This window comes from Zootoca vivipara, chromosome 5 (genome assembly GCF_965207765.1).
Source record: "Zootoca vivipara chromosome 5, rZooViv2.hap1.1, whole genome shotgun sequence".
NCBI lineage: Eukaryota > Metazoa > Chordata > Lepidosauria > Squamata > Lacertidae > Zootoca > Zootoca vivipara.
This window is the reverse complement of record NC_142588.1, coordinates 10086267-10158027: the sequence shown is the minus strand read 5'-3', so window position 1 is coordinate 10158027 and position 71761 is coordinate 10086267. Positions and strand designations below refer to the sequence as shown.

General features: G+C 44.0%; 1 protein-coding gene across 4 annotated transcripts; it reads left to right on the top strand.

Moving 5' to 3' along the window:
• Positions 1-11415: 11415 nt before the first annotated feature.
• ERCC6 (ERCC excision repair 6, chromatin remodeling factor) lies at positions 11416-61429 on the top strand. Of its 4 annotated transcripts, none has more exons than XM_088670053.1 (22): positions 11416-11566; positions 13639-14057; positions 15464-15584; positions 16829-16934; positions 19902-20610; positions 27934-28062; positions 31184-31342; positions 33290-33425; positions 39069-39239; positions 39421-39597; positions 42033-42149; positions 42867-42962; positions 44033-44251; positions 45856-45966; positions 46988-47107; positions 47659-47753; positions 49612-49757; positions 49842-50516; positions 52952-53117; positions 54323-54401; positions 57025-57783; positions 61113-61429. In XM_088670053.1, the coding sequence occupies exons 2-21, from the start codon at positions 13642-13644 to the stop codon at positions 57454-57456; spliced, it is 4380 nt and encodes a 1459-aa protein (XP_088526179.1). In that variant the 5' UTR covers positions 11416-11566; positions 13639-13641; the 3' UTR covers positions 57457-57783; positions 61113-61429. The 4 variants fall into 4 exon arrangements, with proteins under 4 accessions (XP_088526179.1, XP_088526181.1, XP_088526180.1 ...); XM_088670052.1 differs by lacking the exon at positions 11416-11566 and adding an exon at positions 12778-12965; XM_088670055.1 differs by lacking the exon at positions 42033-42149.
• Positions 61430-71761: the final 10332 nt, after the last annotated feature.

The window sequence follows — 71761 nt, the reverse complement described above, 5'->3', positions numbered from 1 at the left end:
AAGAAAGAAAGAAAGAAAGAAACCAAACTCAGACATGGAGCTTTAACGTCTGGACATCTGTGCCTAGAAATACGGTGCAAAAGGAAGTCTGCATGAACTCTTAGCTGTAAATGGTTGGTGAGACAACTGCAGGAATGATAGAATCATAGAGTTGGAAAGGACCCCAAGGATTATCTAGTCCAACCTCCTGCAATACAGGAATATGCAGCTGTCCCATACAGGGATCGAACCTGCAACCTTGGCCTTATCAGCGCCATGATCTAACCAACTGAGCTGTTCAGCTATACAGAAAACCTTTTAAGAACGTAAAGAGAACCTGCTGAATCAGGCAAAGGCTAGCCAAAGATCCTGTTTCCATCCAGATGCCCGCAAACATAGGTGCCCAACCTCCAGGGGCCGAGGTCCCTTCAGGGCTGCCCCCCCCCACACACACACCGGTTGATGGGCATTGCTGTTCAAATAGTGTATGTCCTGTGATCAATGGTGCAGGGCTTACCTGTGCCCCTCTATTTTATTCAAGGTGGCACCCCTGTCCACAAGCAAGGTCTGAGTGCAGTAGCATTCCCTCCAAATACTCTCTCTGACGGTGGAGGTAAAGCATAAACGTAACAGCCAGTGATAACAGATAGCCTTATCTTCTGACGAAACATCGAGAAAAGCTTTCTGACAGCAAGAGTGGTTGGATAGCGGAACGGTCTCCCTCAGGAGGTGGTGGACTCTCCTTCCTTGGAGGTTTTTAAGCAGAGGTTGGATGGCCATTGATCAGGGTTGATCGAGTTGAGATACCTAGGTCATTGCAAAACACCAACCCAGTTGCACGCTGCGTACAGACCATGCGTTTAAAGCACTTTTGCATTCCCCACCACCCTCCTCAAGAATCCTGGGAACTGTAATTCGTTGAGGGTGCTGTGAGGGGCAAACTACAGTTCCCAGGATTCTGTGCGCGTGTTTTCTTTTTAAAAATTATTTGGTTTTTCAAATTAATATTTTGCAGAGATATATCAAACATAAATCACAAAAACAAGATTCCAAGGAATCTCCTGGACTTCCACACTCCCCTTTGTGAGTCCCGTTGTTAATCATTTCCTTCTGCATCTTTTATGATAGTCCAAATCTTTTACATCTCCAATTGTGTCCAAAATTCACCCTTAAACTACAAGTGATATTCTAATCCTACCAAGTAATTATTTTAACTGTTTACAGTGGTCTTTAAGACAAGTTATAAATTTCCCCCATTCCTTATTAAAATTTTGGTCTTCCTGATTTCTGATTCTTCCAGTCATTTTATCCATTTCAGCATAGTCCATCAACTTTGTCTGCCATTCTTCTCTGGTAGGGACTTTTTCGTCTTTTCATCTCTGGGACACTGTGGTCACATACATAAATAGTCTTTTCTGCTCCCTTGGGGTTTCGGCACCTAGAATTCCTAAAAGGAAGGCTTCAGGGTTGTTGTTGTTTTAAAGCAAAGGTTATTTTTTCAACTCATTATATATCATTTCCCAAAAATCCTTTTACTACCTTTCAATTCCATCACATATCATATGCAGGATTCTGGTTTGGGGCTGGTTTTTTTTTAACGGTGTGTACACAGCCTGAAGACTCTGATGGAGATGCTGGGCAGGCAGTACCATGGAACAATAAAAGGTAAAGGGACCCCTGACCATTAGGTCCAGTCGTGACCGACTCTGGGGTTGCGCGCTCATCTCGCATTATTGGCTGAGGGAGCCGGCGTACAGCTTCCAGGTCATGTGGCCAGCATGACAAAGCCGCTTCTGGCAAACCAGAGCAGCACATGGAAACGCCATTTACCTTCCCGCTGCAGCGGTTCCTATTTATCTACTTGCATTTTGACGTGCTTTCGAACTGCTAGGTTGGCAGGAGCTGGGACCAAGCAACGGGAGCTCACCCCGTCACAGGGATTCGAACCGCCGACCTTCTGATCAGCAAGCCCTAGGCTCAGTGGTTTAACCACAGCGCCACCTGGGTCCCGGGTGTAAGGAGACACAGGTGTTTTTCAACCTAGCCTTGCAGTTGCACACATCTGACCTGCACCAACTTGTGTATTCCAGTGCTTATAATGTAAAAGATGACTCATGATAGATGCCAGCTTTACAGATTAATCTTACTTACATATATGTCTTATTTCCCCCCTAAGGTTTGCCAAGAGCATTTATTTCTGCTACACCAGGAACAAAATCTCAGCCAACCCTCTGGAGCATTGCATACTGCAGACTCCATCTCTTTGGCCCTCCACGTTAATTTCCTTCAAACGATACCAAGGGACTCATATGTTACACTTACACTATCAGTTTGACAAAATTTTGGCTTTTATTTATAATCATTTGTGTAGAAAGCATCAGTTTGGGCTTGCTTATACCTGTTGTGGAGGGAATTGCTTCAGCACAGATCACTTAAAAAATGCCTTTTGCTTCGTAGACTTGCTGAGGTTTCTCTTTCCACGGCGAGTAAATTGTATCGGTGATGCGTGCAAATCTCTTATGAATCTGATCGGGGCGGTGCGGGGGGCAGGCCGAATGGAGTGGGGGAGAGGAAGGTGAGGCCGAATTAATTTTTTGTGACTCTGATGCCGAGGATGAGGCCCAACTCCCTGCAAAAAATTTACTTCAAGATGGATTTGTTGCCCAAGGTGTCGGTTGCATTAATACTTCAGCAAATTGGACTGATAGTTAACGTGAAGACTGACTGAATTGTTTTCAGGTGTACAGTGGTACCTCTACTTACGAATTTAATGCGTTCCGAACGCACATTTGTAAGTCAAAAAAAATTGTAAGTCGAATCCCATAGGAATGCATTGGGAGAAAAAATTCGTAAGTAGAAGCAACCCTATCTAAAAATTCGTAAGTAGAAAAAATCCTATCTAAACCGCATCCAAGATGGCGGACGGAGCTCTATTCGTAAGTAGAAACATTCGTAAGTAGAGTTATTCATAAGTAGAGGTACCACTGTACCCATAAATCTTCCCAATATGAAAACATTAATAGAGTGGCTTCAGATAAGCAGCAAAGCCAGGGGATGCATATTTGATAAGGACGACTGTTATCTCCTGATACAGAAGCAATATCATAACCTCCAAGCGTCCCTATTTTTCAGGGACAGTCCCAGAATTAACAGGACTTCTGTAATTACCCCAAGCTTGGTGCCCTTTAGGCAGAGAGCAGCCATGCTCAAACATCAAGACCAGGAATTATAGTGATTATCTATGAGCCACGAGGAATTTTTGCTGCACAGAATGTAAGAAAATGGATCGCTGAAAAACAGAAGAATGCTCACCATCTCCTGCCTTTAGGGAGACAGGACGTGCAAAAAATGCTCCCACTGGGTTTTTTATGATTACTGAGTGTTTACATGAACCCTCAAGCTGTTCTGGAAGTTTGGGCATCTTTTTCTGTTGCAGTTCTGACATTTCTAAGACATCCCCTGCTCTGTGACACTTTAATTACTGAGAGCATCAAGGTTCTGCCAGTGGAACATGCTGCCTATTCTCTGTTCACTCATTCATTAGTTTTAATTAAACCCTTTAATTTTATTTATGCTGTCAGAGACTGATTAACAATTTGCCGGCACAAACCAGGAAGTCTTAAACAGCACCTTGAGAAATCTTTCTTGCTCTGTGCAGGAATCTGCTGTAATAAGGTAACAGCTCTGCAGGGTTCACAAGCAAAACTACGGAAATCAGGCAAACAGTTGCCACAAATTTCTTTTAACTCTTTCAGGAAAGCAATTTAAATCCTTTGGACTGTCATCCTTTGCACACTTGGGTTGGTATCCAAATGAAGCAGTTTCACTAACGCAATGGCATTTGGCTGTGTAATAGAACTCCCCTCCCTTCTTCTCCTCTCCTAGCGTTGTCCACCCCATAATATATCCCACTGAACTCAGTAGGACTTACTTCTGAATAGGTAGGATAGGACTGTGTATCTGATATTGCAAATAGTTGAAGGACAGTACCGGTACTTTCACAGCACATAGCACAGACCCTCCAAGTGTCCCTATTTTCCAGCGATAGTCCTGGATTTACAGAAGCCATCCCAGTTTCTGATTTGATCTCGGAATGTCCCACTTTTCCTTAGGTCATTCCTGTTTTCATCAGAGAAATGTTGGTGGGGAGGGGATGGAATAGGATGTCTCTATTTTCACTGGAGAAATGTTAGAGCAGCGTTTCTCAACCGCTGTTCCGCGGCACACTAGTGCGGCGACGAGAAGGGCGATTTGCATTGTCACGTGCCTGGCGGCCGCCAATAATCAACACTAACCTGCCGGAAAGCAATATTTCTCCTCCTCTTTCCCAAAGCTCAGTGCAAACGAGCCTGGCGGCCGCCAATACACACCACTGACCTGCCGGAAAGCAATATTTGGCAAGTGTTTCTTACAATCATAATTATAATATAGGGCGGCACAGAGTTAATTTTTTTAACTTTTTTAATGGTGGTGTGCCTCGTGATTTTTTTCACGGAACAAGTGTGCCGTGGCCCCAAAAAGGTTGAGAAACACTGTGTTAGAGGGTATGATTGCATACACTACGCTCTAATAGAAAATATATTTTAAAAAAAGAGATGGAAGGAACATTTTATCATATGTGGTGGACGTGCCCCAAGGTAAAAGACTTCTGGGAAAAGATTTATAATGAGCTGAAAAAGGTGTTGAAAAACACATTTATTAAGAAACCAGAAGCCTTTTTACTTGGTATAGTTGAGGAAGAAATTCCCAAAAAATATGCCACTTTTCCCCTGTATGCCGCAACAACAGCAGCGAGAATATTAATAGCAAAATATTGGAAGAAACAAGAATTACCAACCATCGAAGAATGGCAAATGAAGATGATGGACTACAGTGGAACCTCGGTTTACGAACACCTCGGTTTATGATTTTTTGGTTTACAAACGCCGCGGACCCATCTGGAACGGATTAATTCACTTTCCATTACTTTCAATGGGAAAGTTCGCTTCAGTTTATGAACAGACTTCCGGAACCAATTGTGTTCATAAACAGAGGTACCACTGTATATGGAACTTGCTGGACTGACTGGGAGAATCCGGGACCAGAAGGAAGAGATAGCGGAAGAAGATTGGAAGAAGTTTAAAGTTTATTTACAAAAATATTGCAGTACTGTATTTAAATTTCAGGATATCTTTGGAAGGAAAATCTTTTTAGGCTGTAGGGTTAGAAGTAGTTGTTAGTAAAGAATGTAACTATGAATTATGTTATTGATAATGTGAGGAAATGATAGTAATAATTAAGGTGAAAAAATGTTGAGGATCATGATATATGAAACTGCTAAAGATGAGATGAAATGAAAATCAGATAGGGGGGATGTGGGGAAGCCCACACAACAATGGCTAGAGAAATGGATGGCAAGATAAGAAGTATTGTTTTTGTTTTGTCTGTTATATTGTTATATTGTTGTTTGTTATGTTGTTATGTTATAGTGTACAGTTTTTGTTGTTGTTGTTGTAATTGCTGTTACAAAATGAATAATTTTTTTGGGGGGGGGGAATAAACCCCCAAAAAGCTTTTCTCATTACAGTATTTAATATTATTGTGAGTCAGCACATTCCTTCTCCTAGATGCAAATGGTTTCCTAGTATTAATAGGCCGATCTGCCCAAGTGTGCTCTGGAAGTATTAATTCAGATTAGCCAGATTATTTTTCATAATCTGCTGAGCATTGCAAAAATGAAAATAAAAAATGCGCTGGACTCTGGATTGGGGCAGGAGCATATCAAGTTCTTAAGCTTTGCTGTGTAGTAATGACATTATTGCTATCTACCACGTACTACGGCTTTTAGTCCTTGCCGTTAGGCTTCCTGGATCCCTCCATCCCAAAGGCTTTGCGAGATGGGATGGCAAGAAGGAATCCTGAGAATTTTTGCTGTACCAGAGATGGAGGATGCTGAGAATCATCTAGTTCACATTGCTCCCTATATCCCTGGACAGCTGGGCATTGCCACAAGGGTGTGGGGAACCATGGCACCACAAGGAAGTATGAGTTGAAGGAGTTCATTTAAATAATAATTTGCTGTCCATCTTGAGCAATGACTGGAAATTATAGGCCACTTATGTGCAGTTTGCAGATTTTTTGTTTAGTTTTGTTTTACTTATTTACCGTATAAGTACAGTGGTACCTCGGGTTACAAATGCTTCAGCTTACAAACGCTTCAGGTTACAGACTCCGCTAACCTGGAGGTAGTACCTCAGGTTAAGAACTTTACTTCAGGATGAGAACAGAAATCGCGCAGCGGCGGCGGCAGGAGGCCCCATTAGCTAAAGTGGTACTTCAAGTTCAGAACAGTTTCAGGTTAAGAACGGACCTCCGGAACGAATTAAGTTCTTAACCAGAGGTACCACTGTATATGGGATTTTAAGCACATGTTAGCTTTATATTAGGAAAGTTGTAATCATAATTTTAAAAAACACAAGTACAAAGACACTCCCATGTCCTTCAAGCAGCAGCAGACTTAAAGCCTCAGAGATTGTATGTCACCATTTATTTGAATATATCTCATACGCATGCAAAATTCAACCTCACCTCCTGTTTTTCTATTAATTCACTAGTAGTCAATTCAATAGATGCAGTCTTCAAACTGACATAGGTTGGAACATAGGGGAGAGTAAAACAAAACCACATATACACAATGGAAAACTGTATCTTCATTCCTCTCAGTAATTTTTTTTTACGCAACTAGCCCTGTGATCAGATTAGGAGCACATGCTCAAGGTCACGTTGCATTCATCCAATCCTATTGTCCCGAGGAAGAAAGGGAGCATTTGGCTAGTAGTGGCGAATGGGGGGGGGGTTGTAATCTGTATTAGTGATTTTTAATATGGAACCAGAAGCAGTCACAGGAGAGTGGGAGGAGGGAGGTCAAGAGGCAGAGATGAGTCTGGCAGGTGAAGAGGCACAGGTGTCTCTCACTCCTGCTGCGACAGGCTCCCCCATCCCACTGGTATCCCAGAACCAGAAGAGGCATGAAGCGAGAAGAGCAAAGACAGCATGCAGGTGCAGTCTCCAATTGCTTGGAGAAAACCCTGGAAAGGTCGGGACTTAGGCCATGTGAGAAAGTGGGGACCTTCAGTCGCAGCAACTGCTTCATGGGGGCAAGACCTGCTGGAGGTGAGTTAGGCCCGACACACCTGTGCAGATCCCCTTATTTGTGCTAACAAAGAGTTAACTCCAATTTGCTTGGGGTGATTTACTGCTGGCTCGCTCCAGAGGAGAGTCTTCCTAATGAAAAGCTCTGGAAAAAACCAACAGTACTTCGTCCACATTCGAAGGGTGGGGGAAATCACCACAAATAAGAGCTGAAAAGAGGTAGGAGGACAAAGTGAATGAAGGATAGCAGTTCCAGACTAAGATGCAACTGCGGAAGCAACCCTTATGCTTTCAACTCCTTAACTAATTTGCACAGGAGTTTGATTTCCCAGCAGCACCTGAAGCTGCAGCAACCATCACCTGTCAAACAAACGAATTGTTTCTGTATAGTTAAATGTCTCTCTGTTACCTTGATTTATTAGCTTCATTACTTTGTCATAGCTCTGAGACATACTTGTTGCTTCTATTCCTGGCTCAAGAAGATTCCTATGTTTTATTAATGATGTGACCAGAACTCCCACTTCTGTCAATGAAGCCACACACTAGAACCTCCCCCCTTCCAAAAATAACAGTGGGCAATCAATGATGTCATCTAATTTCATCAGAATTTTAGTGTTGCAGAGCACTGAGCAGAAATAAATGAGCAGCTCTCACAATGAAGAGGTGTAAGAAGCGGGGATCTGAAAGCGATTTCACAATACAATAAAAATATACAAAACCAATTGCATATGTAAGAATAGTTTAAACGGTTGCTTATTTAAAAAAACCCACAATGATTTCCAACGAAATACACAGACCAACTGGGATAAAGCATCTCCAGCTAGAATGCTTGCTGAAAGTGGGGAATGCCTCTCTGAAATGTAATGGGGGGACATTTTAAAGGGTAGGTGCCACCACAATAGAGGCCCAATTTTGACACTGCATGGAATGGACGTTCTAAGATGGTATCTGCAGAGTGCCTTTTCCTGCACAGTACTGTGAGTGGTTGGCTGTAAAAGGAATGAGACACACTTCTAGGTATTCTGGGTCCCAAGCTGTTTAGGGCTTTGTACCAGCATATTGAACTTATCACAATAGCTATTGGACTATTATTATTTTCCAGAACTGAGTTCTGCATTGACCTTGAGTGAGTATCAGCAACTTGAGGGACATGGGTGGCGCTGTGGTCTAAACCACTGAGCCTAGGGCTTGCCAATCAGAAGGTCGGCGGTTCGAATCCCCGCGACGGGGTGAGCTCCCATTGTTCGTTCCAGCTCCTGCCAACCTAGCAGTTCAAAAGCACGTCAAAGTGCAAGTAGATAAATAGGTACCCCTCCAGCGAGAAGGCTGTGCTGCTCCATGTGCTGCTCTGGTTTCGCCAGAAATGGCTTAATCATTCTGGCCACATGACCCGGGAAAAACTGTCTGCGGACAAATGTCGTCTCCCTCGGCCAGTAAAGTGAGTCGTTCGCGACTGGACTTAACTGTCAGGGGTCCATTACGTTTTAAGTATCAACTAAGGGACTGACTCTTCTGGATAGAATCCAGAAGGAATCTGCAACTAATTAGAAACACCAAATTCCCCCCTTGGTATCCACTGAGAATAGAACATTTTATTACTGGTTATCTTAGCAAACTCTTGCTAGTGTCCTTAAGAAGTGCCTTTATTGAGCTGGATTTCCAAGTGATGTCCACTGCAGTCTTGGGTGGTCACCACAAGGTGACCATACGCAGACTATGTCTTCCAACCTCAGGTGGAAGACATCACTCGTTATCTGTTAGCCTGCCCCCAAGAGTTTGTTTTCGAAACCTTTGTTCACACAAATGGTACACCCAGGCCCAAATGGTTCAGTTTGAGTGACAGTAACAGCTTCGTAACCTACAAAGCTAAAAAATAAATGAATCAGAAGAAAGGAGTTAGATATCACTATCAATTGTTTTTGGTGATTTAGAGGTTTAATCTGAATGCAAGCTAGATTTAAACTTGTTGGCGTTTCTGCTATCTTCTCTCTCTTACATCATGGATGTTGGCTTAGAAGTAGAGATGCATATTCTGCATTATTTCCTTAATACTATTGCTACAGGTTTGTCATGGCCTTTTGCTAGAACACTGAAATTATGAACTAACAATAGCTAACTGGCAGCCAGTGCAATTCTTTCAACAGTAGCCGTTGAGCTGCTGAGTTCTGCACTAGTTGCAGGTTCAAGGTCAAGCTCAATGGGTTGGAAAGATGCTGCCAGTACTGAAACAGACCAATGGTCTGACTCTGTATAAGATAATAATGCTTTAGTCAAAAAATAAAATAATAAAAATTCCTGCCAGAAGCACCTTAGAGACCAACTAAGTTTGTTATTGGTATGAGCTTTCGGGTGCATGCACACTTCTTCAGATACACTGAAACACAAGTCACCAGACCCTTATGTCTAGTCAGAGGGTGGGGAGGGGTATTACTCAGAAGGGTGGTGGGAATGGGTGATTGGCCGATAGGAGTGGTAAACCTGTTGACAACTGTTAACGACAATCACCCACTTCTGTTTCAGTGTATCTGAAGAAGTGTGCATGCACACGAAAGCTCATACCAGGCATCCCCAAACTGCAGCCCTCCAGATGTTTTGGCCTACAACTCCCATGATCCCTAGCTAACAGGACCAGTGGTCAAGGATGATGGGAATTGTAGTCCAAAACATCTGGAGGGCCGAAGTTTGGGGATGCCTGGCTCATACCAATGATAAACTTAGTTGGTCTCTAAGGTGCTACTGGAAGGAATTTTTTTATTTTGTTTCGACTACAGCAGACCAACATGGCTACCTACCTGTAACTAGAACTATGGAAGGCATCTGTATAAGATAATTCTATGTTCCACAGGGGTGGAGGTTGCAAGGTTCTTGACTTGCAATAAGGCAGCCCTCTCTGCCTAACTGGATGCATCAGCTTCTACCATGTTGTGGGGACCTGGGATACTTCTCGGTCACTCCTTCCTATTGAAGGACAACTAAAAATGAGCCACCAAAGCTGATAAGCTCAGATTTGTGGGAGATGTTGAGAACAAGAGGAACATCAAGGAAACGGTAGGTCTGCAGAGTGGAAATGACAGAGAAATGCTAGCAAATGATGACGAGGAGGCTTCAGAAATACCATTACATAGGTGGTGTTTCCGTCTCGAGGGTAGGAATGGCAAGAAAAAAGGGATTTAGACTAAATGTTAGGAAGAAGGTTTTGCCGTTATGAGTTGTTTAACAGTGGAAAGAGGTTTATAAGCAGATGCTGGAAAGTCACCTATCAGGGATGGAGTTTTCTTCCAACTCTATGATGCTATCCAGTAAGTCAATATTGAAGGCAATACAACTATCAGAAAAGATACCCAAGCTTCATGTTTCTTTGGGAGTACTGTATATGAACACGGTTATTATTTTACTTGGTTCTTACACAACCACAAAAGTTAGCATCTGGAACTTCTTTCCAGTCGATGCTGCCTTTTCTTCTTTTTCTAATGAGGTGAAATCATACTAACTAGGCAGGCTGGGAACTGTATACCTGAGTGAGATTTATCAGCTGCTAGATGAAACTAAAGAATTCAGGAAGGGGAACTTTGCTGCTGAGAGATAAAAGACACTCTAAGCTCACACTTGGCTCTTAATTTCCTGGCTCCCAACGCAAATAAGAGGAACATCATTTTCCTTGCCTAACAGAAGAAAAAACAACAGTACTGATTCACATGGTGTTTAGAAAACTCTTCATGCTGGCTAAAACCAAGACAGGTATCTTCAAACAGTTAACCACATACATAAAATAAATAAAATCCAACACTGATGCCAACTAGAATATACAGTATATATATATAGAGAGAGAGTACAGTTGCCATGTTAGTCTTGTGGCACCTTTAAAGGCTGACACATTTTATTAGTTTCCTAAAATGTACAGTATTGGTTTGTTTGTTTTTAACACTTTGGTAAGTGGCTTACCAAAGAAAAAACAAAAAAACCGTAGAATCAAGAAGAAAAACACACAGTTCCACTTTAGTTAAAACTCTAAAGCAGTTTAGAAGTCACCTCAACTTTCCAAGCACCTGGGTACTTATTTATATCTGTAGACCGCCCTTCACCCAAAGATCACAAAAAAACCCAAAACCAGAATGATGACACAAAATGCATAATATTTTTCCCCCAATAAAAAATAGCAAAGAAAACTAGTTAACGCCTCCAAAAAAATTGCACGGCAAGGAATTCCAAAGCGAAAAGCTCCCGCCACAATAACGACAACGAAGAAGCGCCGTAACCGGAGACGCCGCGCGGCCCAGCTGATACCTTCGCGGTCCCGGGCAGCTGGGCGGTCGAACCGGAAGCAGGGGGCGGAGCCAGGGAGGGGCACACTCCCGCCCCTCCCTCGCGCGTGCGCAAACCCGCCGCCGCCCGTGCGCTTTGACAACCTTCGGAGTGGCGCTCGCCAGGCCCGCGCGGTTGTTCCGTGAGGGGGCAGGTGAGGAGGAGGCTGCGCGGGGAGGGCGCCTTCCCAGGGCCTCCGCACCCTCGGGGGTGGGGGGGGGCGGAGCTCGGGGTGGCCTGGCGCGGCTTCGTCGCCGCGGGTCCGGGTGAGGTGGGGTAGGATGGCGGCCGAGCTTGTAGGCGCTGAGGGAAGGCCCTCGTCCGTCGCCAGAGTGTCTGAGGCGGGGGGGCGCACGGCTGCGGTTGGGAAGAAGTTGGGCCCACGGCTCGGGGGGCGGGGGGGGAAACGCGGTTGGAAGAGCTGGGGGGGGTCCCCAAAACCGGCCCCCTCCACTGCTGCTCATCTCCCCCTCTCCTGTCTCTTCCCCTCCTCTACCTCTATCCCTCCCTTCTCCTCTTCCCCCACCCTTCTCCTTAACCCCACTTGTCCTCTCCCCTCCCCCTTTCCCTAATAATATTAATTAATTCCCTAATAATAGCAATTTTATTGTTTATACCCCAGCCACTCTGGTCGGCTCGCCCAGTGCCGGATTTACGTATAAGCTAAACAAGCTATAGCTTAGGGGCCCCCCCTCTATTGGGGCCCCCCAAAAAAATTTAAAGGGGGAGAAAAACCTGGATGTACATTTCCAAAACATAAGATAAAAAACAAATAAAATAAAACCTACATACAGCAACAGTGGCAAATGGCTTGAGATACCTATGAGGTCCATAAATTACCATATAGCATATAATAACACAAAAAACAGCGACAATTTGTTGTTGACAAAGGACAGCTGGACATATAAAGGGCCCCATTACCTCCAGTGGCGTAGGGCCGCATCAAACCTAAATCTGGCCCTGCTCACAGCATATATCAGAACACACTAAAACATTTTTTTAAAAAACAAAAAACTTCCCAATACAGGGCTTCCCTTCTGCACTTCCTCCTCCCCCTGTTCTCTCCCATCCGCCTCCTCTCCCACTTCAGGCCTCTTCTCACCTAAGGCTGGGTGGTGTCAGCTTTTCAACACCAGCCCAACATCACAGATACATGGCAATGTTGGAAAGCGGAGGGAGGGACAAGCTCTGTCAGGCCTGGCCCTGTGTTGATGCAGCTTGTTCCTCCGGGCACTGGCAGAGGAGGGAGTCAGGCGCAGGCAAGCCCTCAAAACAGTCCTGGCTGATGTGTCGATACATAGTCCAGGCCTGCTATCAACCCTCCCCTCCTCCTCCCTCTCCCCCCAACTCTCCCTGCCCCCCCGATGCCCAGGGCTTTGCAGGAGGGCACCCCTTAGCCAAGGGGCAGATCAGCAGGGTTGGAGAATCATACAGTTGGAAGCAATTTTGAGAGTCATCAGGATCCTCAGCTGAAGCATTCATGACAGATGGCCACCCAACCTCGGCCTGTATTCGCTTCTTCCCACTGTTCCCCATGGGACTGCAAATTCAAGGTTTAAATTGGCGGGGGGGAGTTTCCATTTGCAGCAGGTTTTTTTTTAATTGCCATCGCTGCACCAAAAGTTATTTTCGTGTTGCTATATAGAATTGCCCACAGCTCTTGTGTTAAATACAGAGGGCTACATAACGGCCGAGTAAGGCAGGTCTTCATAGTTTTATTGTGCCAAGGGAATTATGGTTATATATTTGTTTTATACCCAACCTTTTTACCCCAATAGAGACTCAGAGATAAAAATAAGAACAGCTGAAGAAAGCATGGGAGGAGAAATCAGTTGAAAAGGATTATTCATTCATAGAACTAATACTATACGTATATATTAAAAGTCTGTTAAAATCTTATCTGCCATCCCCTTGGTGAACCTGCATGAGAGATTTTGCTCCCTGGGAACCAAGGCTTGGGAATTTATCCAGTGAGGTTCACTGTGAGGGGTTTGAATGTCAGGCTCTACAGTACTACAGCATCTCTTGGTGAGATTTGGGGGTTGAAATTAAATACAGTATGTGAAGGTGCTTAAGAAAGGTGTATTGTCTAGCCCCTTGACTTAACCCATCCACTCCAAGGAAATGGGACCAATTTGAGATCCTGCTTGAAGGTGAACTTTTATTGGTTGTCTGCTTCTAGTCACAAAGCTTCAGAACTTAAAACTGTAATTCTTTTATGAGCAGAAGATGCCTGCCGAAGAACATCAGCCGGAAGGAGGGAATCATGTTTCTATTGGGAGTGATTCAGGTAATACGGGACTAATGGAAGCCGAACAAAGAGGCCCTTTGCCTCCTAGTGAAGGTCACATGGGAGACCATCAGGAAGCTCTTGCCTTGGAAATCAAGCTACCTGCAGCAGCAGGTCCGTCTTCTGGAGCACTGAGAAAGGGACCGCTGCTGCTCATCGACAGGCAGCAAATCCAGTCTGTGGCACGTGGTGCTCAGGCAGATGAACTCAGAGACCTGGAAGTTGATGTGTATGACCAGGAAGTATTGGAACAAGGAGTTCTTCAGCAGGTAGACAATGCAATAAATGAAGCAAACAAGGCGGTGCAAATTGCTGATGCAGAAAAAGAATACCAGTCTGTACTGGATGACTTGAGGTAAGATTCAATTGAGTCTTGCATGCGCAGACTGAAGTCTTCTCCCTCTCTTTGTGCTGTGCCCCCACCCCCCTTAAATCTGCTCTGGGGGGGGGGGTTGGAGGAAAGTCCTGTTGCACAAATCAACCTTGTTCCCTGTGTGCATAGCCCTATTCCACCCTATTAATGGCACATTTGTAGAAGCCCCAGGACACATTTCATCAAGTAAACTAAAAGCCCTGTCCTAGTCATCTGCCAACATACTCCAAAATATATTTCAGTCCACTAAATGTCAACATGTTTATTTACGCAAATACTCAGAACCCAATCATTCTGGGTAGCCAGCTCAGAGAAATATTTGAGTGAAATCACTGATCATTTATGCTAGGTAAGCCAGTGGATCTTCTCCAGTCTGGTTATGAAATAGCTTGTGGACCAGAGCTGGCAGAAGAAAACCTGAACAGTGCCCCATTAGTGGAATTACAAAGCATTGCCAAAACATCACAGCTTCACGGAAAGGAAGAAATGTTTTGCTCTCCTCATAATTGCTTACATGATTACCAGCCACAATTGCTACAATTTTAGACTGCTGTTGTGTTGCATTAAAGTCAGTGCATACTTTGTCATGAATTTTGTTAGGCTCAGGATTGCATTTGTAGCTGCTTTCTCTTGTATGAAAAGGATTTGAGCCTTGGGATATGGAAGGTTGGCAGTTCTGTTTTACTGAATTACTCTTCCTGCTTCATGCTAATACCCTAAAGCAGTGTTTCTCAACCAGTGTGCCTCCAGATGTTTTGGGACTACAACTCCCATCATTCCTGACCACTGGTCTTGCTAGCTAGGGATGATGGGAGTTGTAGTCCCAAAACATCTGGAGGCACACTGGTTGAGGAACACTGCCCTAAAGCAGGAGTGGGGAATCTTTTTAAGGTGAAGGGCCAGATTTTTTACTCCCCCCCCCAACCCCTCAAGCCGTTTTGATAAGTGGGTAGGGCTGCCTACCTGTCAGTCACCTGATGTCAGGTGAGGTGCTTTCCATTACATGTGCAGTTTGAAATCATGGACAAATGCAGGGATTTGCAGGCACCACTGATCAAAGTTCAATTTACTCTAAAATACTGAATGTAAAGCAAGAATTGAAATATAAATAATTTCTGGTGAGATTTCATTGACCAAGCGTCTTCTCCTCCTCCTCCTGCTAGCACAGTAAAAATGTTTTAGGGACCATTGTTATATGATGGTCATATCTTCAAAGTTGCAGGTTTTGTGAGCATCTATTTTTCAGCTACTATTTATAGAAACAATATTGGGTTTTCAGTTTTGAACGTTGCCTTGTGTTTGCGTTGAATATGATGCTTTTATCTGTATTCAGTTTTTGAAGCTACTCATTGGTGCTCAATAGATGATGATTAGGTTTGTGTTTTCAGGTCATGTACAACATCCTTGAAACAAATCGCTGCAATTATTGAGCAATTTACTCCACAAGCTGCCACTAATAAAGATATTAACAGAAAACTAGATTCTGTGAAGCGGCAAAAATACAACAAGGTAACGGGAAATTCCTTATTGTAAGACTGAAGTGTGTTAAATCATTAAATTATTATTATTTTTAAGTTTGTATCTTAAAGAACTGTACAAGTCTCACTGCAGCTAATTTGCTGGTTCTGGCTTCATGAGTCAGATTATTTTATTTTTCAACTAACTGCTGTAGGTGTAGGTTGCCGTTCCCTTAAGTTGTTTTGTACTTTAAACCCATTATCAGTGGTGAAGGGGAGGACTCTTCCTGTCAGATTATTTCTATTTCCTTCAGATGCAACAAATAGATTGGTTTGCCCCTAAGTCCAAGGACTTCCACTTGTGGAATGTTGGAATGGTGCCTTCCCCCATCCTATCCCCCCCCCCTGCACCCACCAAAATTGACTCGGAGTTGGGGTCAGGGGAACCCCAAGAACGGGGGGGGGGCAGAGGGATTGTTCCATCTGGCAAGATGGAATGTTCCTCATAGCATGACATTAAATTCTACCAATTGTATCAGTGCTGGGACATCTGTGTAGGCTCTGTGTTGCCTTCTGGGCTTGGTTCTAGTTGAAGTTACGAACCATAAATCCTTCAGGGGTTTGTAGAAAGAGGGGCATTCTCTTGGCTGTCTTCTGTCATGGAATACTGTTCTCCTAGATGAGTCTTTCCATACTTTGTGTGCTCCAGAAGTTTGGGATTACAGTTCCCATCAGCACCAGCCTTGTTGCCTGGTGCAGATGCAAGTTGTAGTCCAGAACATCTGGCAGGCATCAGGTTGGGCAAAGCTGCACTAAACACATAATATCTTATTTTCAGTGTGTTCTAAGAATTTGTTTTTTAAAACTCGGCTTTAAGTAAAATATGGGTTGTTTTAGGGTTCTATGTGTTTGTAGTTGGCCCAATTGTTTTATTTGTAAAAAATATGCAAACATGTTTTTATATTTCTTTTTACATTTATACATATCAAATGCAAATTGTTCACCTAAGAAGTAGATGTTGTTGTTTTTTCCTTCCCCCTTAGGAATTGAACAAAAATTTAAGTGAGCTTTACAGATTATGTTTATGAAGCAAGTACTGTTCCCATTCTGTCTTGCTATTTGTTGTCATCATTGAGAACATAGGGTTGAATCCTACTAAGTCATACTCAATTGAACTCGGTGGACATGACCAATTTAAGCCCATTTATTTTAATAGGTCTTCTCACAGCATGAATAACTGGATATAACCCAGATAATTTGCTACTCTGTTTTAACTGTATTCTCTCATGATTTCAGGAGCAGCAGTTGAAAAAGATCAAAGCAAAGCAAAGACGCCTTCAAATAATTCTTGGAGAAGAAATTTCTGGTGAAATAGATGGTGTTGACTTTGAGGAAGATGTCGGTAAGGAAAATGATAATTTATTTGGGTCATCTTGGTATAATACTTTGATTTGGAATCAACTTTTAATATTATGCTTGGAAAAATACACCAAGTTTATTATTGAAGTTTATTAACGTCAATGAGTTGTGTGGTTTTTTTAGAGAGATTTAGCACTCTTTAATTTTCTGCACCTGCAGAATTGCTCATCTGAGCACTCGTATGGGAATCTTCATGGATGAAAATAAATCTTGGTTCAGTTCAGAAGGGATGGTTGTTCTTTAGAATCACTAGAGCTTTGCTCTTAATAAATTGAAACTGTTAATCAAATTAGCTGAGCTGCAAAAAAAATGTTTTAAGTTGACAAATACCATGATTGAATTACATCTTTCAGTGAAGTGCTATCAATCAACATACACAATTTTTAATATGTGGAAAGAAAATTATGTGCAGTAAACACAAGCACAACAGTATGTCTTGCATTGTTGTTAGAGCTGTTACTTTTTGTTCCTCACAGCTCCAGCTGGGGTCTCCCACCTTTTAAGTATCAATGAACATTGGCTATTAAATTAGAGAACCAAAGCTTTGCAAAGATATTGGAAGTTTTGCCCTTATGTCTTGTCAGTCCTTTCCATTTTCCCTTTCTGCTCTGTTGAAAGCATTCTTACTGAGATTTCTGATGCTGCTCCTTTTATTTTTATTCATTTTTTTATAGAATGTATATACCACCCTTCTCATTCAATTGCAGCACTCATGCTGATTTACAGCAATAAAAATGTTACAATCTCATGATACAACAACAATAAAAAACATATTAAACAGAGTTTAGTTCAGCAGATAAAATCACCACAGAAAAGACAATCTGCACAGCAAGACAGAAGTTTGTCAGAATCGAAAAGTCTTCACCAAACAGGAGAAGACGGAATAGGAAAGGCCAAATGTACCTCATCAGGTGGTCTTGGTGCAGCCACTGAAAAGGCCTTCTCTCTCCTAATCATGCGCCCATCACAGTTGGAACACACCAAAGGGCCTCTCTACTGGATCTTAGGGGGTGGGCAGGCTGATGCAGGAGGAGACAGTCCTCAAAATAACCTGAACCCAAGCCATTTAGGGCTTTAAAGCTAAACCAACACCTTTAATTGTGCTCTGAAACAAATTGGGAACTAATACAGTTGTTGCAGAGTAGGGGTCATACGGTCCTGAGGGCAAGCACCCATTGACATCCTAGCTACTGCATTCTGTACCAATGGAAACTTCTCTAGGACCCTTGAAAGTAAGTCTGGTGTAGACTACATTGTTGGCATTTGTCTGTTTCAAGAGACAATGAAGTGTGTCTCCGGAGGTGAAGTCATATGGCTGCATTAGCAGCCCTGAAGTGACCTCCCTGGAGCACAAGCCTGAACAGTGTGTATGGAGGTCCTGAGCTGCGCAGAGATCGATCTCCCACTCAGCTTTGCTGATGTGGTCCAAGGAAAAGCAGAGAAATATGTTTGGCACCAGGTTAGCTGCAGGAGTTGCTGGAGGCATACAAGGTGCCATCTAACCACCATAGGGTCTCCACTTCGGATTTGTGTTTACTCTTTTCTTCTCCCGAAGATATCCCGCAAGGCAGTGGAGGCTTAGGATCAGAGTTTTCCTTCTAGATGGGCTGCCTTTCCAGGTTGACTTCCCTCTGGGCTACATGGTTGTTTAGTCGTTTAGTTGTGTCCAATTCTTCATGACCCCATGGACCATAGCACGCCAGGCACTCCTGTCTTCCACTGCCTCCCGCAGTTTGGTCAAACTCATGTTCGTAGCTTCGAGAAGACTATCCCACCATCTCGTCCTCTGTCATCCCCTTCTCCTAGTGCCCTCAGTCTTTCCCAGCACCAGGGTCTTTTCCAGATCTTTTACCATAATCCAATTTAGAAGTAACTAAGATGTGTGCTATCATGGCCAGGTTTGATTCAGGAACATGTGCATCTTGTACACCAGCATAAGTTGGGCAAAAGTGCTCCTAGCCACAGCCAGGGCATACAAATCCAAAGTCAAATCCACGAACACCCCCCAGACTGTAAGCCTATTTCTTCAAGGGGCATACTAGCGCATTCAAAACTTTTTGAATCCTTCTAACAGAGTCCATTTCTCTCCTGGCCATGAGTACTTCTGCCTTTTCTGGATTAAACTTCAATTAATTGACCCTCATCCAGCCCATTATTCCCCCAGAATTTAGGGTCCCAGCAGCTTCCTTGGTATTAGACAAAAAACAGAAATACCAGTATTTCTGCTTGTTATCAGCATATTGATGGCAATGCACCCAGATCTGTGGGTGGTCTCCCTCAGTGGGAGGGAGCTGACCCCAACTTCAGGAACTGACCCCAAAGAAAATGTATTGGTCTTCTGTTTCTTCTATGCCAGGGGTAAGCAAACTTTTTCAGCAGGGGGCAGGTCCACTGTCCCTCAGACCTTGTTTGGGGGGGGGGCGGACTATATTTTGAAAGAAAAAGAAAGAACGAAATAACCCAGAGATGCATTTTAAATAAAAGGACACATTCTACTCATGTAAAAACACGCTGATTCCCGGATCCGGCCCCCGGGCCTTAGTTTGCCTACCCATGCTCTATGCTGTGCTGTCTCACCATGTGCTCCAAATAGATTATTTGGCTTCTCGTACCACTTTTACAACGATGATGCCTAGATGTCTGTCTTCTCCCACTTTCAGTCCTATAACTTCTTTCATTTCAGCATCTGTAAGAGCCACCCGTCTGTCTGCATCTATTGCTATTTTTTCTCCATTCTCTTTCTTTCTCCCACCCCCCACCCCTTTTGTCAAGTCTCTATGTTGATTTCTGGCCATTTTGTGCATTGGCTTACTCTCTCTACATTTATATTTTCCCCACCTCTCTGCCCTGTGTTCCTCCTATAAAGCACAAGGATAGAACAAATCTGTTGTGGCTGGGGGGGAGTCATGTATAGATCTTTTTAATCTTTGGGGGGGTTTGTGTTTCATAGAACCTGGTCCCTCATCCCTTGGGAGCATGCTTATGCCAGCCCAGGAAACTGAATGGGAGAACCTCATCCGAACTGGTCAGATGACTCCATTTGGAACAAAGATACCCCAGAGCCAAGAGAAGAAGCCCCGTCGGATAATGTTAGATGAAGAAGCTGGTTTTGAAAAATACTTGGCGGATCAAGCAAAACTCTCATTTGAAAGGAAGAGGCCTTCAGTTCGTAAGGGGACCAAGAAGAAAGCTCATTCGCAGAAGAATTTGATCAAAACTCCAGTATGTCCTGTAAAAGGCAAAGGAAGCGAGAGTAAAAGCCGGCCCAAAACAGACAGCCGTTTGAAGAAGCATATGAGAAAGCTTCAGAACCACGTTCTTAAGATTCAGGCCAAGGCCAGACTTCCTAAGGGCAATGAGATACAGGGAGAGGAGCAACAGGAGAACAGTGAGGAGTCGGAATACAGGCCTGATGAGGAAGAGCTTGGTAGTCTGGATGGGGAAGATGATTTTTTTCAAGAAGATGATGGTGACGATTATGAAGTGAAACCTTTGCCAAGGAGAAAGAAATTTTCATTAACATGCGAATTTCAAGAAGATCTTGGGGATGATGACTTTATCCCAAGCTCTGATGAAGAGGAGGGTGATACTGCTGGGAAAAGGAGAATTAAACAATGTAGAGATGATGGCAATGAAGACTACTATAAACAAAGGTTAAGGTTAGTAAAAAAGAACAACACCCACCCAAATATTTCTCGTGGTAATTCCAGGTTTTTTTAATACATACAAAAACTAGACTTGTATGTCTCCTATATTTTAGAACTAACAGCTGGGGAACAGAAGATCCTAAATATCAGAATATGTGTTATGGTTTCATTTTTTCCTTGGAGAGCTCTTTTTATCCCAATGAAATAATTAGATGTATATGCCCAGTCAGTGCAAAAAAAAAAAAAAGCATGGATATTGTAATGTATGAATGACTAACAGGGTACTCTATAAGTAAACATATATCATTAAATATGATGGTTCAAAGTACAGTACCCAATGGGCAGAATTTCATCTTCAAACAGGGTAAAGGCTGTTCTGCCCTTTTGCTGCTTCTATCTATTCCTTTGATTGATTGCTTCAAAAAGTCCTAGCATAAGTGTTTGTAGTGATTTGCAGCCCGTGTTAGTTGTGCAGCTCCACTATTAGGTGATTGTGATGCCACACCACTCAGAAATGGCATGAAGTCTGTTGTGCTGGATAAGTTGTGCTTACTCAAAGGATTAGGCTTTTAGAAAAGTGAAAGTGAATGCACTTGTTTTTTTAAAAAAATCAAAAGACTTAATTTAAAATAAACCACATGTTGTTGTTTTGATAATTAATCTACCTTGTCACAGAATAATTTTTATTCCAAAATTGACCCATTCTTGGGCTGGTAGAAGGCAGAATTGTGAGACCTTTGAAACTATTTAAAAGAAAAATCATGTTCTCCTAATCTAGGCCCCCAATGAGAAGAATCAAACTGATTCCTTTTGGCTGGAGAAATAATAACCTTTCTGAGAGATGGACTAAAGAATTAATAAATGTATTAATCTGTAAAATATTTGCTATTTTATTGAATGAAGCTCAACTTTTTTCCATTGACTTAGCTCAATATTAAATCATTTTTAATTCAGAGTTTTCATCAAGAGTAATTTATTTTGATTGAAAGTTTTAATATGATTCACAATTTAAATCCATCCAGACAAGTTTTTTTAATAACGTTAAGATCGTAACAATTTATCCCTGCTAAAGTCATACATTTCCTGCAGTTGCTTAAGTTACAATAAAAGCCTAAATGAATTTTAGAAATATCAATAATTGTAATTGCCACCAAAACATCATATCTCCTAAAATTTCATAGCTCTAGTTATTGTAGCTGTTAAACTGCAGCTGCCCACATTGACGTTCTTGTACTTGCATTCCCCAGGTGATCTGTACTGTGGGAAATGCTGCTAGGAGATAAAGTGGAGTGAATTTGCTAAAGGAATGGCATTTGCTTACACTTGCATCTTATTCCTTGTCAGTTATAGTTGTTGATAAAAACAACTGAATGAGTGTCTGGCAAGTTTCACCCCCAAATGACGGATGCAGTCCTCCTGGATTGCTCGATTGAGCATTTTGCTGTGTGGGGAGTCCCACATACTTCAAAAGGCAGAAAATGAGTTTTCTTTCCACAGCGAAGCTTTCAAGATTGTATCTGGGAGATGGTCCTGCATCGAGGTGAAAATATTATGCTTGTAAAGCTTGACAGTGAGCCAGCTGTGATTCTCCTCTGAACATCTGAAGCACAAGGCCAATTAAAAGTTTGTGGTTCCAGAGGGAGAACATGCAAAGAGGGGGACTCTGTAGTAGTTCTGCCTTGTCATTTTTCTGTGGCAGATTGTTCCGAGGGAGAGGGGGCCCTCATTTTAGGAAGAAAGGTGTGAGAGCGAGGGAGGCAGTTTACTTCTCTTAGTATGCCCAAGTGTGGATAGGAAATTGGAGGCTGCATATTAGATTGGTTTGAATGCCATTGCCTTAAGTACTGCAGGTTTTTTTAAAAAAACATTTCTAATATTCATAACCCACTTTATTGTGTGCAAAAATTTCCAAAATGGCTGCCAGTAAAACCATTGGCAATTCCAGTATAATGAAACAGACGTTGTAAGAACAAGATCATAATAGCAGTAGATTGGACAAGTAAAACATAAAAGCAGCATTAACCAAAACGCCTAGTAACAGCAGTTGAGACCATGGGTTGATTCCACCCCTAATACCCCCTGAAAAGCCCCAGAAGGTTGGGGGACTGTTCCAAATGATATGGGAAGTGATGTTGGAGTCTGAAGAGGAATTAGCAAAAATGGCGTCCCTCTTTCCTCCAGCAGAAGCCTCTGCTGGATCTCTGTCTCTTCTGCAAACAAAGCGAGCCTTTCCGCTTTGCAGAAGGCCAAATCTGGACCCGTCCCAATGATTTCAGTAGGCATGCTTATTTATCATATGCGAGCGTAACTTTGTTATTATGCATGTAAGATGTGTTGCTTTTAGATCATGGTGGGTGAAAAATAAAATAAGATACAGCAGACATAGGGAAACTTTTTAAATTTCCTGGGGGTTCATATCCGTGGCGGGTGCAGCCAGATGCAAAAGTGGGAATCTAGTTTGAAGCTGTTTCTTCAAGCCTAATATTTCCATCCAAATTGTGGCACGGGTTTGTCCATGTCTGGGGAATGCATGACCCTCCAAAGGTTTCCCAATGCTCCAGTTGATCTTGGAAAAAAACCACCCAATTTGTTCAAGTCTAATTGCAGGGGGAGGGGGAGAGAGTTTGGGGTTTGCTGCGAAACAGATGAGAAAGTGCCTGGGGGCCAGTGGTTTTTCCACCCCTTTGCTTGGAATTTGTTGCAGTTGTTGTTCTGCTGATCCATCCTCTTGCCACAGTGTGTGGTCTACAGGTTAGAGTGTCAGACTAGGGCCTGGGAGACCACGGTTCAAATCTCTACCCAGCCATGAAGCTCTCTGAGTGACCTTGGACCAGTCGCTGCCTCCCAGCCCAAACTTACCTCCCAGGGTTGTTGTGGGGATTAACTGAAGAGCAGGGAGAACACCTTGAGATCCATGGAGGAAAAATAAATTATTTAGCCATGAATCCAAATGGTACATCAACCCCACCCCCTTATATGTGTGGGGAGCTACTTTGATTTGTCCCACTGTTTGGACCACCAAGTGCCACCGAGAAGAGAGAGTGTTTCTCTACCTGTGAATGGCTGGTGGGGCTGGATTCCAACTTCCACCTTGGAGGACCACATTTTTCCTCCAGTAGTTTCATTAGGAAGAGAGGTGCCTTTCTAGCCCAGCCTCTTGGGCAAATTATATCCAAATTAAAACAGGTCCTGCCTCCAGCTGGTCAGAGTAAGGAGCTCCTTGTGGCGTGGCCCGTTATCTGATGAAACAGGGAAAGACAGTTCACTGATAAGGAAAATCCATGATTTTGGTGCAGATGCCTAATCTCCAGCATCATCCAGGCTCTGCTCACTGAGACTTGTAGCTCTAATGGCATATGTTTAATCTGCCGCAGAGGCAGCGATTAGAGCGACCCCCACACAACTCATAAAAAGCCCGATCGGAAGAGTAACTCATTGTCTCAATTTACAAAATGAGAATGATCATTAAGGGATTCTTGGCTGTCTGAAATGGAAAATATATTATGCTTCAGAAACACAAACTATATTAAATACCCAGCTTGGTTCCTGAATGTGTTTGGAAAAATCTGATTGTGATCTGTTGTGAGCTGCATGTTTGAAGTGCCTGGCTGCACTTTTGTTCAAATAGGGAGGGGGGAGAACTGTGTAAGTCATCTTGAGCTCCTTGGAGGAAGGGCATGTTATAAATGTAATAATAAATAAATAAATAAAATGTTTTCAGAAGCCCATATTTAAAGATGGATGAACTCCAATTACCCAGGCATTAATAAGACAACCTATAGGTTTTATGTTGCATTGACTTTGAAACCCCTTTTCAACTTTTGTCCACTTTCAGGCATCACATTTTCTAGCAAGAGAATGCAATAAATGGAAAATGAACTCTGTCTAAATTCCATCCTGCATTAATTAAAAGGATACGGAATCACAGCGAGGAGGGCAGGAATAAGGCAAAGATCCAGTAAGGATTATTGGACCGAAGGAGGCCTGTTATTCTCAAAGTGATGCATTATTGTCCAAAGGGGACTTCAGCCCAGCTCTCCTGCATTTATGATCAATTATCATTTTAATTCTTAATATTGTAGGTTTCCATTTGTAGACACGGCCTGGTTAAAATTAAATCCAAATCCAAGCATTTTAAACCAATGCTTACAATTTCTTAACAACAAACTCACTTGGTTCAAACGTATCAGGAAACTGGAGAACAAGTCATAGGGCATCCTTTCTTGAGAGTGCAGCAGGGGAAAGTAATCTGGCAATTAGACTTGGAAAGAAAAACTAAAGTGTTTTCTTCAAGATTAATTGCTGAGAGAATTCTGTGTGCATGTGGGTGACCATGCACACCTCTGGTGTATGTTCCCTAGAGCAGTCATGGCCAAACTTGGCCCTCCAGATGTTTTGGGACTACAACTCACATCATCCCTAGCTAACAGGACCAGTTAGGCTGGAGGAAAGTTCACCACTGCTGTAGGGTGATGTGAAAGCCCTTCAGCAGGTGATAACGGATTAAGATGAATACTTCACAAAAGGAGATAGCTCTCATCACAGTGGTTTGGTGGCTCCGTAACTAGTTTAAATAATAGCCTTGCTTCACAGTGGTATCAACCTATGTGATTTTGCCAATACGTTTGGACCAGCAGCACTCCCCATTCTGTTAGCTGCTGTTGATGTTTAGCTTATGGGTGTCTAGCATGACAGCCTATCAGTATTCCAGTCTCCTGCAAATGCACTATGGTCGATTTGCTAGAGGAAGTAGACATTTGGAAGCACTCAAAATCCTTGTAAAAACATAAATGATTCACTAATCCTGCTTGCATCTCTTGCACAAAATAAAATAGTTTTCTAACAAGTAATAAATCAGAGCTTTTAATTGCGCACTTTAATATGCTTCCATTGGGTTTTAGTTGATGTATCAATTGTTTTCTCAGTGACTTTATTGTCATCGCAAAACCTGGAAATAGCAGCAATATTCACTATTTATCCTTTACCTCTTTATTTGTTGGTATTGATGGCTCTTTGTTGTGGCTGTATGACACTTGAGTATTGTTTGCTAAATGCTCCTTCACCTTTTCTGTTTGCTTGGCGGATTTCATTCAGACATTGGGCACACAGGTAATCTGTCGCAGTTGGTGGTAAAATGGTTGCCAGCTTCATGAATGATACCTTTAGCTGGCCATGCGAAATGTGTGAAATATTATTTCTTGCTCTTCGGCATTTTACATACCAACTGACAAATTAAAATCAGTTAAACGTTTATACAATCAACACTCAGCTAAATAAATTCAGAAGCAGCGCTGGCACAACAGTTACCATAGAACCAGCATAAAATCCTTAAAAAGCAGTATGGAATCCATAAACAGAACTAAAACCTAGCAAGGGGGAACGCATAGGAGGCTGTCTTAAACCAAGTCTGACTGTGGGTGTGTCTAGCTCAGCATTGTCATCACTTGCCGGCAGTGGCACTCGAGGAATCTTTCCCAGTCCTACCTGGCAACACTCGGGCTTGAATCAGGGATGTTCTGCACACAAGCATGTCTGCTACCACAGATCTTTAGCCCTTTCCCAAGCATTTGGATAGCTCAGTCGGTAGAACATGAGACTCTTTCTCTCAGGGGCATGGGTTCAAGTCTCATGTTGGGCACAAAGATTGCATTGCAGGGGGTTGGACTTGATGACTCTCGTGGTACCTTCCTCCCAACTCTGCAGTTCTATGATTAAATTGTTTAAAAGTTCCGGTAGAATACAGGAGAGAGGCAAGTTTTGTTGCAACTGGGCTGCTCCTTACCTTACCACCAACATTAAAACTCAGCTCATACACAAACATAGTACCCATTTTCCTCTTAGTAAATGAATTTGAATCACTCTTTGGCAGAGTCTTTTGGAGCAACTTTATTCTCTCTTGACCATGCTTGTCTTAACTAGAACAGGAACATCTGGTCTCCCATACGTCGTTGGACTACAACTCCAATCAGCCCCAATCAGCATGGCCAATATGGGAAATGATGAGCTTTATACTTTAACATACTGAAGGCCATGAATTTCCCATCTCTAGGCTAGAGTTTAGGGTATTTGACAATGTCTGAACCCCTGTCTGCTGTAGCAGAGACTGGAACTTCTGTCAACATTTTGCAAATGGTTTATTTTTATTTTGCTTGGGAAAGTCATATTAAATGTATCTGTCTTCAGACAAGCTGAAGCTCATCTGAAAGAAGGATTGCTGATCAGGTTGTTTACACATTTCTGACTTTAACTCTGGCAAACAAATATCACAAGCTTTTGGATTGTTTTCCAAAACATTTAAAAATAATGTTTTAACAAATGGTGGGGTGTAGCAAAAAAAGGAAAAAAGCAAAAGCTCATAAGCTGCTTTCAACTCTTCTGAATCTGGTTGCTGCAGGTGAATTTCTGTTTCTAATCTGGAGGGAATATATCTTGGAGGGAAATGACATGCCATGTTCGTGGTGGTGCTCCCTGAGAAATTCCCTTCTGTATAGTGAAATAGTGTTAGTTTGAAGTAAGTGTCTCCCACTCTTCCCTCCACCCACCTTTTTCTACTGGGTGCAGGCTCCAGCTGGGGAAAGTATGCAGGACACAGAAAGCTTTGGTAAGGGTGGGACTGAAATGTACAATGGATTGATCACCTCCCATTGAAGTTAGCGGGTGTGGATTTGCACTGCCATCTTAAATCATCACCACGCTATCTCATGCTGTAGCATGTTGTCATCCTGTTGCACAGAATGATCCTATTTGGCTATTTTCCCCATAACAAATGTCTTCTAAAGGCTGTATAGCAGTGTGCGCAATAGGTTGATAAAAGTTTTTATGCCGACATTTAATTTGCCTCGAACTTTTGTTGGGTTTGGAGTTTCAGTTAACTGTGTTAAATGTCTTGCAAACATATTTTGTATCCAGATACTATTAAAAAAAGTTATCCCTCTTTCCCCCAACCACCCATTTTTTCTCATGTTTCTCAATTTAAACACATAAACCTGCTGAATCCAGCCAAAGGCCCGTCTAGTGCAGCATGCTGTTCTCGCAGTGGCCAACCAGATGCCCACAGGAAGCCTGCAATTTGTAGACCACTACTTTGTAGAGTGCCTTACAGTCATTCTCACTTCTTTATATCCCTCCTGTAGGAAAGCCGGCCAGAGAGTGCTTTACCTTGCCCAAGGCATAAGCACTTAAGCTCAGCTGGAATTTGAGCCCAGGTTTCTAATGTCAAAATCAACACACTGTCTGCTGGACCATAATAGCTGCTTTTCAGATTTACTTGCTGTTCTCTCCTAGCTGCCTAAGCTAACCCTGGCGATTAAATGGTGATTCTTCTTGTAATTTCAGGAGGTGGCACAAGCAACAACTGAAAGACAGAGAGGAGCGGCAGAAGATGGGGGAAGATTCGGATGATAGCGATGCTGAATTTGCTGAGGGTTTTAGACTTCCAGGTTTCCTTTTCAAAAAACTTTTCAAGTATGTATATTAAAGTAGCGAACAACAATTCATTGCTATAAGTGGTTTGCTAATGTATCAGTACAAACTGGAAAAGTAAACCGAGTAGCTAAGGTGTATTATGGCATTCTGCAGCCAACTGAAGAACTTGAATTCCATTGTGGTTTTATGTTTGTGTTGTGTTGTAGCTGCCAAAACTGCATAGGACATCTGTCCATTCTACACAAGCATAGTCAGTGTGTAAAGCAGAGAGATCACTCCATTCACTCTGCTAGTCTTTCCATTTAGTCCTTTAGCAAATGATTCAAGCAGCGTAGCTCGTGAGCTGCCTGGCTGTAACACTTCATTGAGCATGGTGGTCTTGAGCAGTCTTTATCGCTTCCCTGGAACTCACAGCTTGGTTAACAGGTTCCTCACCAACTGCTGGTGGACTTGAGGGTGTGTTATGCTGCTGTAACCATAATCTAAAAATGGATCTATGATTAGAGAAACCCAAAGAGAATTCAACCAAGACGGGCAACTAAATATGAATCTTGGTATGATAGCTGCCCCTAATGAAGGGTATCCCCTTGCAAGCATGAGTCAGCTGGCAAAACTTCCTGAGTGGTTAAAAAGATCAATTGAGCTGAATGATTTGTCTGACATGCAATTTAAAAGATGAGATCTCCCCAGCAGGAAAGGGAGGTTGCCATCATTAAGCATTAGAGGCTCCTCTGACCACATTGGAGCGCAAAGATGGCAGCGGTGAATTCCCATGCAGATTGATCAACTCCCAGTTAGTTTTTTCCTGGCTCTTTAATTTTTCTCAGCAGATCTTCTGAAAACTTTATCCTTTTCTAGAGTTTGTTTTCATGAAGTTGAATGAGGGCAGTCCTGAGGCTCTTTTTTCAAGAGTCCTTGAAAGCTCCATTTTAGTTTCTATGCTTTGCAGTTTCAAAAATAAATTTGGAAAAGAGAGGATAGAAATGGGAGAGTAGAAAGCGGCTCGCCCATTTCTCCTCCCAACTCTCAAGCATTCTGTTTGTATATCAAGTAATAATAGAATAAAGATCTATACCAGTTGCAACTTACTGTGTCTCTCTGAAAAGACTATGAAATATGCTAAATTCCATGTAGTTAAGAGGCACTTTTAAGTCATATAGAGCTACAAGAGACCATGAGGAAGAAGCCAAAACTTGTTTATGTGACTCTGGTAGGTCCTATTGGGTGTCTTTTTTAAATGGGGAATTTGCTCTGTTCTTTTTTAGGCTTTTCTCTGCATCTAGGGCTAGAATGGCAGGCCCAGAGCTCAGTGTTGGAGTCCATCTGGTATGTGAGGAAAGATGGACTATATCCCTTCCCATGATGCTCTGATTGCTGCTGCTCTTCTCTCCCTTGCATGAGTTTAGCTTCTCGGTTAGGGTACGTTGCAGAGAATGAAATGAGCGAGGACGCCTGTGCCTTGCTCACTCTCTGCAAGAACTCACTGTTGCCATCTGTTCGGCAATTGCAGAAGGGAAAGGAAAGACCCTGCCACACTTACCTGCTCCTCTAGCAATCACACTGGTTGCTCAGCGTTGTACATCCCACACCCCATGTGAATAAATGCTTTCTTTTGCAATATCAAGGGGAGAGTGGTCTTCTGTATCCTTGTGCCTAGTGAAGTGAAAATGTTAAGAAATAGCTTGTTGGGGGATGTGGAATCTACAAAAGGCACCCTTCCAACTGTAAATGTGAGAAAGGGGGCAATGGTTTGAAATAAACAATAGGCTTTTCAGTTCAGTTGAAGAATTGGGTGAGCTTTTTATGAGGAGTGAGCATCCTCAAATGAGAGAAGGTGGTGTGTGTGTGAGAGAGAGAGATAGATTATTATTTTTAATCCAAAATTTAGATCATGTCTCATGTGTGCAACCTGCCTAAAGCCCTGGGGATAGATTAGCAAGTGAGCCAGACGTTCTCCACACACTACAGATGGCAGAAGACCCCTAGGGATCACTCGCTAATCTAACCTGATGGAAATGTGTTCCTTCTCCCAATTGGAGTGCTTTTGGGGGACAGTAATCTCTTTTTGACCTCACTGACCATCCAGTTGAGGCATGAGATGAAATTACAGTATACAGTCATCTTTCACGCATTCATCACTCTATTCCTCTGAACAAACGAGATTCTTCCCACAAAACTTCTGTTTTGGCAGGATTTTACATTTTTGGTTGAAAACCACCCCTAATTCTCCAGCCTAAACTTACTAAGTGGGCAGTTTGCAGCCGTTGTTTTGGTACAGTACTCCTAATCTGCCCTAACCTATATCATTGCTTGTATTTGCTGTACTCATTCCTGAAGGACAGCCCTTCCCCTGCTCCCAACTCCTTTCAGCTAGGTTTGACAGCTATCTTTTATCTCAATGCTGCCCTACACAAAGAGAAGTTGCTGGTGAACTGTACCCATCTTCCTACTTCCAAATAAGGAGATATAGCAATTAGCCTGGATAGTTCAGCTGGTTAGAATGTGGTGCTGATAACACCAAGGTTGCAAGATTGATCTCTGTATGGGACAGCTGCATATTCCTGCATGGCTGGGGGTTGGACTAGATGACCCCAGGGGGTCCCTTCCAACTTGGCAATTCGATGATTCTGTTTTTTTGCAATTTGTAACTTGTGTGATTTAGCAAGAACAGCCTGATAAGTTTTCATTGGCAAAGGAATTACTATTATTTTTAAAACCTCCCTCTTCTTAGTTTGCAGCCATTGTTTGTTTTTTGTTCCTTTTCAGCAGTAGCTGTTGGGCTCCTGGGCATGGAACCATGTTCCACTGCAATTTAACAATCCTCCTATATGTTGGGCTGCAAAAACAATTGCACTTACTGTTCTGAAGAACCAGAAGGGGCCGTTCTAGCAATGTTTATACAAAATGAAATAAAACACCCTCCAATTATCACGTCTCGGTTTAATTAGATGTACTTTTAACATTGCACGAGGAGCGAGTTCATCACATCCAACGTCCAAAGGCATAAAAAATGCATGACGCTGTAAATACAGCCTTCATGTAAAACACATGCTGCAGCATGTTCTGGTAACTAGCTTCTGAGCGTTCCGAATGACTAATTCATGTGTTTGTCCTGTTGCGATCTCTTGTTTGCCATCTGATTTTGCCCTTTTACTTGCAGGTACCAGCAGACAGGTGTTGGGTGGCTCTGGGAATTGCACTGCCAGCAGGTGGGAGGAATTCTGGGAGACGAGATGGGATTGGGCAAGACCATCCAGATAATTGCTTTCTTGGCAGGTCTGAGCTACAGCAAGATCAGGACGCGTGGTTCAAATTACAGGCAAGTGCTCTTCCGCAGACTGTCAGTCTGTGGAGCTCGATGAATATTTCATTGGATGTATTGCCGTGGAGGAGGGCCCCGTGAATTATTAATGGCATTTCAATTACAATATTCCTTTAATTCTTTTAGCGGGGGACATCAAAGGAAATTTTTTTACGAGACAATGGAGCTGGAGGGCAGGAAAAATTAAACATGTAACACTCCTAATGAATTCCAGGCATTGATGCTTCATTTTGCAGATGAGCCTCGCCAGTTATTTTGGGTCAATACTATGTCTTAAGGTTATAGAGCACAAATGGATTGCTTACCAATTCAATTATGTTAATATTGATAGTTTACACAGTATGGAATTTTCAATTAGGGGGTAATACCTTTAGGTCAACTTATTACATTTTTACATTAAAATATTTGCTCTGGCAAGAGACCAGTGGGCTACTTTCATAGGCAGTCACAGTCTTCTTTGGGATGTTGGAAGTGAGAGTCAAGAGCGAGCGAGGAAACATCCTTGCAAGATCCTTCCTTGGGTCAGCGCAGACAACCCACGTTCAAGTAGGGGGAGTTCTCACTTTCTTTTTTTATACAACCGTCTCCTTGTTGTCTTCCTCCTCCCGCCCCATTCCCCTGGAACCTCAGGTATCTGTAGTTATCAATCCAGCAATCAGAACAGTCGAAGGGAAATGTTTTGCAGCCCCTGGAAGCCCTAATGGGCATTCGCAAATTCGCTTGCTGATTCAAGTGCCCCTGGCTGCAACAAAAGGGGTTCCCAGCAGCCCCCAAAGGGCTGCTACTTATGCTGCTGTGTGGAGAACTAAGCGAACAACCAAGGCTGTTGCTTAGTGTATCCAAGCCTTAGTCTAAATGAGATAAGATCCTGCCTGGATTTGCATTCCTTGACTTGCAGACTGTGTGGCATGTAGAAGGCACATAGAAGCCTACCTTCTATGCACAAGGCTATTACAGACTGTTATGCCTTACTGAGTTTCCTCTAAGTAAAATAAAAAAAATTCCTTCAGTAGCACCTTAAAGACCAACTAAGTTTTTATTTTGGTATGAGCTTTTGTGTGCATGCACACTTCTTCAGATACAGTGAAATGGAAGTTTCCAGGCACTTATGTAGAGAAGGGGTGGGGAGGGGGGATCACTCAGAAGGGTGGTGGAAATGGGTGATTGACTGACTGATAGCTGTTGATGACCGCAAACGACTGCAAATGGTTTTGCATGAAAAAGCAAGGGTAGAGATGGCTGAAGATCGCTTATCATGTATAATGAGATAAGAATCCGATATCTCTGTTCAAACCAGGTCCCTCCATGGTTTTGAGCTTGGTGATAAGTTGCAATTCAGCAACTTCTCTTTCCAGTCTATTTCTGAAATTCTTTTGTAGTAAGACAGCTACTTTGAGATCTTGTATAGAATGTCCTGGGAGATTGAAGTGTTCTCCTACTGGTTTTGAGTTTCCTCTGTTCATGGTTGTTGCACAGACGGTAGACTGGATTGAGTTTGTGGCATTTTTTTCTGTGCTGGTAATTATTCCTAGTAACTTTGTCTGCTACATCCCTTCATATGCTACTACAATCATCCCCTTGCAGGCATTATTTTAAAATTGGGATCAGCCTGGTTCTCTAAATTTAACCTACAGTCCTCTGGTGTTTCTGTGTTTTACTGGTTTAATTGGTTGGAAGGGGAACGCTAGTATAACTTCCCCAAAACCTTTCATTTAGCACTGTGCCTGTTCATGACTCCAACTCCTTAGCATCCCCCTTTCCATTGTCTTCTACAGCATCACACTGCCATTTAATTTTATAGTTTTGCACCCATTTCATAAAATCATGGAATTGTAGAGTCCTCTAGTCCAACTCTTCATTTCTAACTTGAATACAGTTGTTCTGATAGCTCTCATAATGCATGCTGCTTATTTCACGGTGCTGTCATCTTGTGTTCTCTTCTAGGTTCCAAGGGCTGGGTCCCACAGTGATTGTGTGCCCAACCACAGTGATGCATCAGTGGGTGAAGGAGTTTCATACCTGGTGGCCTCCGTTTAGAGTTGCAATTCTACATGACACGGGCTCTTACACCAATAAAAAGGTACCTGCTCATTCAGGATGCTGCAAATTCAGACCTTGACTCTTAACAGGAACAGCTTGCACTTCTTTCAAAGATGTTGTGAGAATTTTGTTGCCAGTACTGAAGATGACCCTTGAAGTTTTAACTTTTCTCCCTCCCTCGCAGTGTTAAATGGAACGCATGTTTCCCTCCTATGGAACACCTTGGGAGTTTTTGTTGCTGTGTGACATGGAGTGAGCTGTATGGTGCAGAGATTCAGCATCAGTGAAAGCCCAGCCCATCAGGTCCTCCATTTTTATAAACCCCACCACTCCTCCCTCCACCCAAAGAATTTAAGGACAAATACAGCACAGAGGGCTTAGCACCTCCGCTTTAGGTTCCGTCATACGGAAAGGCCACCTTCTAAAAGATACTTATAGGTTTGCTACTTTTATCTCCATGTCTGCTTTCGTTCAGCACCAAGGTCTGTGAGTTGGGTGCCCTGGCAAATAGTTTCCTATGGAACTTCTTGCAGCAGGGGGTCCTGCCTGGGGTTCTATTTCTAAAATAAAAATACTTGCTGTTTTTTTCCCTCCCTCTCCCTGCTGCTTCTGTTGCACATGCGTACATGCTTTCTGTAGTTCAGCCCTTAGATTAGTGATTAGTTAGGCTGGCCTTCCCTGTGCAGCTGGACTTGGCAGATGATCTCACCATTCCCATGCCCCTTGCAGACTTCACCACAATCTTCCCGTCTTCAGGGATTACTTGCCTAGGAAGCCCAGCAGTGCAACCTCCTGAGTGCTAATATTGTGAGTTTGGGGGCAACATTGCAGACGCCAGGGTGAACTCTTGGGCTCTTGAGCATCTTATTTATTTATCTAGAACGGTTATGGGCCACTTCATGTTCCAGAAAGATATCAAAAGTGGCAAGCAAGATAAAAATACAAAATCATGGGCAGCGTAAAATATATTGAAAAACAGGTCCAACAAAATTGCACTGTGGCATGGCTCTTGTAGCTGATATCATCCTTCTGGAAATGCCCGGGTAAGCATAAAAGTTTGAAGCAGGTAGAAGCACAAAACTGTCGGCGTCTGGCTGATAACATGATGAAGTGCATTCCACAAAGTAGGGGCTGTAAGAGCAAAAGCTCCACTCTGTTATTGAGAATCATTGCCGCGTATAGTGATCAGCGTCGGTGGTGTTTCCATGATACTATTGCACATCATAATTATTTACCTAGACTAATAACTTATTTATTAGTCTGGAGAGATCGAAAACATGAGCCTGGGGCAAATGATACACAGCAGCGAAGCGGCTGGAGTCTCCACTCCGGGAGCTCACACATCTGCACTAAGCCCATGGTGAAGCTTGGAGCGACGTGTTGCAATATATACATGAATGGATCAGTCTGATAAATGGTGCTGATAATTTTCTGAGGTTTGGCTAAGTTGGTGTTGTCACCTCCGAGGATCTCTTTTTATCCGGGAAGCACCAAAACATGCACAAAGGCTCCTCTGCAAAGATTATTGTGTGTTTAAACACGCCTGGACCCCTCGTCTTCTCACCTGCAATTTTCCTCCACCGCTACTGCCCTTTTCCAAGTTAGAACAAAACAAAACAACTGTACTGTTAGAAGGTTAGCTGGCAGCAGGAGTGAGCCAAGCTGAAAACCAGGCAGGTGGGCTAGTCAACCAGCTGACCAACCAACTAATTCCAGAACTTAAGCATCACATTTTCTGCAGTGATCACAGGAATTGTGGCTTTTTTGTTGGGGGGGGGGGGAGTGGGGAACAATGCTTCTAAGCCCAAACACTTCTAGAGTTAAATGACAGGGCAGACTAAGCTCCCTCCAGCTGTTGGTTATCCCTCTGCAGTGGTAAGGGATGGGGGAATGGGAGGGTTGTTTGTGAAGCTGGAGGAAGTGGCTGGGAACGGGGTTTAATTAAACATATGCCATCTTGGTTTTGTGAGCATTCCTTGCAAATATTCACAGAACTCCCTTAGGGGAGTTTTTTTCATGTATTTACAAAGGGTTGTATCTAATGCCGTGTATACATCGTCCCACTCGCACAACGGACTTCCCTTCCATTTCTCTCCCCGTGCGACGTCGAAATCTTCTCCGTAGGGTCCTCCGATCCTCTGGAGCATTGTGCACGGGGGCGGTAGGGGGAATTCCTTTGTGCAAGTTGAAGTTTGGATAGGACCCAAAGAATTGAATTCTGAAGAGAGCAGGGGGCTGTTCACCAGTCCCTGTAAATATTCTCCAATGCTCAAAGGACACGGTTTGTTGGCATGCCCAAGAGCTGAGAATTTACTGAACTATGGTAGGGGAAGCGTCTCAGGATTCTGTTGAGAAAGTTGTAGACAGCACAAAGATTCCATGTTCTGTTTATGAGCGCACACCAGTATATTATTTACACACTTGTAAATATGTGCCACAAGCATAGAAATGAGCACCCTGCAAGGCTTTCAAGGCCACGGAGGGTGTTGCCCACTAGCTTCACTGAAATCAGAGGTGGGGAAGATGTAACGCTCCAGGTATTGCTAGACTATAACTCCCTGACTGTTGATTATGCTGGTGGGACTCGGAGTGCAACAAAATCTGGAAGGCTCCCCCATTGGCTCCCCCTGCTTTTTTCAGCTGGAACTCAGTTCTGGCACCTCTCAGATGGGTTCCAGCACCTTTCAGGTGGGTGCCATTGCTATTATTAGAGAATGAGGTAGGTGTTCATGGTGAATTCAAGCACCTCTTTTTCTAGAAAAATAGCACTGCATATACCCAATCCTATTTACCCAAGCCATTGCTCCCAGCAGCCACCCCAACTAGGTCTTAAAACGGGCAGGACTTCTCTCTGATCATTCAGCAGCATTAGCTGTTTGTGAGTATTCAGTTCTCGAAATGTCATATGTGTTGATTCCTGAGCTTAAAGCTGTTTGTTTTCATTATTACCTGAAGCCCCTTCCCACCCACTTTCAAAAGGGGCCAATGTTCTATTTAGCTATAGCAGGGTTTCCCAAACTTTGGGTCTCCAGCCGTTTTTGGACTACAACTCCCATCACCCCTAGCTAGCAGGACCAATGATCAGAAGTGATGGAAACTGTAGTCCAAAAAGAACTGGATACCCAAGTTTGGGAAAATCTGAGCTGCAGAAAGGATTGTGAGCATGGTGCCCTCCTGAGCTGGGCACCAGCAGAATATGGACATAAAGTTACAAAGGGAGCTTACTATCTGAACAGCTCGGAAGAGGTCAGGCTAAGCAGTAGTAGGGGGCTGAGAAAAGAGATGTTACTATGGTGGAAGTCTGAGGAAGAGTGGAGAAAGGATACTGTGGCACTGTAGGGTGGCACTTCTCATTTAGTAGCACACATCTCTTTGAAATCCTTGACCTCTGTTTTGTTCTCGCACCATTTGTATCTACTCCTGAAGCACATAAATCCCTTTGCAGAAACTTCATTAAGTGCAAAGTTAGGACATAAGGCTGGCACAATTTCAGTGCCAGAAGGCATATCGATGTAAAGTTAAGCGGTTTCTTCTCTCAGTAGCCCTCTCTCTAAAACAGAGCAGAGCTGAGGTTAGAGTAATGTGTGCAATATTTATTCAGCCCTTTATTTTTCTTGACAAAACAGATTTTAGAATAGCACACCTACTATGTTGACCCTTTCACTCGGTAGAGTTTAGTATATACTGTTGCAGTCATTGCTGGGTAGCCTAGCATCTCTTCCTTATACCTGTATCTTGGGGTGTGGTGGTGGAAGCAAGTTCAAAATAACACACCTGCTAAAAAGCATTTATTCAGTAAGGTAGAGGGGGAATTAGGGCACCAAACCATTTCCCTTCTTCCACAAAATCATGTGTCTCATTACAAAAGTTAAAGCTGTTATGGGATTGCTCTGACGTTCACCCTCGCCCCTGCAATTTTAGCTGCCATCCTCATTTAACCTGACGATAGAAGCTGAAAACCTGACTATTTTTCCATCCCAGATTCTGGCTACTTCATAATCCTTAGTCTTATCCCATCCTGCTTTTCTGTGTCAGAAGTGATTGAAATGGCTATAAAAGGCTGTAGTTGTGGAAATTGAATTTTAAGAGAAGAAAATATTAAAAGCTGGTGCCTGCGATGTTAGGAGGAAGGTATGTGTTTTTCGGTCAGTTCCTGGGTAGAAACGGGCAACGATGAAATGAAATGCGGAAGCAGACGCGTCCTTAGAGCACAACATTGAATATGCTTATAAATTATCGGAGAGTACTGCCAGGGTGGGCCATGGGGTCCCTCTGAGCTCTGCAAATCCCTTTCCCTTTACAGAACTCAACAGACTTTGTGTGGCAAAGCTTACATTACCTTAACCTGAACTGGGGGAAGTGGTCGGTGATGAATTGCCTTTCTGTGTGTTTCCTTCATTGTCAGCACAAATCCTTGTTTAATAAAAGATTTGGCTTGAAGGAAATTTTAATTAATTACAGGTTCAGTAAATCCTGAGTAGGACTCTGCTGTGCTGTGTCTACAGTGAATGGCCTTCATGTGCCTTGTGTTTTTACTCCTGTTCTCTCCGCTGCCTGACAGTGTGATTTATGGCTGTTGTTTTCTACCACTACACTGTTTGCCCTCTAGGAGGGATTGGTCTCCTGAGCCCCCATAATAACAGGAGCACTTTCACAAAACATCTTTTAATGACAACATGGTAGCAGCCTTCTGTAAGTCAGGCTAATTGCAGACATACCCTATTAATTGCAAAATCTAGGAGAGGTTACATATTTTACAAGCTTTTAATTTGAAATCGCCTGAGATGATTTGTCTTAAGTGTTTGAGTAGAGATGCCTATAGTATTCTGCAGTAGACTATTGCTAGGAAATATATGCAATGAATGTGAGTTGCAGTGGGGGCTTAAAAATATCAGATTTTACTATAGGGGCAAGAGAGTCTGGTTTTTACCTCCATGGCAAACAGAATCTGTTAATTTCATTAACTAGTGATCATACTTCCTTCCTCCTTTTTGAAATATGATTCCTTACAAAAATAGACATTTGGCATTAGAGATCTTTTCCAGTGGTATCAAATTCAATAACTATTCATGAAAGTTAGTCTCCTTTTAAAATAAATGGTTTTTTTCTTTCTGTTAAAAAGACATTTTTAAAATAAAAAATTCAAGTCCTAGTCTTTGCAGGGATGGCTGTTAGGTCCTCAGGAGTTGTAAGGGGGATGAAGAGGTGATAGTGACACAGCAGCAAATCAAGTTGATGTAGCACAGCAAGCTCTCAATTTGCTGTTCTGCTATAGTCATAGTGCATTCTCAGTGCTTTGTAATGCCGTGTTGTGACTCGCTCAACTCTATGTGAGACAGCCCAGTATCCTTACTTACTTACATACATGATGCTGAAGCCAAAGTGGGTGTCTTAACTTAAAGTGGTCGTGCTTTTTTTTAGGGAAGGGGAAGAGATGCAATTGAATATGCCGTAACTCAAACCTTGAAATGAAGGATTGTTTGGTCCTAGATTTGGCTTTTCAGGACTTGCTACTTTTCCCCTTGCAATATTGAAATGAAACGTGTTTATTTTAATGCATGCTTAAGTCCTGTGACAAGTGTTGCCATGTTAGTGCAGCCTGGGACATTGATTATCCAAAACAGTACTTTCTTTATGGACTCTCATAGTTTCAGTAATTGACAACGTATTGTTCTCTTTGCAGGTAAAACTGATTCAGGAAATTGTAGCATGTTGTGGCATTCTGATAACCTCCTACTCTTACATTCGCATGCTGCAAGATAACATCCATGGTTATGATTGGCATTATGTCATTCTAGATGAGGGACATAAAATTCGGAATCCAAATGCTGCAGTCACGGTTGCTTGCAAACAGGTAAGAATCTTTAAAAACAAAAGTATTTCGATTGGTTAAATTAGTAATCAACTTGGTCTTAACGCTTACTTTACGCTTAGGCCATGTTTCAGAGACTTTGTGTCATGTGTAAATTGTTGGTGGAATTTGCATTTTTCTGTGTTTTATTATGACATGAATACACTTCTCCCTGCATTTACAGTTCCGCACTCCTCATCGAATCATCTTGTCTGGATCGCCTATGCAAAACAACTTAAAAGAGTTGTGGTCCCTCTTTGACTTCGTATTTCCAGGAAAACTGGGAACACTTCCTGTCTTCATGGAGCAATTTTCTGTTCCAATAACCATGGGTGGCTATTCCAATGCCTCTCCAGTTCAGGTAAAGGATGCAATTCTCAGAAAATGTGCCTTGTGCAGGTCTCGTCGAAAGCTCAGTTCCAGGCCATGTTCTAACACAGTCACTAAATGTCCTATCATCTTCTGGACAGTTAACAGTAAAAGAATAAAACCATAAACAACAAAGAGAATCATAAAAATTGTGCAGAATAAAACCGCAATTCAAAACTTATTAAATAAAACTTAGCATGTTTTCATTAGCTGGAGATCTATTACTATTATTTTCTAGATTCTTAATCATGCCTTTCATCAGACAATCCAAGGCTGAGTTTGCATATAACAGACAATGAAACTATTGCATACAAAATACAAAAATCGGGTAAAAATTAACAAAAGTGCTAATAGGCACTAAAAAACAGTGAGCCGTCATAACATAGTAACCAAATGTCTTACCTCACCCGCTGCCAAAGAGCTGGGCAAACAGGTACATTTTCATTTGCTACTGAAAAGGTAAATGATGTTTGTGCCAGATGAACCCCAGAAGGATGCATTGCAGAGATGGTGCCACCATCAAGAAGACCCCGTCCCACACTGCTGTCCCACAAACTTCATCTGATGGTAGAACCACAAGAGGCCTTGCCTGTTGATCTAAATGAATGAGCAGGTTGATATAAAGAGCCTTATTAATTCCAAACTGACCACATATGGCCATCTACCATTTAGTACATGAGGAAATGCGAGAGCATTACTGGATAGCACAATATACAAAGGCAGATTCTATAGCAGGGTGTCTTAGGCGCAGTGACCAGTATCCAAGCAATCACTCACGTGCTTCCAGGCAGAGGTTTTGCCCAAGGGAGCACTGAACTTGTACTCTTAACAGCAAGGTCCATGTCACTTGACAAGCCATTTTAAAGAGTCGTCCTGTGGAGTTGATATTCTTTTCCCCTCCGAGGGCAGGAGATGGGTTTTCAACTTCACTTAGCTTCAGTCAGTTTCTCAGATTGCTCACAGTTATAGACTTGATTGGTAGACTCACCCAGTCTGCTGATTTAGAATTCTTTAGACACTTCCCCACCCACAGTCTCTCTTTGTAAACTCACGTGTTCCTGCCAGGGCATTTTTGGTTGATTTCTGGATGTCCATGCTCCTCACTTTTAACTCACAAATTTGTGTAATTCGGCCTACCTTGGGCTTCTCCTGAACGTGGAGAACTTCCACCTTATTTTTGGGTGACCCTGTTTTGATTCCAGATTGATAGGCACCCAGCTGCACTGCCAGAGGGAAAGGCACATGTTCAAGTGGGGTTTGCTGCAATTCTATGTAGTTTTTATTTTTATGTCCTTTCAAATAAATTCCACCAACTAATTTTAAAGTGAATGAAGAATGGTTTGTTGTTTAGATCTGTGGTTCCCAGCGTGAGGCACACGCCCCACAGGGACGCAATTTGATTTTTAAGGGGGGCAATTCAAGAATGAGTTATTAACAGTTAATGGCCTTTTCGGCTTCCTCCACGTGAATAGGAGTTCACTTTAATAAGAATTATATGTCAGGGGGGGCGGGGTGGATCAGGATTTAGAGATGCTTAGGTGGGGCATGGCCAAAAAAAGGTTGGGAACCACTGGTTTAGATGCAACTGGTGCCCATACGAGTTTGCTTTGATTTAAATGTAAATAAAGGTAAAGGGACCCCTGACCGTTAGGTCCAGTCGTGGACGACTCTGGGGTTGTCGCTTTATTGGCCGACATTTGTCCGCAGACAGTTTTTCCAGGTCATGTGCCCAGCATGACTATGCAGCGCACAAAAATGCCGTTTACCTTCCCGCTGGAGGTACTTGCAATTTGACATGCTTTCGAACTGCCAGGTTGGCAGGAGCTGGGACCGAGCAACGGGAGCTCACCCCATCGTGGAGATTCGCACCGCCGACCTTCTGATCGGCAATCCCTAGGTCAGGCATAGGCAACCTTGGCTCTCCAGATGTTTTGGAACTACAACTCCCATGATCCCTAGCTAACAGGGCCAGTGGTCAGGGATCATGGGAGTTGTAACTCCAAAACATCTGGAGAGCCAAGGTTGCCTATGCCTGTCCTAGGCTCAGTGGTTTAGACCACAGTGCCACCTGTGTCCCTAAATGTAGACACAGACATAATAAGTATGCAAAATATTAGCATGGTAACCTACCCAAAGTTTTCACTAACCAGCAAAGTATTTTATCCTCAGTGTGGTGCAGTGTTTGGAGTGTTGGACAGACCAGGAGAACCAGGGTTCAGATTTCTAGTCAATCATAAACCTAACAGGTAACCTTTGGGTCAGCATACTTTGAGCCTCACCCACATCACATTTGTTTTTGCGAGAGGATAAAATGGAATAAGCCCCATGCATATTATGCTGAGCTCCTAGTGAGAAGTTTGGGGTAGAATGTGAAAAGCAAGTATGATTAATAAACTAGCATTGGTGTGTTTTTTTCCCCTTCAAAAGGTAAAAACAGCATATAAGTGTGCTTGCATTTTACGGGACACAATTAATCCCTATCTGTTGCGGAGAATGAAGGCGGATGTTAAAATGAGCCTGTCACTACCAGATAAAAATGAGCAGGTATAGTTTGACTCTATATTTTGCACCACAAAACTTATCTGAGAGAGGCTACATGTGAAGTTATGCTTTGAGCAGCTCACTGCGTATCTAGGGTGGGAAGTCACAGGGATAACCATAGTACATTGCCCCACTTGCTTTCCTGTCGCTTCCTCGTGACACACTTCAGTAGTAAAACGTCCACCAATTTAATGAATTCTGACCTTGTGAAAGATATGGGTTGTATCCAATGCTGCTGTTCCATTCATGCAACAGACCTCTTCTTCTACGATGGAACTTCCCCTTACTCCGCCCTGAGAAAGTGTTGTTGTTTTTTGCAATAATTATTTTCTTGTGGGATCTAAGATTATTTGGCTGCTTTAAGATCATGAAATAAATTATGGTATGCATACCGGTAACTATGTTGCAGCACAGACTGATATTAGCAAGCAGGAGAACTCTGCAGAACTCACAATATAGAATTAAGTAAGATTTCCCCTTGAGGACCAAGGGTGAGGAAATTCTTTGTTGTGGCTGTGACTCATGTTGTGAGTTTTAACAGATGATGAGCCCAGGGGCTGGGAAAGTCTCCACGGAGATGCTAATCCCTGTGATAAAAGCAACACCTATGCCAGTTCATAGATCATGAGCTCCTTGGGGAAGGATCTGTATTTTTCATTCATGTTAAGTAAAGTTCCATACTTTCTACATGTAATAATGTCTGCAGTGTCTCTTTTTTAGGTACTGTTTTGCCGTTTGACAGATGAGCAGCACCAAGTGTACAAAACGTTTATTGATTCCAAAGAGGTTTATCAGATTCTCAACGGAGACATGCAGGTCAGTGCAAAGAAAGAAATTGGCTTGCCAGATAGCATGAAAGGGAAAAGTTCATCTTTTCCATTTGCTGCCAAACAGCTTAGCAGAGCACTAAGGGAGGGTTAGTTAGTAGGCATGAGAAGTTAACAGAACCGACAACATAGCATATTTACCTTTATAGTTATCAAAGAAGTCCTTTAATTTCAGACTGGCCAACTTCTTCATTGTAAGGAGCTGCATCTTCATGTAGTGCATATGTCTCAGTGAAAACAAGCGCTGTAGGAAAGGCGGTGGAATTGAACGAGTGAATTCTGCAGCCAGTATCTTTGGTAGTGCATAACTTATTTGGCATGATGATAATTGCCGTAGTTTTACTGAGGGAGAAATAAACGTCTCTCGTAGGCCTGGGAGATGTATCAGTGCATTGCCTGAAACCGGTTTAAAGTTAAAACTGAGAGCGATTTCAGAATTTCCAGTCAGGCAATGTATCGCGAGTCCCTGCTCGTGCCAGCAGCATTGCGCACTTCAATAGGCCACCTGATGCTTGCTCACTCGCCCTCCACGGCCCAGCTACCAACCTCGGGAGTGGTGCTTGCCTGCCTGCCTGCCTTGCGCCTTCATAACTTTTTCTGGCCATGCAAGCGCTGATAGGCTGCCTCCTTCCTCCTTGCGCCAGGCAGAATGGTGGCTCCTGATAGGCACTTCTTGAGCAGCGAGAGACTATCATCAGGACGAGCTACAGCTGGCAATTCCAGGGAGACCGGCAGCTCCGCAGTGCCATGCTGTGCAGTACCCAGGCTTATAGGCAGCACGGCCTGCCCAGCCTCACCAGGAAGAGGCAGAAGTTGCCCACAGTGACACTAATCGTCTGCGTGGCCAGCAACTGCCTTTCCCCTCCCCGCTGTCTTCTCCCTGATGCCATAATATACTGCCAAGCTTAGCTGGTGATATGTTACAATATAAGAGCCCTAGTCTCTTGTTGAAAACCTTCTTCCAGTGGCCACTTGTTTTCATTCTGATCTGTTATGCTGGCTTAAATGTGGAAGGACTGGAACATGCAGAGAATAAACCTTTGGCTGTCCTCTGTGTAGATTTTCTCCGGATTGGTGGCCCTGAGAAAGATCTGCAACCACCCAGACCTCTTTTCCGGTGGCCCTAAAATTTTGAAGGGTGTCCCTGATGAAGAATTGAATGAAGAAGACCATTTTGGATTCTGGAAGCGTTCTGGGAAAATGATAGTTGTAGAGTCTCTGCTGAAAATATGGCACAAGCAAGGCCACAGAGTACTTCTCTTTAGTCAGTCTCGGCAGGTAAGTCATGCTTTGCATCTTTTCTGTCTAAAGTCCACAGCTATGACCTGATGCTGCACACTAGAAAGTTGTTTGCAGAATCCTCCCAGAAAACAATGCTTTAAAGCCAAGGGGCAAGGTTCTGTGTAGTTCTGATCGACATGCCTGGGGAATATGCACACATGTTTCTGTTTATATTTTTCAAATAAATACATGATAACAATACAGTGGTACCTCAGTTTATGAACTTAATCCGTTCCGGAAGTCCGTTCTTAAACCAAAGCTGTTCTTAAACCAAGGCGCGCTTTCCCTAATAAGGCCTTCCGTTCGTAAACCGAGGTAAGGTTCGCAAACCGGAACACTACTGGTTTTGTGGAGTTTGTATATTGAATAGTTCGTAAACAGGGCTGTTCTTAAACCAAGGTGCGGTTGGCGCTGTGGTCTAAACCACTGAGCCTAGGGCTTGCCGATCAGAAGATCGGCGGTTTGAATCCCCACGACAGGATGAGATCCCGTTCCTCGGTCCCAGCTCCTGCCAACCTAGCAGTTCGAAAGTACATCAAAGTGCAAGTAGATAAATAGGTACCACTGTGGCGGGAAGGTAAACGGCATTTCCGTGTATTGCTCTGGTTTCGCCAGAAGCGGCTTAGTCATGCTGGCCACATGACCCAGAAGCTGTCTGCGGACAAACGCCAGCTCCCTCGGCCAGTAAAGCGAGATGAGTGCCACAACCCCAGAGTCGTTCACAACTGTCAGGGGTCCTTTACCACTGCACTGAGAAAAATAAAAAATAACAGGGTACAACTTAGCAAGATACGTACCGGTAGTAGATAAATAGATGCAAATTTCCAACATATAACCACCTAAAGATTTCAAATAGAAATGCATATGCCAATTGCTTCCAATACATAAAATATTTCACAATATTCTCAACAATATGTGTGTATTTACATTTTCTTGCACTTCTTACACCAGTTTTCAGTGATGAAAACTAGATTTTTCGACAGAGAGATAAGATTTCCTCACCTTTATGACTCTGCTGATCAGTTTTACCATTCCAGTGTCAGAGTCCTCCCCCCACCCCCAATTATAACAGATAGTTCCTCATGCCACTGTCAATATATATTGAACAATTTCCCTGACATCTGCTAGCACCAAGCCTTTAATATACCTACCAGTAAATAAGATAGCTAATGGATTAATTGGTATTTTTTAAAAAAAAAAGGAGTAAAAGTGAATCTTCAATTTTAAGTCCATTAGATAATAAATAAAATTAGGTTTTGATACTTTAGTAAGAGCATTCCCTACTCTAATTTCAGTTGCACATACCAACTTTGGTTAGATCTGGATTTTAATTTGTGGCTGGGAAATGTCCTACTTAGAAACTGCTTTGTATTTATTAGGTATGGATAGGCAGAAACAATTTCTGTACGAGAGAAGTGTTTAAATGTATTTTTCTGTTTTTATATTGTAACCCACCCTGTGATCTTCGGATGAGTGGCAGTATAGACATTTAATAAGTCATCATCGTCATGATCTCTGCCATTAGTTTTTATGCTGTACAGTGACTGTTTTGATTTTGTTTTCCTGCTCAGCATAAATCTCCCCCCCCCTCAATTTTGCAGATGCTGCACATTCTTGAAGCGTTTCTGAAGCAGAGAAGCTATTCCTATCTCAAGATGGATGGCACCACAACAGTGGCATCAAGGCAACCCCTTATTGCAAGATTTAATGAGGTAAGAAACTCTGGAACAGCCACGTGGTCTCTGATCTTCATTGGAGAAGCTTGGAATTAAGCGTTCAGTTTGGTAAGGGTTAACAAGAAGAGCAAGACACAGATAAAAAGACTTGTAGGAAACCTCTGGAATTATACAGAGGTGCAACATTCCCAACACATTTTGAATGAAGGATTACTCAAAATAACAAAACATTTACCAGGTTCCAGTAGTAGTAGTAGTAGTAATAGTATTGCTGGTGCTGTTGTTGTTGCTGCTACATAACAGGAAAGGATGAGATTCGAAGATGCACCAATATGTAAAATAAAGTTACAGTGGTACCTTGGTTCTCAAAGAGCTTAGTTGTCGAACAAATCGGCTCCCGAACACCGCAAACACAGAAGTGTTCTGGTTTGCAAACATTTTGCGGTAGCCAAATGTCCAATGTGGCTTTCAGTTGAGTGCAGGAAGCTCCTGCAGCCAATCGGAAGCCACGCTTTGGTTTTCGAACAGTTTCGGGAGTTGAATGGACTCCCGGAACGGATTAAGTTTGAGAACCACGGTATCACTGTACTGTGATTATTATTTATCACTTCCAAAGCTCCTAAATAGTTTTTAAAACTCTGCAGAAATCCCCCCCCCCTGGAATTTCAAGCCTGGCAGGGTTTAAATTTAGTTTCACAGTTCAGACGGAACAATGAATAAAGGTTTTCCTTCAACCTATTCTGTTTGGTTCTAGTGGTTCTCATGTCACAACAATTATTTGATCAGCTTATAATAATTCTTAGCACTTGAACTGTGCAGATGTTTGGCCTTGCTCCTTCGAACACACATGCAAATGACTACGTTTACTATATGTGAATCACAGGCGTAAGTTAGTTTTAGCTTTATTTTAGTGGAATTTGTTCCCAAGTCAAAACGTTTATGATTTTACAGCCTTGGGCAGCCAAGAAGCACGTTCACTGCATCCATAGGCTGGAAAGACCTACAAACACATTATTAAACTTTTCCTAAATGTGCCTTGTGGTGTATGTATTTACAGGATGAATCCTTATTTGTATTCCTACTTACCACTCGAGTCGGTGGGCTTGGTATTAACTTGACGGGTGCAAACAGAGTGATTATTTATGACCCCGACTGGAATCCCAGCACAGACACTCAGGTAAGTTTCATGGAAAAGAATATTAAATCTGAGATGTACCTTTATAAAGTTCAACATCTGCCTTCAGCCAGGATGTCTTAATTTTGACCATTCAGAAGCATGCAAGGCTCAGGATGTTTAACTGCTGTGATCTTGCAGTCTGCACATCCATGTTGAAGGTGTTTTATCCAAATGTGCTTAGAACCACTCACATCTCTTCCTTTAGAAAATGTAGCTGTGGGAATCCTGGTCCAGTTTTTAATCACTGCCCGGATGGAGCAGGATTTAATCCTCTCCCCCTGAACTATTTTCATGCCCAAAATTGGCTCTGTTACATGGTCTTGAGAAGGTAAATAGCAGTTGTTTTTCGTAGGAAGGCAGCAAAGTGAGAAGGATGAACGCACCTTCCTCTGCAGTATTGATCTGGATTTGGGGCCACATGTCTGCTTCTTTTTCCTAAAGGCGGCAATGTGGCTGCTTTTAAGCACATTAGTTAATGTTTTTAATTAGGTCTGGCTACCGGAATTTTGTGTCTGAAAATGCCGTTTGCAAAACACTTCCTTGTATTCTAGGCTCGTGAACGTGCTTGGAGAATAGGCCAAATGAAAGAAGTAACCGTGTACAGACTTCTGACTGCTGGTACTATCGAAGAAAAGATTTACCACAGGTGAGTGGCACAATCGCATTGACTTGCTAGTGTTTCACCAGGTGCAGCTCTGAGGTACAGCATTTATTCGTTACATTTGTATTTTGCCGTTTTTTCCCCTGCTGTGAAACTTAAAGCAGTGTACAAAGGGTTCTCAGGCAGCCTTCCATCTAGGCTCAAACCTGCTTAGCTTCAGCTGTTTTGCTGCATCGTGTTCTTTTTTTCAGCCCATGCCGACAACATGTGCAAGGAGAAATTCCAGCCATGGATGGGGGGAGGGCTGAGGGAAAGGGTATGTCTTGGCTTGTGTGTCCCCATTTGTGCTAAGCAAGGAGCTCAGTGGCAGGATGGGGGCTACTTGGAAGTGCATGCTGCTTGTGTATATCTTGGTGAATGCAGCTACTATATAGCTAGAAAACGTTCGGTTTGGGGGCTGAACACAAAGCACATCGCACACATAGGAAGGTCTTTGGAGACATGGGAAAGAGAAAAGGTGTCCTTTCTTTCATTCCTTCCTTCAAAATCACCCCACCCTATCCCACAACGGACCAAAGGCTGGCAGTATAGTGTAACAAAAGCTTGCATGCCCTGGTTCTGTAAATACTGACACAAACCTGTATCCTTGGATCTAGCTTCTTCCATCCGACAAGCCTTAGGAAGCTTTTTCTGACAGTAGAGAATGACATTTGGTAGCCACTTCAAGTAGGGCAGGAGCTGCTTGTGCCTGAAATAAGTGGTTTAGACATCATGAGCAAAACCATGGTTCAGTACCTGAGAATCTGCTGTAAGTTTGTATGGAGCATAGATCACTTCCAAGCCAGAATTAGGAGCCTATCTCAGACTGTAATTTCTGCGAATTATGCTCGGTAACAACCATAGTTTGTCTGATTTAGATGTCACAGTAAATAGGGTTATCATGAACCTGGAAGCGGAGGAGGAGCCTTATTGCTGTTGTTGGCATCCCTCTGTCAATGGAGTGTAGCTCAAGGGGTGAAGTCAAGCTGCTGCGTTAGCAGTATAGAGGTCCTGGGCTGCCCAGATGACAGGACCCCTCTCTTGGCCTCACTGATGAGGTGAAAAGAAAAGAAAAGCAATACATTCTGCAGCATGTTCCTGGTGTCCTAACCCTGGTTTGGCTGTGACATCTAAGTCAGGCCAGTGCACAGCCACAGCTTGTAGGTTTGACACAGGAGACTAAGGTTTAAGTCCCGAAGAAATTGGTTTTTATTCTAACCAGTCTCTAAGCTTTTAAGATCATCACACTTGCCCTCTGTTGGCTGGGTTTGCTTGGTTCTTTTATTATGAGATGCTGGGATGCAAATGTACCAGAAAAACATTGGCTCTGTCTCAGGAAGCCTCTGAAGCAGGTAGTATGTGGGTGACTAGTGTGAATTTAGTGTTACAAGTTATCATTGATAGGCTAATGATGAGCACAGCTCCCCTCGGTTCCATATTCTCACTCCCCTCAAGTTTTTCTTTTAATATTACCATCTCTCTTGCCTTCAGGAACTGAAGCAACTTTTATTATAGCTTGTTGGTTTGGACCCCCTGCCAAACTTGGTAGATTTAGCTTTCTTTCCCCCTTCCTCCTCTTTTATGGGGGTTTCCTTTTTGTTTGTATTTTCTGCTGTGGATAAACAGTGTCTCGTGGGATATATCTTTGGTGTGTCATGAGAATTAAGTGCAGTAAACTCACATGGTTAGCAGTTTGTGAATTGCTTAAAAGTTACCGAAGCAACTCGGAGCATCCATGTGAAGCAAGAGTCTTGCTGCACTGTGTAATTGTTCCCTGGGGTAGAATTCGCATTGTTACGTTTAGTGCTTTGAACAGAAAGCTATGCATATCTTAACACAAAATTCTGTGGTTTTTTCCCCCCAGACAAATCTTCAAACAGTTTCTAACAAATAGAGTGTTGAAGGATCCGAAGCAGAGGCGCTTCTTCAAATCAAACGACCTCTATGAACTCTTTACGTTGAGCAGCCCAGATGGGGCACAAGGGACCGAAACCAGTGCTATATTTGCAGGTATGTCTGATGAGGAATTGTAGCATCTGCACAACAAAACATGGGATAGCAGCAGCCAATGATTTTCTATGTACTTCGTTTCAGGCACTGGCTCGGATGTTCCAACACCCAAATGGCAGTTAAAGCGTAAAGCTGTGAACTTGCCTCACTCTTCTGAGCGACGGCACCGCCTTGCAGGACGTACATCACCCACAAGCACCAGGCTGCCAGATTCCTTCTCGGAAAGACAGCGTGTAAGTTCACCTATTACAGCAACAGAACCAGGTGAAACAGTCAAGCACAGCACAGAAGTGTCTCCTCGGATTTGCAGTCCTCCCCAAAGCGATGCTCAGATGACGGCAGCTGCTTCTACAGATCCATTTAGTGGAATAGAAGAGAAACCTTTAGGGTCAGGTGATGAGGGATCACTATCCAGAGCACAGCTGGAGAAGAAAGAAGCTCCCGAGAACACAGGATGTTTGGATTCCTTTCCAGTTGGTGATACGAGCGTATTTGGTGAAAGTCGGCGTGATCTCATACATGAGAAGGCGCAGGATGGGAATGAGGAACCGGATAATAATTGCAGCAAGCACACCTCAAAAACGAAACATCACAAGCACAGGCCACAGAAGCGGAAACGTTCTCGGGATGCCAGATTTGAGGGTCAGCGGATTCCTCACCTTGTGAAGCAGAGAAAGTACCGAAAGGGGGACAGCGAGGAAGAGAAGCATCCCAAGAAAGCTGAGGATTATGTTTTGGAGAAGCTTTTCAAAAAATCAGGTAACTCTCTCCTTGTGCAGAATTTAGCCTGGCACAGGCCCAGAAGGCCCGTTGCGGATGGCAGTGTGGGGCACCTCTACTAAAGCATATGCACTGCCAAATGTTACCGGGGAAGTTCGAGGTTCTTGTATTAATATACAAAGCCCTGAACAACGTGGGCCCAGGATACTTTAAGAACCCCCTGAGATTAGAAGTCACCCCAGAACTGGCCCTACTAAACATCTTCCAAGACAATAATGCCCACTCGCAACACAAATAACTCTTAACCCACCTCCTCTCGGCAGCCAGAAGCATCATAGCCAGACACTGGAGAGACCTGTCAGGAGTAAGCATAAACCAATGGTATCAAATAGTATGGGAAACAGCCTTTATTAGAAAAACTAACCAACAAACTGAAACTGACACGGGGACAAATAGAAGAAGGTGCCTTCACCCCGGTATGGTTACCCTTTATCACATACACAGCCCGACAAGACGACAAGAACCCGCCAACAACATACGAATTAATCTGGCGAACCTGATCCAAACACACACAAAAACAAATTTCACTACAGCCAATCAGAGACAACCAACCACACCCTAGGGCACCCCAACCTCTCTCACCACCAAAGGAATACAAGCGAATAGTAAAGAGAACCCACACAAGTGATGCTGACACAAAACCCCACACATACACGAAGTAGAATAGAAGCATTGCCACCCGACCCCACCCCACTCACCACTCCCCCCATCACCTTTTTCCCCCTTTTCTTCTTACTGTAACACTAATGTCTCAACAAATGAAACTGATCTGCAGAAAATGTAACTTGAAAAAATAGACATGGCGCATACTTTTGTAAACCAAGAAATCTTTAATATATATATATATATATATATATATATATATATATATATATATATATATATATTTAAAGAACACCCTGAGCTCTCTTATCCCAGCTTGATCACTGATATAATCTAGAAGAGCACTGACAGTTGACCCCATTTCACAGAAGTCCAACTGACTTCACCTAGAAGTCAAGCATTTACTGTTGCCAGACCCAAGATGTGGACTGCTCTTCTAGCTCAAGTATTTTTGTTTAAATATTCTTAAGGCAAGCCAGTCATTTTAATGATTATTTTCTATTTTTTTAGCGCCACTTGCCTTCCATACCTGCATTGATAGTTGTATCCCACCTTGATATTTTGTATTGGTGGGCAGCATGTAAATACTTTTATAAATGAAATAAATATGATACACAGATAAGCCAAATTCTGCCACTTGAACAATAATTAGAAATATTAAATATATTTGCTTGTTTTGCATATTGATTCAGGGTTTTGTGTTTTTTTTAACATCCAAAAAAATGGAAAAATAGGGAAAATAGAATTGTCATGTGGAAAAGAACCTTTGCTTCCTGGAATTTGTGTAAGGACATGCGATACCCAGCGAGCTTCCTTATAAACTTGTGATTCTGTATGGATCATTTTTATCCCTGACTACCGGTTACAATACTGGTCTTAGGGCTTCTGATATTAAATCATGAATCAGTCCCAGTAAATTGTTGAATTGAGCTTGTATGTAAGTTCATGCATATTTGTAGCCTGTGCATGCTTTATTTATTGCATCTATATGCCACCTTTTTCTCCAAGGAGCATACATGGCTCTCCCCTCCTGATTTAATCCCCACAACGAACCCTGCAAGATAGGTTAGGTTGAGAGGCAGTGCCTGGCCCAAGGGCACTCAGTGAGCTTCATGTCCAAGTGGAGATTTGAATCCTGGTCTCCCACGTCCTAGTCTGGCACTCTTAACCACTTTCACTACCTCTCATATATTAATTATCTGTTAATTAGATGCTTTGGATCAAGGCTGGTGTGGTAATTACTAGGATGTTGTTTTATCTACCCTCTCTTACATATTTATCACCCCACGACAATAGTAGTCTAGGTAAAAAGCAATTTGTAATACTTGGGGATTTGGGGGACTTTCCATGCTAGGCTAGAGTCATCGAGCGAAAGTTTTTCTTCCCATAAAAGAGATAGGGGAAATCTTCAGCAAAGTTGTTTAGTTGTTGTACTCATCTCTCCTGTTTTGTTAATTATGGTATTGTAGAGTGCTAATCTTTAGCGCTTAGACCTGTTCTTTTAGATTGGAAAATGTCTCAAGGATGACTGTAAACTACAGTACCTTACACTACCTTAGCAGCAGAAAGAAATTCATGGTAGTGCACAGAAGGGGCAAAGTTTATTTCTAAGTGAGCTAGTGAGAGAAATTGCAGTATATGTTAATGACAGAGGTTCAGAAATGGGGGGGGGCAAGTGGTGGGGCACGAGCTCCTTGTTTGGGGGGCTTGCTCCCCACCCCCTGGCACCACATATGCCTAAGCCCCTCCATTGATCTTGTAAAATGCGCTTTCTGTTTTTTAAAGCAAGCCATGTTCCTCCTTTCTCCCAGGAATACACAGTGTAATGAAGCATGATGCCATTATGGAAGCCTCCAGTCCGGATTATGTGCTGGTGGAAGCAGAAGCCAATCGTGTTGCTCAGGATGCCCTTAGAGTGCTGAAGATCTCTCGTCAGCGATACCAGGGAGCCGCTTCTGGTTTTCCAGCAAGAACAAAGTAAGGTCTATGGCGCACTTTCAGATTCATTGGCTTTTACTAGTTTATATATTTGAAGTACAGTCATACCTTGGAAGCTGAACGCCTTGGGAGTCGAACATTTTGGCTCCCAAACGCCACAAACTCGGAAGTGAGTGTTCCAGTTTGCGAACGTTCTTTGGAAGCCCAATGTCCAATGCGGCTTCCAATTGCGTGCAGGAAGCTCCTGTAGTCAATCGGAAGCCATGCCTTGGTTGTTGAACGCTTTCGGAAGTCGAACGGACTTCCGGAACGGATTCCGTTCGACAGCCAAGATACAACTGTATACTTCTGGTACCACTATGCTTTACCTCCGTAAAGTTTTACCAAGAGGAGAAATGTAAATGGCCGATCAAATTTTAAACTCATTTTACTGCATGGATTCTTTGCTTCAGCCCTTGTAATCTCCCACAGAGCAGCATGGAGCTGGGCTTGTGTCTAAGCGGAACATTTGCAAGGTGCTCTGAAGCTGTCCTGAGCTGCTTTGCAGCCTTTTTGATAATTAATAATAATAATACCCCACCCATCTTTCTGGGTTGCCCCAGCCACTCCGGGCGGCTTACAGCATATATTAAAACATAAAATCAAACATTAAAAACTTCCCGAAACAGAGCTGCCTTCAGATGTCTTCTAAAAATCAGATAGTTCCTTGACATGTGACGGGAGGGCGTTCCACAGGGCGGGTGCCACTCCCCGGGAGGCCCTCTGCCTCGTTCCCTGTAACCTCACTTCTTGCAGTGAGGGAACCAGCAGAAGACCCTCGGGAGGAGGACCTCAGTGTCCAGGCTGGGCGATGGGGGGTGGAGACGCTCCTTCAGGTATACTGAGTGCTTTGCCTGGCTGAAATGTGTCCTTGAACTAGGATAATGCCCCTTGCTTGTTGTTGTTGTTGTTGGTGGTGGTGGTGGTGTGTGTGTGTGTGTGTGTGTGTGTGTGTGTGTGTGTGTGTGTGTGTGTAAAGATGGCTATAGGTTTGTAGAAACCTCTGGCCTTTACATGGCTGGAATGTAACCTACTGTACAAAGTAAAAGTCACATCTTCCAGCTGCATCCACCCACCGTGAGCATGCAGTCCCCAGAAAGTTACTCACAGGTGGAAAAAGGTCTCTGTATTCCCTTGCATTTATCTATTTTATCACTGGTATACATTTGCAAAGAATTTGTGCGCAATTCTTTGGTGTGTTTCAGAAGCAGATTTGGTCAGAAGAGGAACCCAACCTTGGTGACAGAATCTACCTCCTCTCCATCTCCAGGAAAGAAATGCAAGGTGAAATTTAAGCACTTCATATGACAAGCCTACAACATCATTCCATAGCTTGAAAGCTCCCACCAGAGATCATCATTTGCTTACTGACTGGTCAATCTAGCTGAGTTAAACTTAAAAACAGGAACATTATTCCTTCCTTGCAGTAGTGCAGCTGGGGCTGAGATTGAGACAAGTAAAAATGCAGTTTTACGTCAAACTAAGTGCAAAAGAAGCCATGCCTGTATTATGTAATCCATTGAAGCTATCAAAATGTAGACAAATATCACCCTTTGCAAAATGATTGCCGCTTTAATGTGATGTTGTTTGATATATTTGTCAGCGTTCAGTGCTAACACTTGCGCTAACAAAACACATCTGTTACTGTTCAGTTTTTTAAAAAAACATAGCTTTCCAGTGAAGCACAGAATATGTAATTTGATCTTCTAGAGCACGGGTGTCAAACACAAGGCCCGGGGGCCAAATCCGGCCCCCCAGACCTCGCCATGTGGCCCGCCGAGTGCCCCAGCCAGCGGGACCCAGCAGCGGGACCTTGCTGCTGAAGCGCCGCGCCGACAAAGCGCCGACAAACAGCTGGGGCCAGGGGGGTAGAAAGGCGGCCGGAGCAGCGCTGCGTGGATCGCCCCGAGCCACAGCAGGAGAAGGGGGAGGCAGCTTGCCGGGTCAGCGCCCGGCACCGCCGCACGGAGAGTCCCGAGCCTCTGGGACGCAGCAGTGCTCTGTAACACTTTGAATCCTCCTCCTCCTGCCATGGCTCGGCGCCTGGAAACGGCTGCTGCTGCTGCTGAAGCACAGACAAAGCACCCAGCAGCGCCGCGTGGAAGAGGAGGAGGATTCAAAGTGCTACAGAGCACTGCTGCGTCCCAGAGGCTTGGGACTCTCTGCAAGCCTCCTCCTCCTCCTCCTCTTGCCTCACCACCTCCTCCTCCTGCCGCAGCTCAGCCTCATGAATGTGAGCTCAGCAGCGGCTCAGCCTCACGAACGTGCAACTCTGAGGCTTTACGCACTTCTCCTAAAACGGACACCTGCTGCCTCACACTGCACGGGAAACACTTTTTGCCCCTGGGTCCCTTCGCGCTCCATTCTGGCGCTGAATCAAGGCGGCGACCCCCCCCCTTCCCTTTCTTTCTTCCTCTCTCTCGTTCTTATTCTTTCTTTCCTTCTCCTTCCTTCCTTCTTTATCTCTGTCTTCTCTCCCTCTTTCTTTTTCTTTCCTTCTTTATTCCTTCTTTCCTACTCTTCTTTCTCTCACCTCTTTCCTTCCTCTCTCCCTCCCACTCCCTCTTTTCTTCCTTCCTTCCTTCCTTCCTTCCTTCCTTCCTCCCCTCCCTCTCCCTCTCCTCAGAAACATACCAGGATGCTGCTTTATACTTCTGGCCCTTAAACCCTGGAACCAGGAGAGCAGCTCCAGTGAGTCAACCTCAGCCAGTCCCTTTGGTGAAGGGTGGTGGCTCACTGGCAGAACATCTGTCCTGCATGCAGAAGGACCCCAGCATCTCCAGGTACTAGTAGCTCTGCAAAAGTCCTGCATGAAACCCTAGCGAGCCTCCACCACCCAGTGCAGTTACCAAAAATCATTTTTCAATAGATTGTACAATAATTGTACATTTGAATATCTACTTGCCATTATTCTGACTATGTTTCTGCTTTCAGAGCTAGTTATTACTTACATTATTACAAAAAACAGTAATAATTGAATGCAGTGACAATAATTTATGATAATAAAGAGTGGACACATAGTCCTACAGATACAACCGGCCCTTTGAGGGTGACCAAACTGCTGATGCGGCCCCCGATGAATTTGAGTTTGACACCCCTGTTCTAGAGAGATGATAAAATATGCTACAAATAATTATTATAAATTACATTCATTATACAGCAATATAATGATGTGTACATGCACGCACACACACACAATTTCTGTGTATATATGGAAATAATAAGGAAATTAGAATTGTGTGTTTTCAAATCACAATTGGCTGGATCCAGATTAGCCATTGTGCAGATAGAAGGGTCCTTTTCATTCACAGAAGGCACCATAAGTGTGCAAACTTGTACAAATGAAAAGCTACCCAAAACCTTCTCACAAGAGCATCTTGTGTGTCTATAATTTCAGCAGGTTCCCATTGCATTGGCAAATTATCTTCACCTCCTTTGCCATTTTAAAAATGCTTTCCTATATATATATATATATATTTATTCTAGATCAGGCATCCCCAAACTTCGGCCCTCCAGATGTTTTGGACTACAATTCCCATCATCCCTGACCACTGGTCCTCTTAGGTAGGGATCATGGGAGTTGTAGGCCAAAACATCTGGAGGGCCGCAGTTTGGGGGTGCCTGTTCTAGATTTTCGATAGGTCCAATATGACTTTAATTGATGGTGTAAAACAGGGCTGGTATGATATTGGCCCTTCCACTACTTGATCACTAAGCTATAAAAGCCACAGAGATTTTGTGACCAAGGAAAGATTGACCTTTAAACTTCTGGGCTCACACTTCCTTGGCAGTTCGCGATGTACAAAAGATTTTTGTTCTTCTAGCTATAAACTGCTGTTTTTCACAAGGGGGCGAGGTTCTGTGTATATGAGAGCTTCCGTCAGTATTTTCCCATTTCTGTTTGCAGGATCTTGAGAAAAGGAGAGAAGAGAATAAAAGCAGAAATATTTCTACCACTCACTTTGATGGCAGGGTAGAAGCAGGAGAGTCTTCAAATACCATGGACTCGTCATCTCTACTAGCTAAAATGAGGGAAAGAAACCATCTGATTGTACCCCAGAGAACTGACAGTCAAACAGAGGAGAATCTCCAGCAGGGAGCAGCTGTGCCCTCTGTAGCTACAGAACATCACGAGTTACTGATGGACGTCCGAAACTTCTTGGCTTTCCAGGCTCAGGTGCCTGGTCAAGCCAGCACTCAGGAAATACTGCAGGAGTTTGAATCAAAACTGACTGTGGAACAGTCCTCGGTCTTCCGAGAGCTCCTGAGAAACCTCTGCACTTTTTATAGGAGGCCAAGCGGGGAAGGACTCTGGAACTTAAAACCAGAGTTTACCTGACATATTATTGCCGGATGCGTGCTCTCCACCCAAACACTCTTTTAAGTCAGCTTTTAAAGGGATGCTGTGCTCATCATATGTAGTGAGCTGGTTGGTGCCTGGTGCTCTGCTTAAATACCTTTATATACTGTTTCACACATGAAGTGCCGTCTACCTCGAAATGCAGCACTAGCAGCCAAGTGTTGTTTTTTGCAAAAGGACACGACTGGGACTCAAAATACTTGATTTATAACTGGATTTCCATTCAGCTTTCTGATAACCTACGCCATAAAAATCAGAAAGCACAAGCTGTTGGTCCGAATGCGTATTGACGTGATGACATCTTAGGTGGGTACCGGGTGCGTAATCACAGTGATTAACAATATTAAGAACTAGTGGTTTTCAGCCCGTTCAATAACGGGCGCTAGAATCCTGGGGTTCGGAGAAGCGCTTGCGCAGCGCGTCTCCGAACCCTGGGACCTGTCCTTGCTGTCGGTGGCAGGGGGACAGGAACGGAGGAGGAGAAAGCGCTGCTTTCTCCTCCTCCGTTCCTCTCCCGCAGCCGCCGACAGGAAGCAGACATCCCAGGGTTCAGAGAAGCGCTTGCGCAGCGCTTCTCCGAACCCTGGGACCTGTCCTTGCTGTCGATGGCAGGGGGACAGGAACGGAGGAGGAGAAAGCGCTGCTTTCTCCTGCTCCGTTCCTCTCCCGCAGCTGCCGACAGGAAGCAGACATCCCAGGGTTCAGAGAAGCGCTTGCGCAGCGCTTCTCCGAACCCTGGGACCTGTCCTTGCTGTCGACGGCAGGGGGACAGGAACGGAGGAGGAGAAAGCGCTGCTTTCTCCTCCTCCGTTTCTCTCCCGCAGCCGCCGACAGGAAGCAGACATCCCAGGGTTCGGAGAAGCGCTTGCGCAGCGCTTCTCCGAACCCTGGGACCTGTCCTTGCTGTCGGCGGCAGGGGGACAGGAACGGAGGAGGAGAAAGCGCTGCTTTCTCCTCCTCCGTTCCTCTCCCGCAGCCGCCGACAGGAAGCAGACATCCCAGGGTTCGGAGAAGCGCTTGCGCAGCGCTTCTCCGAACCCTGGGACCTGTCCTTGCTGTCGGCGGCAGGGGGACAGGAACGGAGGAGGAGAAAGCGCTGCTTTCTCCTCCTCCGTTTCTCTCCCGCAGCCGCCGACAGGAAGCAGACATCCCAGGGTTCGGAGAAGCGCTTGCGCAGCGCTTCTCCGAACCCTGGGACCTGTCCTTGCTGTCGGCGGCAGGGGGACAGGAACGGAGGAGGAGAAAGCGCTGCTTTCTCCTCCTCCGTTTCTCTCCCGCAGCCGCCGACAGGAAGCAGACATCCCAGGGTTCGGAGAAGCGCTTGCGCAGCGCTTCTCCGAACCCTGGGACCTGTCCTTGCTGTCGGCGGCAGGGGGACAGGAACGGAGGAGGAGAAAGCGCTGCTTTCTCCTCCTCCGTTCCTCTCCCGCAGCCGCCGACAGGAAGCAGACATCCCAGGGTTCGGAGAAGCGCTTGCGCAGCGCTTCTCCGAACCCTGGGACCTGTCCTTGCTGTCGGCGGCAGGGGGACAGGAACGGAGGAGGAGAAAGCGCTGCTTTCTCCTCCTCCGTTTCTCTCCCGCAGCCGCCGACAGGAAGCAGACATCCCAGGGTTCGGAGAAGCGCTTGCGCAGCGCTTCTCCGAACCCTGGGACCTGTCCTTGCTGTCGGCGGCAGGGGACAGGAACGGAGGAGGAGAAAGCGCTGCTTTCTCCTCCTCCGTTCCTCTCCCGCAGCCGCCGACAGGAAGCAGACATCCCAGGGTTCGGAGAAGCGCTTGCGCAGCGCTTCTCCGAACCCTGGGACCTGTCCTTGCTGTCGGCGGCAGGGGGACAGGAACGGAGGAGGAGAAAGCGCTGCTTTCTCCTCCTCCGTTTCTCTCCCGCAGCCGCCGACAGGAAGCAGACATCCCAGGGTTCGGAGAAGCGCTTGCGCAGCGCTTCTCCGAACCCTGGGACCTGTCCTTGCTGTCGGCGGCAGGGGACAGGAACGGAGGAGGAGAAAGCGCTGCTTTCTCCTCCGTTCCTCTCCCGCAGCCGCCGACAGGAAGCAGACATCCCAGGGTTCGGAGAAGCGCTTGCGCAGCGCTTCTCCGAACCCTGGGACCTGTCCTTGCTGTCGGCGGCAGGGGGACAGGAACGGAGGAGGAGAAAGCGCTGCTTTCTCCTCCTCCGTTTCTCTCCCGCAGCCGCCGACAGGAAGCAGACATCCCAGGGTTCGGAGAAGCGCTTGCGCAGCGCTTCTCCGAACCCTGGGACCTGTCCTTGCTGTCGGCGGCAGGGGACAGGAACGGAGGAGGAGAAAGCGCTGCTTTCTCCTCCTCCGTTCCTCTCCCGCAGCCGCCGACAGGAAGCAGACATCCCAGGGTTCGGAGAAGCGCTTGCGCAGCGCTTCTCCGAACCCTGGGACCTGTCCTTGCTGTCGGCGGCAGGGGGACAGGAATGGAGGAGGAGAAAGCGCTGCTTTCTCCTCCTCCGTTTCTCTCCCGCAGCCGCCGACAGGAAGGACGCGCGCACTCTCCCCCCCCCGCCTCCTCCAACCGCCGCTCCTCACGGCCAGGGAGGGTTGTGAGGAGGCCTTCGCCGGCCTCCACCCTCGCTTTCCTGACGTGCCCTGCAGTGAGGCGGTGTCCGGCGGGAGCGGCGGTTGGAGGAGGCAGAGTGGGGGGAGAGTGCGCGCGCGCGCAGTCTCTGCTGTCCAATCCCTGTATCCCTGGGGCACATGCGCAGTGACCCAGGGACACACGGGACAGCTTGGACGCAGGGACATCTTGGACATTATTATATAGGATAATTGCATTTGATCCTGAGATATATATGCACTGTACATTCTTAGGAAGTGATCTGTATATGATAACATTTTCTACTGCCGGATTTTAACTGGTCTAGATCTGGGACTCAACATCCTATTTGGGTGTTAGCAATGACGGAGGGGCAGGTCTCCCTCGATATCAGAAGTTCTCACACACTCGGTTAGGGGTTTCTTGGTGTTATTCGTTCGACTGCCTATCTTGCTGCGGTGACTGGAAACCATAGGCTTGGCTAGAGAGAAATCATTATTCTCTCTTTGGTTACTAAATGAATATGACCGAGACAAGCTTGTACAGGGTGCCTCATCCAACAGCACCTTTTTCTTTTTGGCGGTACAGTTCTATTAGGAACTTGGGCATTTGTTACTCCAAGAGTTATGGGCAGGTGATTATTATCTAAAGTGCAGCCTGAAGCACAGTACAGTGGTACCTCTACTTACGAATTTAATGCGTTCCAAACACACATTTTTAAGTCGAAAAAAATTGTAAGTCGAATCCCATAGGAATGCATTGGGAGAAAAAAATCGTAAGTCGAAGCAACCCTATCTAAAAATTCGTAAGTAGAAAAAATCCTATCTAAACCACATCCAAGATGGCGGATGGAGCTCCATTTGTAAGTGGAAACATTCGTAAGTAGAGTTATTCGTAAGTAGAGGTACCACTACGCCAGAATGATTTTTAAAAGGTTTAGTGATTTATTGTTTGCCCTAATATAAGGCAGCCTTAGTAACTGACGGTCTTTATCAATTCCTTTGAGTAAAGAATGGACATGATTCCTGGTTTTGGTGGCAATGCATGTGGTCGTTCTGATATTATTACTCTCTCAGTTGCAGAATTCTGGCAATAAGAGAAATAAACCACGGAAGATCTAGAGGCAAGAACATTGGCAATTCATTTTGTTGAGATTTTTGTGCTTAGTGGTACTCCGTTCATTGAAATACCGGTATGTCAATATTGGGTTTTGTATGCAGAAAAACAAAATATCAAAAATATTTTGTGTGCCAAAAATATCAGGATCTACCATATACTCCACTAACACTGAAGCAGTTGGTAACAATAAGCAACAATAAGCACTTCTACAATCATGTAGCTCTTTTGATAAAATAAGTTGCACCTACAACAAATAAATCTGCTTTATAGGTCACTGTCCTGTTTGTCATTCAGCTAATAGATCACCTTGAATTTGATAGTTATCTAACCATTTTGGTCAAATATACATCTGATAATAGCTCTCGGAGCTTTATGCAATGAGCATATCTGCTGCTCCCACCCCACTTCTCCTTCATAGCAATGCAATTTTTTTATTAAAAAACCGTACATTGCCCTTCAGTATTTCCATTTTAAGGACAGTTATCCATATGCGTGGATAAAATCAACAGTAATGCAACAGTAATTTTACACAGTCCCAAACTGTATTACCCAAATTTCACCGATGACTTCATAGGTGGAAGACGAGAGCACTCTTCAAATACCTGAAGGCTGTCGCACAGAAGAGAGCAAAGATTTGTTCTCAACTGCACCCAAGGAGAGAACTAGATTGAATGGTTTATGTTATAGGAGGGCAGGTATCAGTTGAATCTTCAAATAAATATTGATGATTAAGAGCAGTTCAACAATGGAAACAATTGCCTAGAGGGTGATGGGTTCTCCATTGCAGGAAGTCTTGAAGTAGAACCATCAGCTTGAGAGTGCTTTATTTCTGGATTTCCTACATAAAGCACTTGGGGTAGGGTTAGATTAGAACGGAATCTAAAGGGCTGAATCACCCTAAACCAGATGCCCTCCTCACCAGTCAACTTCTTCTCCCTGCCAAATTAAAAGGTGCTCTACAACCTTTTGGATTTCAAGTATGAGGCATCTGGTTCCATTATGATTTAAGTGGAGTCCATCTGCTTCACATTGTTCCAAAATGTTCCCCGGCACTTACCATACCAAAGCCCTTCCTCCAAACAGCATAATTGCAGATTTTCTTGTTAAAGCAGCCCTACACATGGGGATAAAAAGGATTTCCAAAAAACATTTGGATGCCTTTCATTTCAGCAACCTACATGGCAACCTAAATTGGGCTTCCAAGAGTCCTTCACTTCATTTGCCCACTGTTATACCGTAGTACCCGCATATAGAGAGGCCACTGATTCTAGCACTCTTGGATCTACCTAGACCTCTTGTGATGTCAGCAGTCTTCTCACCAGGCAAGTAGCTCATCATTCAGTGAGCACACTTAAAACTTATTTTTTATTTCTTTATTTGTTGAATAGATTTATATCCTGCCTTTAAAAAAACAATTGTGTTATAAGGAGGCTTACAATAATATAGAAATTTATAGCAATAATAAGACCAGAAAACAGTGACAATAAAATTAATGCATAGTATAAATACTCTTAGTAATGCATAGTATAAATACTCTTAGTAGTGTGCAATGCCTTTTTCTGGTGGGGGGGAGGTTTGCAGGAATATGCATACCCTTAAATATCTAACGGGAGAAGAAACTTAAAATTTTAAAAAAATTAGTTTCTTCTCTAGCACAGGGAATTGTCAGTTCCGTTGCTACTCCTGATGGCAGCCTCATTTCCTGTTACAGTGTTTCCTGAGTGTCAGACAGAATGAGAGTACATTTTTTTAGAAGGAAAAAAAGCACTGGTAGTGTGTCTTCAGAAAGAAATAATATCAGTTTGTCATGTAAGCAACAGAACAGGCCCTTCTACACTTCTCTGCAACAGTACCAAAGCTGTCCTCATAATACTGTTGAGTTCTCTTTGATGCTGTTGACAACACGGACTAGCCAAACGCTGGGGGACGAGTGACCAGCTGGCTGAATTTCAGAGTGTGGCTCCCTTTCGCAAATCTGAATTAAGCATCCACTTCTCCATCGCTTATGTTTCTTAGTTGGGGAAAGAATGACGTGTTTCCAGTAACAATTGATTTTAACCTTGAGTGTGGGGAAAATGCAATATCCTGCTCCTTGCAACAGAAGTTCCACCTTCGTGGATTGCAGCTGGATCCCACCCAGATTAGTAATGATTGTGCATTCATTGTCCAATAAACTGATTAGCAAGGTTATGAGAAAACCACCTGGTTCCATGTGGGTTGTCAGCCAGCACGCCCAGTGTTCATACCTCTTCCCATTAATCATTTGCTTGTTCCCCAATTTTCAATGCGTTTCTCCATCACTTTCCTAACAGCAAAGAGTCCAGGGGTTCTTTTATAAGTAGATTTGGTCTGCTAAGGCAGCAAAGCCCTTTAATCTGCTTTAACTGCAACCTGAGTTTCCTCATATGCATTTAATCCTTCCTGCAAAACACTGATAGACATGGGGCACTCTACCTCTATCACTGACCATAAGCTAGTTGCAACAAGTTTATTCCTATAAATATGTAAACGCCTGTAAACTGGAAGTCCCAGATCCAAGCTCAGATGGACATTTCCTAGAAATAAAGGGTGTGGGGTTGACTGACACTTCATAGTATTTCTCTGAAGCCAAAATACATGGTGCTGTTGAGCTTTTTCCTAAGCTGTTGAAAATTTCCCTCTCCCTGCAACCTGCCCCTGCTGCGTTGTTCAACTTCATGGGAAACAGCTGAGAGAGTGAAAAGGGGGCTGGACTGCATAAAAGGTTTCTCTTTATTTGGAAGCCCAAATAAACTTGCTGCTTGGCCGATCAGTGGGAGAGGATGTGAGATTAGGCAGTGGGCCAAAAGAGGTAGAATGGAGAGTATAAATTGCACATTTCTGAACAAGAAATTGGGGGGGGGGGCATGTTTCCTGGAGACAATGCATAATGACTGTATAATGTACATATTGCTTGGAGAATATGCAAAATGCAATTGATTTAGACACATTCCCCAAACCTTCTTGAAGGTTATGCCTATTTCCCAAAGAGAATGTACAAAATTGAGTTGCTATATGGACATGTCCCAAGATCTGTTGGAGATTATGTATACAGTGGTACCTCTACTTACGAATTTAATGCGTTCCGAACGCACATTCGTAAGTCGAAAAAAATTGTAAGTCAGAGCCCATAGGATTGCATTGGGAGAAAAAATTCGTAAGTCGAAGCAACCCTATCTAAAAATTCGTAAGTAGAAAAAATCCTATCTAAACCGCATCCAAGATGGCGGACAGAGCTCCATTCGTAAGTAGAGTTATTCGTAAGTAGAGGTACCACTGTATTTACTGGGAAATGATTCCCTCTTCATTGAAGGATTATGTGCACATTTTCCAGGAGAATCTGCACAATGGCCAGTTGTTCTGCACGTTAACTGCTTAAACTCAAATTCCCCTTAACATAAACCAGGGGTTGGCAACCTAAGGCCCATGGGCCACAAGTGGCCCATGAGGGTTGTTTAACCAGCCCATGGACCCCCACCGCCCACAGGGTTGGCTCTCGTGTGCTAAACCGGTGCGGAGCAGAACGGGGACCGCCTTCCATGGCACTGGCCGGCTTCCCATTGGCTGCAGGAAGCTCCTACAGCTAATGGGAAGCTGCGCACGCGTCTTCCGCACCAGAAGGAGCGCCGAAAGTAGTGTTTGTGCATGCACGCGCGCACACACTCCAGCCCACCGCGGCGTCTACAGGACCGTGAACCGGCCCAAGCCACAAAACCTTTGCCGACCCCGACTGCAAACCACATCGGCATATCCTGCAACCGAGATCCCAGGAGCCACAAAGTGGTAACTCATCTAGAAGTGCCATCAGCTTGATCTCTTGGGGGAAATGTACAAGAAAACTTGTAAAAAAAGAACTGAGGCAAGTTCAATACTTTGAATAAAAGTTTGGGCTTTCTATCTGCTTGCGTAATCTCACTGCTTCTGAAGGAAAATATGGGACAGCTGCATATTCCTGCATTGCAGATGGTTGGACTAAAACCTGATGATTCTCAGGGTATCTTCCAACTAATAATAATAAACTGGAGTGCTACTCAGAGCTTTTGAGGAAGTTAGAAAGATTCTTGGTACTGGTAAAGCTCAGGCATAACCATGTGAAGGATCAAAAGCAAATGGGGAAATGTAAGGTGTACATTATTACTTGAGAGCTACACATTTGTGCTCAGTAGTGAATTCAGAATATTCAAAGCAATGTGGGACCATGATAAGCTCACATTCAGTAATGAGTTGAACTCAATAGGTGATTCAGAGCTACTCTTGCCATTAGGCAAAACGAAGCTACTGCCTTGGGTGGCAAATTTGGCATGGGGGCAACGGGAGCCCCCAGCCGTTCCCCCTGATTCTCCCAGCTATTCTCATACATTGCCACATGGCCTGTCCTGCATCTCCTAATTTGGCTCAGGTGTTCTGGAGGACATTATCCCATCGCCGCTTGAAGTAAAATTCAATTATTAGTCCAGTTGGCTTCTGTGCTTGAAATCACCTCAGGCAGCAAAATGTCTTGGGCCATCCCTGGACAGATCAGACTTTGCCCAGTTGCTCCGTCCGCAGGAATCGCTTCTGTGGCATCTCCCTGCAGAATCAGCTGGATGCATTCCAAGTTCTCCGACAGATGGCCAAGGAATTTCCAGGCAGAAAAGGGAGGATCTAACACTAATGGTTGAAGCATCCCAACTCCCAAGGGTCTGCAATCTGAGACACTGAAACGCTACGGCGATGGTACTGTGATTCCACGAAAATTAGAGCACATATCAGATCTTCTCCAGGACATAATTTCATGGGTGGCATCAACATGTGAAGTTCAGAAAGTGTAGTACCAAGGAAATTGCACCAGGTGATTGGAATGAAGTTTGCCATCCTCAATGTCTCCTGTCTGTGGCATTGTGTTCTCGGCTACAATAATATTACAGGCTGCAATACGAATGTAAGATGGGTCAGGCCAAAGACTCATTGAGTCCAGCCTCCTGTTCTCAATGGGGCCAATCAGATGCCTAAGGGAAGTTCATAAGCAGGATATAAGTGCAACAGCGCTTGTGACTTCCAGCAAATTCAGAGGCATGCTCTCCTCCAGTGGCAAAGAAAGGACTTAGTCATAGCTGCAACCTCCACAAATCTATCCATGAATTTTTCTATTTATATTACAAAGCCATCCAAGTTTATGGCAATTGCTGCATCTTTTATTTACATGTATGTTAATAATAGGGGACCCAGGTGGTGCTGTGGTTAAACCACTGAGCCTAGGGCTTACTGATCAGAAGGTCGGCGGTTCGAATCCCTGTGACGGGGTGAGCTCCCGTTGCTTGGTCCCAGCTCCTGCCAACCTAGCAGTTCGAAAGCACGTCAAAAATGCAAGTAGATAAATAGGAACTGCTACAGCGGGAAGGTAAACGGCGTTTCCATGTGCTGCTCTGGTTTGCCAGAAGCGGCTTTGTCATTTCCACATGACCTGGAAGCTATACGCCGGCTCCCTCGGCAAATAATGCGAGATGAGCGCGCAACCCCAGAGTCGGTCACGACTGGACCTAATGGTCAGGGGTCCCTTTACCTTTACCTTTATGTTAATGATATTAACACTACCATCATAATGTTGTTGAGGTTGAGTATGAAATGTGTTATTTGTTGGTTTACCTTAATAAAGAATAATAATTTCTTAAAAGACTGAAAAGTCAAGAAATTGCAAGAATTAAGGAGATCATTATAAACAACTAGTGTCATTCAGCCCGTTAAGTAAACGGGCGCTAGCCGAGCGGGAACGGAGGGGAAGCCCTGGGACCGCGCAGGCGTCGCCCCCGTCGCTGCCTCCACCGGCGGGGATGTGCGTTGAGGGCCCCAGGCTCTCCCTGGGTGGTTTGCTGTGGCGGCGGGTGGGCGGTTTGTGTGTGTGTGTGTGTGTGTGTGTGTGTGTGTGAGAGAGAGAGAGAGAGAGAGAGAGAGAGAGAGAGAGAGAGAGAGAGAGAGAGAAGTGAGCGGGGCTTCTCCGGGACGCGCTGCCTGCGCGAGCTAAGGGGAAAAGAAGCAGCCGTGAGAGGGGAAAGTTGCGGCTGCGCTTCCCTCCAGTCGAGTGGGGAGTGGCGGCCAGAGCTTGAAGGGCGGGAGTGCGAGGGAGGGAAGGAGGCAGGCAGGAGGTCCAACATGGGGCAACTTCCCCTTCCCCTCAGAGTCGGACTCTCCCCCCCCCCTCCCCAAACCGTCGCCAATTCCCCCCCCCCAATTTTGTCTCCTTTCCTCTTCGGACACTACCCCCCCTTCTCATAACTGCACCTTTCTTTACTTTTTCTTGAGGGGGGAATCTCCAATGGTGCCTTCCATTATGTTCTCTCAACACCATTCTGGGGGGTGGGGAGAAATTCCTCACGGTCACTTTCCATCTTCCCCTCGCGCCGTTAGTCGGGAGGCGAGGCACGGAACGGCGGTTTGGAGGGGAAGCCGTTGAGGAAGAGAGAACCGCATCCCCCCCCCCCTGGCTCGAGGGCGCGAGTGAGTGCGCAGGGACGGGGAGTGCGCGGGGATGGGGCTCTGTGTGCATCCAATCCCTGTGTCCAGTCCCTGTTTCCGTGGGGCACATGCACAGTAGCATGGACACAGGGACTGGACGCAGAGACACAGGGACTTTATTATATAGGATTTGCAAGATTAGATGGATCAAGTAGAAATCTCTGCCACCACCCAAAGCCAACCCAGATAAAATGTGTAATCAAATTTAACAGTTTTTTCGCCAAGCTCTAAGCCAGGCTTCCTCAACCTCGGCCTTCCAGATGTTTTGGCCTACAACTCCCATGATCCCTAGTTAACAGGACCAGTGGTCAGGGATGATGGGGATTGTAGTCCAAAACATCTGGAGGGCCGAAGTTTGGGGGTGCCTCATATAGTACATCTGAAATGGGCCAAGAAGACACATTTTTGTTCAGCCATGAAGCCAATCACTATCTCTTAGCCTAATCCACCTTCCAGTGTTGGTTTGGGAATCAAATGGGGAAAGGGGGGGACCACAAGCTCCATCTTCTTCTTTGAAAGATTTTTATTATTTATTAAATTTGTTAGTTGGCCAGGGCAACCCAAAGCAACTTACCACCATCCAGACACGCAGACCAAAAGCCCCACATGGATACATTAAAACCACAGATAGTTAAAAGCCAGGTGCCCGGTTCTAGAGGGAAGTTGTTGCCTGGCACCTAAAGATATACAACGATGGTGCCAGGCGAGCCTCCCTGGGGAGAGCATTCCAAAAGCAGAGAGCCACGGCAGAATAGGGCTGTTCCCGTGTTGCCATCCTCCACGCCTCTTGCAGAGGGGGCACATGAAGAAGGGCTTCAGATGATGATTGCAGGGTTCATGACGGATGGGATATAAAGGTAAACATGGACCAATTATGGCATGAATCCACACTAAAAGTTGTGACAGCAGGGCCCCCTCCTGAACCAAGACAAGACGCTTAAAAGATAAGTACCGGTATTAACAAAACTGCAGTGTTTAAGTGGGGGTTGGACTGGATGGCCCTTGTGGTCTCTTCCAACTCTATGATTCTATGATTCTAAGTGCCCATTGTTTCTTTGCAAAAGAGAAGGATGGGGGGAAAACAACAGATGGAGACTACACTTTTCTCCCAGCGAAGAAGGAACTATAACAGCAGGCATCCGTGATCATTTTTTTCAGTTTAGTTAAGTGCTAGTTTGCAGAACAGCAAAGTGTCCACCAATATATTTGCAAGGAAGGAGAATAAAGAGAAAACCAGAACTTGGCATGCCCCTGTGACCTCTCTTTGGCCACTCCCCCATAAGAAATCCACAAGATCTAGTGGGCACCAGCCTGTGGCACTCCATGTCACATGTTGCTTTGACATGCCACAGAAGCGTTGCTGAAGAAAGCTCCCATTGCCCAGTAATTCACTTTAGTGGTTTTCAGTTCTGATCCACTTCAGAGGAAGCCCTGGCTGGAATAATATCAGCTGGAGAGAACTTAGCCAATTTTCAACCCGTTCCCAAGCTCCCTGCAAAAATCACACCATCTAGGAAAGCAGATCGCTCTTCTCATGCCGCAGTATCAGTCCTTCTCAGTTGTGGAAACCTAAGATCATGTTCAGAATAATGCTCAAAAATAGAACAAATGCATGCAGAAGACATTCACACAGTTTGCGTTGATTTGCACGATATCTTTTGAATGCCAAATTTCAGTTTCCTTCTGCCAGAATATGGTATTGTTGTTGTTGTTATTATTATTATTATTATTATTATTATTATTATTATTATTATTATTATTATTATTATTTGAGGGTAGCATGGAAAAAAATATGACCACTCTTAGAGCCCCTTCATATTCTATGCTTTTAGCACATAACATGCTAAAGTTTACAAGATTATGCATCGATGGTATTTAACCCCAAGGAAGCTAGCTCAAATGTTCAAAAACGTATCAAACAATTGTTGAAAATGTAAGCACTGTGAGGCGTCATTCTATCATATGTGGTGGACTTGCAGGAAGGAAAAGGCCTTTTGGGACATTAGCTATAATGAAATTAAGGGGGGGATTAAGGACTTTTCCCAAGAGGCCAGAATTCTTCCTGCTAGGGATGCTGGACAGCGAAATCGAAAAGAATGCCTCAATGATATTTACGTATGTAAACTACAGCAGCAAGACTTCTCTAGGCACAGAAATGGAAGGAGGAGAGAACCACCCTCAAAGGAAGAATGGTTGGTGAACATCTTGGAATATGCAGATATGGCAAAATTGACGGCACTGATAAAAGATACGATTTAGAATCTTTTAAAGAAGACAGGAAACCCTTTCTAGTCTATATAAAAAGTCATTTCCCATACAGAAAGACCACAGCGGGATTTGAAGTGCAAGAAAACAGCAGAACATATTTGGAAACATGTTAGAGGGGATGAAATTAGATAAGAAGGAACATTAATATGCAATTGTATGTAATTGGGTTGTAAACATTGGTATCGGATGAGCAGAAAGTCCCTAGTTTTGTTGAACTGGAATGTAATTGTTGAGTAACAAATGTAACTTTCTATATGGAAAAAAGAATAAAATATTTTTTAAAAAATAACTTGCTAAAGCTTAATCGTGGTGTGTGGGTGTGTGTGACAAAATATGCATATTTTGAAAGATGCATACATCTATTTCGGTAAATGCAGACACTACAGCAAGAACGACATCCTCTGTTCACCCACCATGGGTGAAATATTCATAGCAAAGTTCTAGGGATCAGCAGCACACTGTAAATTACTTTCTTTTTTTTCCCTGCACCACTCAACATCATCTCATTATGGCCCATTAAACACTAATAATTAAAACAAAATATATTGGAATTGTTTATCCTGGACTGTGTAGGGAAATGAGGTCCATAATAATGCTGAAGGGGGAGAAAATAACTGCTCTAGGTCTTGTAATTAGAATAACAATTAAGCAAAAGTCAGCTTTTGGGGATGGGGGCAGTAATAAGAGACAATTTTTGTTGCTAATACTCTTTTTGTATACAGATACTAAAACAGGGCAGTTGTGAAGGTTTGGTTACCTGTAAGAGCTTAGGAGGCTATTGAAATACAGGAGAAGGGGCAGAGAACAACCACACAAATTGTTCAAGGGGCTGGAGCAGCAGTTCTCAAACTTTTTTCTCTTGGCCGCAGTTGCATAATAAAAAAAAATCATCACGCCAATTTTTTTTAATTGATAAGAAAGACAAACCTGCACCTTTGAGATCAGCCCAATTCACTTTTGTGGTAATGTTGTGGATAGTAGGAGAGGATATATTGATTAAATATTATCCTTCCTAACTCACACTAGTGAGCTGGTAGCAGAGTACATTCCCCTGTACATTAAAGGAAGCTGCAGTCATGCCTCATGTTGCGTCTGCTTCAGGTTACGTATTTTCAAGTTGCGTCCCGTGGCAACCCGGAAGTATCGGAATCGTTTCTTCTGGGTTTTGCCACTCGCGCATGCGCAGAAACGCTAAATCGCACCATGCGCAGATGCGGCGCTTCTGGATGCGAACGCTTCGAGTTGCGTACGTGCGTTACACCCGCAACTCAAGGTTCCACTGTAGTTGGTAGATTCATTTGAATCTCTTGAGTTAAGCAATCCCATATTGGATTATTCCTGGTAAATTCCCCTTTTATTCCCTCTTTAAAAAAAAAGACACAGCAGTCTTCTCTTAAAAGTAACAAGAAGTTTACTTACATTCAGTTCACAGTATGATCCTGAAGGCAGGCTTTAGCTTGTAGTTATAGAAGAGGGTGTAGGTCCATCCCTTATGGGATGAGAGCCAGCAGACAGCAAAAGCATCAAGATAGTATAAAGCAAAGAAGAAGAAGAAGATCAAGAGGAAGATGACTGTGTGACCAGCCCTTTTATGGGGTCTCCCAGGGTCATGCCCATCTACCTGGCCACATGCAGGGGGAAGATGCTCCAGAACAGGTGTCAAAGGAAGTCCTCCTGGCTAGAGTAGCATTTCCCTGCATGTCCACTCTGGGCAAACATGAAATGTTGTACTTGACTGCTACTGTGATGTTACATCCCACAACTTTGAGCCACTTTGGCAAAATCCTTGATTCGCCTTGGACAAAGCTTGAATTGCTTGAAAGCAGCC

Bases quoted from the DNA above. Each gene is read 5' to 3' on its own strand.
- ERCC6 (XM_088670052.1), top strand. From the start codon at position 12,900: ATGGCCACCCAACCTCGGCCTGTATTCGCTTCTTCCCACTGTTCCCCA. The intron at 45,967-46,987 runs GTAAGAAACTCT...ATGTATTTACAG, and splicing joins TTATTGCAAGATTTAATGAG to GATGAATCCTTATTTGTATT. The intron at 47,754-49,611 runs GTGAGTGGCACA...TTTTCCCCCCAG, and splicing joins GAAGAAAAGATTTACCACAG to ACAAATCTTCAAACAGTTTC.